Here is a 72,089-nt window from a genome sequence, read left to right as displayed (position 1 = left end):
CTCCTTTATTTCGAAATTGATGACCCACACCCCGTTGTCTCTTAGGTTTATAATATCCTTTACCCACATACCTTGTATAGTCTGGTGAAAGGAACATGCCCTCCCCTGTAATTATTTTATATTTTCCCAACTCGTGTTTTCTTACAATAACCATTATTTATTTATTGAAAAACTTCACGTAGGTGAATTCTGATGGATATAATTTCATCATTAAAGGATATCATACGATTATCTTGGTCGGTTATCCTAAAATTTACTCTGTATATGGTTTTTCCTGACACAGGTAAATAGACAAGATTTTTTGGTTCCATATTAAATTTATAACCAATCGGGGTTGAGTATGCACTGAATGAAAATATTGTATTTGTTCTTATTCCATCGTTATAAGCACCATCAATCAAATCACAATGAATTAATACTGAATTTATACCGGAGGATATTTGGATAACATTATCACTGTAAAACGTCCCGTTATTTTCAATCTTTTTTGAAGAGAAACCCAATAGCTCTCTGAACGAATTTTCAATCGTGAAATCAACTTTATAATTATTTTTCAGTTTAATAGTTGATTTTGAAGTGTGTGTTTGAATATCTATTACAATATTTTTTGGTTCATCACCTTTTTCTTTCATAAGGCGAGAGACTTCTGAAGATATTTGAGAAATCTCGTAAGCTCCAGGTGAAACAGTTATAGTTTTGTAGGCAGTGCCTGGATTATAACTAAACTTGTTGTTTTTCTCTGTGATATTAAAAAGGGTATTGTAAGTTTCCATTGACAACAAAGATGCCTCATATGAGGTAAGGGGGTCAAGTTGTAGTGGGTAAGGGAATGAAGCTGTGTAATCGCTCGTTGTGAAATTAAAACTAAGAATTGTGCTTCTCATCTTATTTAATATCTAATAAAATATCTTTGTATTGACATTTATTAATTATTTTCATGTTCATCAACTGATCTAAAATGGCTGAGGATTCATTAAAACAATTGTTGTTTCCAGCCTTCTTACTACCTAATAACAATAATAGCCTATTAACTAATTGTGATGGGTCATTTGGAAGAAAACTAACACCCGAACCAAGCTTACTTAAAGCATCAATAATATGTTTCTCCTTCTCATTCTTCTTACTTTTACCAGCAACAGAAACTCCATAATCAAGTGTATTTAACAACTCAATATATACCCTATCTTCCTCTCTTTCCATATCAAGTGGTTCCTCAAAATATTTTGAACCGCTGAATCCGGGGTTTGTTAGAAGAAACATTAATCTTGGAGTTAATTTAACATTTGGTTGAGTAGAACTCAAGAACATCAATTCATCATTAAATATCAATACCTTTTCTTCCACAAGATGAAACACTGCTGGTTCTTCTGTTGGAATGAGACCTGCTCTGGTTTTTGAACCCGCAGAATATTCATTGTTTTGAAGAGCTTCCACAACATAATTAGGGGGTTGATTTACCTGCTCAAGTTTCCGAAATAATCCCTCGTCATCATATTCTAATTCACCAAGTTCTTGTTTTGTTATCTGACTAAAATCTTTGAGCATTTGAAGTTTTTTCGGAGTAAATTCTACCGTGGGAACTGTAGGGTGTTGAGTTTTCAAAAGTGGTTTAAAGAATTTCTCTTGTTTTCTTTCAAAGGCTTCTTCACCAGTTAGTTTCTGTCTCCGTTTCTTCTTTATCTCTTCCTGTTGTTTAACAACTTTTGAAACTAATTGTTGATGTTCCTTAAACTTTCTTTCTCTTTCTTCAGTATTCATTTTCTGTATTTATTTATTGAAAAATATCATTTAGTATCTCATCTTGTTTCACAACAATATATTTATATTTTCCAATCGTGTGTTTCATATAATTTTCAAATTCTTTTTTACTACATAACGTAGAGCAATTATCTCTCCAAAAATTATTTACATCTATTGAATTTAACTTAAATAAAATAAAAGTATTGGCATTGTTTCTTATTGAGCGTCGAGGGAGTTGAAAATATGATTGACTAAGATATATACAATTACAAGAAGAATGTCTCCCTCTTGTATAGTAGCTATCCATTACTGTTTGGTTTCTCTCATTAACACAATCATCAAAGATGACAAGGTTCTTTTTTGATTTATCTAAATCTTGAGGTGAAGGTATATCATCCGTATTATCACTGAGAATACAAGTTATGGGTTTCGATTTTGATTTCTGTGTATCACAAAATAATTGTATTATATCATCAATATTATAATCATTTAGTTTGTTTTGAAGTTTAAATAAACCGATAATGTCTTCCTTTTTAAGACCCGCATTAAAACCCTGTGAGAGTAGTTGATACTCGGGTTGAAAACTTGACTTTGTAAAAATTATTAAATTATCATAATCTAAAAAATTAGAACCAAGGAGCATCTTTAAAAGTAAACAGGTTTTTCCACATCCGCTTGAACCAACTATTAGACATCTCAATGAATTTGGAATGTTTTTATGGTTATTAAATTTTATCTTATTTTCCCAAACGGGTAAAAAATCATTCATTTATATATTTGGAAAACAAGTTATCCAACTTTTTTTGAGCTATTTGAGAAACTCTATATTTTATCCTGAGTTCGGGTTTAATTTCAAAATAATCCATTATTTTATTTATATAGTATCTTGTATTAACATTTCCATTAAAATTATTTTGAATAATAAATATCATTAAACCCTTATACATTTCCTCAATACAATTAGTCTCTTCCCTTGAAAGAAATGGTGTATTATCATCACAATACTTAACATTCATCTCTCTTATTAATCTTGTAAAGTAATTCATTTTTGGTTCTAATTTAAAAGAGTTATATATATTTTTATATTTCTTATTATCATTAATTAAAATTAAATCACAGAAAATACATTGTTTATATGAATCCTCATCATTAAGCCCCACTCTATCACAAGCCGGACAATTCTCTAATTTATCATATGGAGAGTCTGGAAATTCTAAATATCCTTCAGAACTTATCATATTTATGTGGTAAATTTTTACTTAAACTAAACGCAAGTTTATTCATTAATAAATACAATGTTTCAAAGCACAAAAGACAAATTTCAATCAATCTCTACTTCGGTGGAAGATATAGAAAAATATGTCAAAGATGTTAAATTGAACAAAGATAAATATGGAAATTTTTGGGTAAAACCAGTTATGGAAAATAACATGAGCCCCTCTATTTCATTTAAAGGAAGAGCTCGAACTATACCTGGAAAGACATCCATTAAAGTAAATCTAACAAAAGTTTCTCCTCTACTCCTGGCAATTTATTCAAAGCTTGAAAAAGTGATTGACCACGATACTTTGAAAAAGAATGATAAGACCATTAATAATTCTAGAGGAGACATTTGTATTTTCTTTAATAATCCAAAGGGTGTAGATCTAAGTAAAATGAATGATGTTAATATTTCTAGTGAAATGTCATTTCGTTCTATGATAGTTAGAGATTATTTAAAGATAACTTTTGATATAAAAATTGTAGAGATTGAATCTGTTAATGAAAGAAAGTATATAGATATTGATGGGAATATTTTTCTTGCTAATTAAATATGAGTCAATACAGCAGTGAAGATTTTACTATTTCATTGAACTCAGACGATAGTGATGATAGTATTTCATTGAACTTGGACGATGGTGATGATAGTATTTCATTGAACACAGATGATAGTTATGATACTAATAGTTTGTGCTCAAATGATAGTTATGAGAGTAGCTTTATTGATGACTCTGAGTATGATTCTGAGTATTCATGTGATAGTTATGACTTAGATGATTCTGAGTGAAAAAGTGTTTTAGTTTAAGCACAGCGATATATATAAAACGGAGCTGTAAAGCTCAAAAGTGTTTTATTTTAAGCACAGTGATATATATAAAACACCACGTTTTCTCACGCTATAAATATGGTTTATTGTGATACTTGCGAGAAGGAAGTAAAATATTATAAACAACATATTCTCACCGCAAAACATACATACAACATTTTAAACAAACTTTCCCCTCTTCCACCTGAAACAAAACACTGTTCTACATGTAATAAAAATATCCTCAAGAAAGGCTTCAAAATACATCTTAAAACAAATCTACATTTATCAAATTTTATCACAACTAAAAACTCTGATGGAGCATTCAAAGGACATATTAAAATAAGAGTCTTTAACTTCAAACCTCCTGAACCAGAGTCTATAGTTGATGCTGTAGAAATAGTTAAACCTGCTGTTCAAACGTTGATTGAAAAAACACTAAAGGAAATGAAACCACTTAAATTTTATATGGGAGTAAAATTAGAAATGACAAAGGATGAAGGAGTTATAGATGCACCATACATGAGAACTGAGCCACACTTTATATCTTCATATCAAGATTTTAAAACATCAGGAGTCTATGATGAACTTATTAAACAAGAGCAAGATGTGGATAATTCAATCGTAGGAAGTGGATTCAATATAGGAAAAATTTTTTACATAGACATTCATATTCTTAAATCAGATCCTCTAAAAGCTTCTTCTTACATTGATTTACCCAGTGTTATCAAAAATAGAAAAGCAGTTATCAATATCAAAAATAAAGACAATAAATGTTTTCTCTGGTCTATTTTAGCACACTTACATCCTCCACATTTTCATGATGAAAGAGTATCTCATTATAAAAAATATGAGAATACATTAAATACGAAAGATCTAAAGTTTCCGATGACTTTAAATGATATTCCTAAATTATTAAAGATGAATAATTTATCAGTTAATGTTTATGGTCTAACAGAAACAAACAACATTCAGGTTTTAAAGCTTTCTGACAATTGTAAACAAACTCATATTAATCTTCTATATTTTAATTCAGACGAAAATTCACATTATACATACATCAAAGATATTGCTAAATTAATAAAACCACAAGTCTGTAAGAGAACAAATAAAATATATATTTGTTTGCGTTGTCTTAACTTCTTCAATTCACAAGAAAGATTAGATAAACATTCAAATTATTGTGGCGAACATAAATCAACGGTAATCAATATGCCTAAAGAAGGCTCAAAGATCACATTCAAAGATGAAAATAAAAAGATCAAACATCCATTTGTTATATATGCTGATTTTGAAAGTATTTTAGAAAAAATTGATACTGCTTCTCAAGATCCAAAAGAATCATACACAAATAAATATCAAAAACATACTCCTTGTGGTTTTTGTTATTATATCAAATCATCCGTTGGTGATAAATCTATCTATAATTCCAGTAATCTCTGTGTGTGTGTGTGTGTGTCTGTCTGTGTGTGTGTTTGTTTGTCTGTGACCGCTGTTTCTCGACAACCACGGGTCCGATATACTTGAAACTTGCCAGGTATATTGCTGGGGACCCGAGGATGTGCCTTTTCAAGGTTTCATATTAATCGGACAATTACTTACCGAGATATGTCCAAAAAACGCTTCAACCAATCAGAGAGCAGCGAACTAGCGCGTGTGCCGAACGTGGCGGACACACTCTGCCTCGGATGGCACATTTGAGAGCGTATTCATTTATTTCACGTTTGCAAACTATGTTGGCGCTATGTTGGCGTTAAACGATGTTTTAAAACTAATAAAAACGAATTTGCGATTCATTCGCTTTCCTGCGCGTTTGTGTACGCGATGGCGATTTCTTTACCAAACTCCGGAAGCCGTTCGCTTTGGACCGAACCATTTCATGTAAATAGAGGGGGGGGTTCTGTGGTCGTTGCGAATGGACCAAACCATTCATGTAAATAGAGGGGGGGGATTGTCACTGTACTCGCAAGCCGTTCGCCGTTCGCTTTGGCGTTGCGAATGGACCAAACCATTTCATGTAAATAGAGGGGGGGGATATAATTTTAGATAGATATATAGTACGGGCATATATATAGTACGGGCATGCCCTAGTATAACAAGTTAGAGATGTATAGAGGCTCAAATACCCCAGAGGAGTTTGTGAAACGACTAGAAAAAGACTGTGTTCGATTAACCAAGATAATGAGAGAAACCAATAAACCAATGTCCTTAACAAGTAAAGAAAAAAGGGAATTTATAAAAAACAATGTCTGTCATATTTGTGAGGAGAAAATTGGTAAAGGTCTAAAGGTTAGAGACCATTGTCATCTCACTGGTAAATATAGAGGTCCGGCTCATCAAAGTTGTAATATTAATTATCAACTCCCCTCTTTCATTCCTGTCTTTCTTCATAACAACGCTCATTATGATACACATCTATTTATCAAGGAACTCTCAAAGACTTCTGGAAGTATCTCAGCAATTCCAAACACGGATCAGAAATACATTTCATTCACAAAAACAATTCACACATCTCCTATTACTCATATCAGATTTCTTGATACATTTAAATTCATGGCAAGTCCATTGGTTAACTTGGTTCAAAATCTAAAAGAGTTTCCATGTCTTTCAGAGTATTTTTTAGATAAAGATTTTCTAACACAAAAGGGAATTTACCCCTATGACTATATGGACTCATTTGAGAGATTCAATGAAACACAACTTCCTTCAAAAGAAAATTTCTATAACAAATTAAATAATAGTCATATATCTGATAAAGATTATGTACACGCACAAAATGTTTGGGAAAAATATAACATCAAGAATCTTGGCGAGTATCACGATTTGTATCTCAAAACTGATGTGCTTTTATTGGCCGATGTATTTGAAGCCTTTAGATCTGTTTGTCGCACTGGATATGGATTGGATCCTGCTCACTACTACACAGCACCTGGATTGGCCTGGAGTGCGATGTTGAAAATGACAAAACAAGATTTGGATTTGATAACCGATGTTGATATGCTTTTGATGATTGAAAAGGCAAAAAGAGGTGGAATTTCACAAGTCTGCTCGAGTAGATACGCAAAAGCAAATAACAAATATCTTCCAAATTATGATCCAACGAAAGAGAGTTCTTACTTGATGTACTATGACGCGAACAACCTGTATGGCTGGGCAATGTCTCAGGCTCTTCCTTATGGAAAACTTAGATGGGTAAAGGAAAAAGACTACAAAAACGTTTTACAAGATGTATGTATCTCTACACAAAAAGAATTGGATGAAGAAAAAGTTGGTTATTATTTTGAAATTGATTTAAAATATCCAGAGGAACTCCATAACCTACACAAAGATCTCCCATTTGCTTGTGAGAAAGCAAGTCCAAAGAAAGAATGGTTGAGTGATTATCAACGATCGTTTGATATAGGTGAATCAACAGAAAAATTACTTACTACATTATATAACAAGAAAAATTATGTTCTACACCAAAGAAATTTGCGACAATATTTATCAAAAGGTCTAAGAGTAGAGAAGATCCATAGGGTTCTAAAGTTCAATCAAAGTCATTGGTTAAAGGGGTACATTGATTTTAATACACAAAGAAGAACAGAGTCAAAAACAGATTTTGAGAAAGACTTTTATAAATTGATGAATAATGCGGTCTTTGGTAAGACTATGGAGAATGTGAGGAAAAGACAAAATATCAGACTATCAACATCTTGGGAACAAGCATCAAAATTAATTAATAGACCGAGTTTTACTCGAGCTGAGGTCTTTACTGAGAACTTTTGTGCGATCCATTTGATTAAAGAGAGTATTGAAATGAACAAACCTATTTATATTGGAACAACAATTCTTGATTTATCAAAGTCATTAATGTATGATTACTTTTATAATAACTTGAGGAAGAAATATCAAAATGATGTTAATCTACTTTATATGGATACAGATAGTTTTATTTTGAAAATTAATACCAACGATGTTTATTCAGACATGAAAAGAGACATTAATATCTATGACACGAGTAATTACAGTCCAGAGAGTGAGTTGTTCTCTTCTAAAAATAAAAAGGTGATTGGAAAGTTCAAGGATGAATTAGGAGGAAATGTTATGAGTGAATTTGTGGGATTGAGGTCAAAGGCTTATGCTTATAAATACATTGTGAATAACGTTGAAAAGACTGATAAGAAGTTAAAAGGTGTAAAGAAAAATGTTATTAAAGAAACAATAAACTTTAAGGATTATTATAACTGTTTAACAACAAAGAAAGAAGAGTTTAGAAAGATTAATGGAATAAGAAGTTATAAACATCAATTATATTCAGAAGAGATAAATAAGAAAGCATTGGGGGCTTTTGATGATAAGAGGTTTATTTTAGAAAATGGAATTGATAGTCTCCCTTATGGTTATATAAGTATATAAGTGATAAGATATATATATAAGTGATAAGATATATATATAAGTGATAAGATATACATAAGTGATAAGATATATATAAGTGATAAGATATATATAAGTGATAAGTTAAAAAGGGGGGGGGGTTGGGGATTTTAACGGGCTACCGCCGCCTTTTTTACTATTATATAAATGATAGAACCAAGTATCAACCAGACTAAAGAGTGGAGGTGTAATCAACCTTGGTATATAAATGGAAAACATAATGAATGTGAAAAATATCAAATAGGTATAATTGAAAAGGCAACTGGTAAAAAAGTTCACAAAACAAATAAGAGAATTAATTTAAATACCGGTGAATTGGGTAAAAAAGATGGAAATATTTTTGAGTGGACGGAAAACTTTGATGGTTGTCAGGAAAATATATACTTTAATTTAAAAATGGTATGTGGCACTGGAGGCGCTCAAGCAAGAACATTGAGGGAGGTTTACCATTTTATCTTAGCTCAGTTAAAATATCTTAATAAAGAACCAAACTCAAACATATTTTTTGTTAATATATTAGATGGTGAAGAGAGTTGTAGGAGAATTAAATTATTTCCCACGCATAAACAAATATTTGTAGGGTCGTTGTTTGAGTGGGTTATATTCACCAGATGATATTAAGAGTAAAAGGTTAAAAGGTCCATGAGGTCAGAAGGATCACAGGTGTTTAAGTGGTCTAATGAATAAGGATAACATGTCAAAAGGTTAGAAGGTTCGTAAAGAACAGGGTGAGAGAAATATAGGTGTTTAGGGGCAATGAGGGAGGGAAAGAATTAATATGGAAGTGAATGGGTCAATGTTTGAGTGGGTCAAAGATTAATCTGCCAGATGATATGTAGAAGAAGGATGATAGGTCTATAAGAGAAAACAAATATTTGTAGTGTTTGAGTGGTCTAATGAACAACATTAAGGATAGGTACTACAGACAAAAGGTTCATAAAGATGAGGGTGGGAGAAATAGAGGTGTTTATGATTTTTGAAAAAGACAAGGGGGTAAATGACATTAGATAGGGATTTCACATGTTAAACGGAGGTGTCCCAGAAGCAACATTATTACACTACTCCTAGTACATCTACATACAGTAATCTATCGGCATCTAAACACTACACGCCAGCCTATATCAATCACAAATCTACATACAGTAATCTACCTACATCTATATAGAGTAACCTACCTACATCTACATGCAGTAATCTACATACAGTAACCTACCTACAGTAATCTATATACATCTCAACACTACACTCCAGCATATATCAATCACAAATCTACATGCAGTAATCTACATACAGTAATCTACATACAGCAATCTATATACATCTCAACACTACACTCCAGCATATATCAATCACAAACCTACATACAGTAATCTACATACATCTACATACAGTAATCTACATACAGCAATCTATATACATCTCAACACTACACTCCAGCATATATCAATCTGTCATGTATGCAGTGCAAATGTTCACCGTTGTATCCCTACACCGGGACCGGGTTGTATCCCTACGCCAGAGCTCGGATGGCGCTGCTGTGAATCGGGCCTGTATCGGCAGAGTGAATAAACGCGTACGACAAGTGATCGCAGTTTGTCGAGATACTTTACATGGCGACGAGGATGGGATCCGAACCCACGCGTGCAAAGCACGTCATTGCAACAAAGCACTTGTAGCGTTGCTTGTAACCTACCGTCACTGTGAGTCGATGGAGCCTGTAGCATCGTCACAGTCAGGACAACAGTTCGACCCGCCACTGCCGGAGATCGGCGTGGCCGCTCCAGCCGGCTCGGATGCCCCGAAAACCTCTGCAAACGCTACACCCTTCGTGGAGACCAAAGGAATCACCTCGGACTCTGTATCCACTGGTACACCGCGACGCTCAATGCGTGAGAGAAAAGCACCCGACCGGTTGAATCTTTGAAGATGTTTTTTTTTCACGTTGACACATGTTCTATTTTCACGTATTTTCATTATTCTCATAACCGTTTGCACACATATTTTCACATGTTTTGGAAATGTTGCTTTTGAAATGTCAATTCTGGAAATCTAGCACGTATTGCTCTTGGTAATTTTGGACTTAAAGGGGAGGATGTCATGTATGCAGTGCAAATGTTCACCGTTGTATCCCTACACCGGGACCGGGTTGTATCCCTACGCCAGAGCTCGGATGGCATGGCGCTGCTGTGAATCGGGCCTGTATCGGCAGAGTGAATAAACGCGTACGACAAGTGATCGCAGTTTGTCGAGATACTTTACACAATCACAAACCTACATACAGTAATCTACATACATCTACATACAGTAATCTACATACAGCAATCTATATACATCTCAACACTACACTCCAGCACATATCAATCACAAACCTACATACAGTAATCTACATACATCTACATACAGTAACCTATATACATCTACATACAGTAATCTATCGGCATCTAAACACTACACGCCAGCCTATATCAATCACAAATCTACATACAGTAATCTACCTACATCTATATAGAGTAACCTACCTACATCTACATGCAGTAATCTACATACAGTAACCTACCTACAGTAATCTATATACTGTACATCTCAACACTACACTCCAGCATATATCAATCACAAATCTACATGCAGTAATCTACATACAGTAATCTACATACAGCAATCTATATACATCTCAACACTACACTCCAGCATATATCAATCACAAACCTACATACAGTAATCTACATACATCTACATACAGTAATCTACATACAGCAATCTATATACATCTCAACACTACACTCCAGCATATATCAATCACAAACCTACATACAGTAATCTACATACATCTACATACAGTAATCTACATACAGCAATCTATATACATCTCAACACTACACTCCAGCACATATCAATCACAAACCTACATACAGTAATCTACATACATCTACATACAGTAATCTATATACATCTACATACAGTAATCTATCGGCATCTAAACACTACACGCCAGCCTATATCAATCACAAATCTACATACAGTAACCTACCTACATCTACATGCAGTAATCTACATACAGTAACCTACCTACAGTAATCTATATACATCTCAACACTACACTCCAGCATATATCAATCACAAATCTACATGCAGTAATCTACCTACATCTACATACAGTAATCTACATGCAGTAATCCATATACATCTAAACACTACACTCCAGCATATATCAATCACAAATCTACATACAGTAATATACATACATCTACATACAGTAATCTATATACATCTACATACAGTACAGAAATGATTATACGTATTTTGGTGAAGATCCGAATCCGAATCCGAGTGGTACACTTTTTCAAAAGTGATTCTTCACCATTGAGAGATGGGGCTAAAATGACATAACACGATATATCAAAACTTTATGGACGGATTATGACACAATTTGGTGGATGAGTTGGTCAGGGGGCAATAACACGCTGACTGATTAGATTTGCCTTCAGGTCCGAATGCAGACCCGGCCCATTAATGGGATACAAAAGGTTAACTGTTCAGCCTGGCAGAGGTATGTTCTCTCTACCGAGTACCGTACTAGTGTGTAATGGAACACACCCCACGGAGCATTCGTTGTATTTTCCCTCACTTTATCCACATGCCACGCTTCTACCTTAATCAGGTACAACGTATTGTTGCGTCGCCCGGCGATTAAAACCACTGGATGTTGGAAAGCTGAAACGGTCTTTAATTCCGAGGAGCGTAGCCAAAATTGGCGGTTGGTCCGTCACGCGCGGGTGAATGAACCAAAGCGCTTACCTGTACAGAAGCCACACAGGTTTATTCTCGGGCCCACAAACAAACAAACACACACGACTAATAAAATGCAACAATAATGAATTTAATGAAAGTAAATGTAAGGGATAAAAATGAAAGGTGAGGTAAATCGAATATTTCCTACTTGAGGATCCTCCACTCAGACAAAAAGACGAACAAGGGGAAAGATAAAATAAATATAAATGTTCCCTTTTTAACCGGCCGGCACTCAGCTCTGGTCCAAAACGGGCTTGGGAGCTTGATAGTCGCTGCAGCCCGTGTGGCCACCCGCACGGGAAGCGCTCCAACAATGGCGCTGGCGCCACGCGCGCGTCGAAAACGCCCAGGTGCAAGCAGCCAAGACAGCCACCTTTCGCTCTCCACTGACAAGTGCCACGTGGACCCCAGCTCCTTGATGAGCCCGCAGTCCAACAAAACGCCCTCCTCCAACGTTGCAAATGTTCCACAAAGCTCCGAAAAGTCTCCTCACAAACGCACGCCAGCCAGAAGCAGCCGAGCCAGAGACAAAAGCGACCGAAAGAGACTATGTGCTTTTCTTTTTCCTTCCCTCTCCTCCAAAGCACACAAACTCCACGACACAGCCGAACAAATAATGGCTAGCTTCCTGTTCAAGCACCCGAGCAAAATCGCACCAGCACGGACAAAGAATGGCACAGCTTTCTTGTTCGTGCCAAGAGACCGAGAGAGCGACTCTTATTCTTCTCTCCTGCTCGAACCTCATTGATGACGTCACTCTGGCCAATCCCGAGCCCCACCGAATCACCCCATGTTCTTGCTTGACCAATGCCGAAGCTCGGGGCGTGTCCTGCCGGTTACAATCCTTTGGAGGCGGGGTTTACTTGCCAAACCACCCTGCCTGCTTGCAGGGGGCGATTGTTGTTATTGTTCTAACGACGGTTTTTATGGCCGGCCTTGGTGTAGTTTGTAAAACCATGGGGGAAAAGCCACAGGGGGGCAATCACATACTGGGGGAAACTAATCTTAACCCCTATATACTGTACTTAACACAGCTTCGCCCCCCCCCCCCCACCCGTGTGAAGATGCATAAACAATCTTAAGCTCCAGTTTCACTGCTTAAATACATCTAGATGTCTCCTACGCATCCACGGTCCATGCTATCCCTATACAATCCTGCCTCCACTATTGTATTCCATCCTCTACCCCCACAGACGTAACAGTATTGTCGCATCACCCAGAGATTAAGACCACTGGGTGACGAATGACTCGTCAAGTTCAATGACTTCTGGCAAATACCTGCACATCAAGGTAGAGGTAAGGCCTTGATGTTTACTGTCCCAGGCTTCAGGACTTGCTTATGTAAATTGGGATATGTAATTTGGAGTAGGGGTGGGTGATAGTGATGGCATGGCCGGTGAAGGGATTGGAATGTGTGCCACACAGTGTCTTGTGGGTGGCGTTTGTTTATGTGTAGAGGTTTTTTTTTTTCATGTGGTCGTGAGGGTGGAAATTGAGAATGAGTGGTGATTAATGTGTTTGGAAATGGTTAAATGTGAATAGGGATTTCACATGATGATAAGCAGGCCATGGGAAAAACTTTTTGTGACATCTTCTCTTGAAATATGTGGTGGAGAATTGAATGGCAGTGGGGGAGGAAAGGTTTTTGTGGATGTTGTGGGTGGGAAGGTGTGCGTGTCTGCAGGTACGGATCAAGCTCTGGAGGAGCGATGACTGCGGCTCCCCTTTGCAGTGATTACCCCTGGTAGCCAGTTGTGTCTGGAAATTGGAGCCCGTCACTGGTGGCGTCTGTTTGGGTGCCCTTGGCGTAGGAGACTCCCGGCGACCCGTGAGGCTTTAAGGAAGCCCGAGGCAACGGAACCTGGTGTGTGTGGAGACCCCCACAGGCGGGATGACAGCGTAAGAAGCTGTTTGGCTGTCACGGGTCCAAGAGGTATAGGGGAGGGAGGGGGGAAGACGTTGTAAGTCGGGCGACTTGTTTTTGGGACTGCGGGCACCACAGCTTGAAGCGCCCCCACCATCTTACTTGTGCGGTACCTCCCCGCTGCCTAGGAAACACACACACATGTAAATGACATCTATGCCATGGTCCTACAGGGGGGTGAAATAAGTGCCTTGTTGATTTTTGGAATTTGTTTGGTTTTTGGAATGTGTATGTGTGGTTATGGGTTTGTGTTGAATGAATGTGAGCGAAATCCACCGAGCCATGTCACTCACCTGTAATACCCGGACAGAGCCCGCGGAAATTTGGGGTGCATTGGGATGGCCCCGCAGGTAACGTCGAGTCTTGTGGCATCCACCGGGAGACGCGGTCTGTAGGAAGGGGTTGTACAAAAAATGTTTATGGAGTTTTTTTTTTTTGAAGTTTTGCAAGTTTGGTTAAGTTCTGTGGTTAAGTTAGGTTTATGAGTGTTGTTTGTTTCCTTCCTCCGCAGGAACGACCAATGATAATTTTGTAAATATTTGAAATGCATGCTTGTTTAAGGGGGTAGCATGTTAAGGAGAATAGGTAGGTAGCTTCAGCTCACTTCACACAGCCCTCCTAATTTATTTCATAGGCTAATTAAGTGTGAGACAGTAAGTGTTAAGACTGGAATGGTAGTGCCTGCAGTGAACCTTGCATGGGCTGCGGTTCCAGGTGGGGGGCTGTGTTATGAATTTTGGGGTAGAGTGATATATAGATCAGGTAGATCTGTGTAGGTATCATGCTCCGACTGCCGTGAAGAAGAAGAACCATTTCGAAGTACATAAGTAGGGGACCTGTTCAGCCTGGATGTCGGATTAAGTTTGTATATTTGTGGTCATACGAGGATGGCCTTGTGATAATTATCGTAGGGAGTATGCTAATTCCCCTGTGTGTGAGACCTTATTATTTATCCATTGTCCCTCATGGCACTACACCAATAGACACTAGGTAGGCCCAACAGCAGCACACATCCTAATTAAATTTCCCCCACAATAAAACTCACCGAAAGTGCAGGCCGGAAGCGCCCACGCATTGCGCCAACATGACGATAAAACATTGCTCAAGCAGGCTGAGGCCATGCCCACCTCGCGATGGATTGGTCGAGGGGGTTTGATGGGGAGATGACACCAACGAAAGGCCAGAGTAAGGAAGGACTCATGATTGGTCAAGGCAGGGGCAAGAAGTTGGCCACTGATTGGTGGAAGGAAGGCCGAGGGGGAAGCAGTGCGCCGATTGGCCAGGTACTACTGATGACGTCAGGGGCAAGTAAGAAGCGGCACGCTGATTAGTGGAGAGGACAGCCGACGTCACAAGACGGCCAATAAAAGAACTGGCTGGCCGGCATTTTCTTCTTCTCGTTTTGGATCCCTTCGTGCCTGGACCTCTTCCCTCTTCTGCCTCTTGGATTCCTTTGCCCTCGACCGCTTGCTCCTCTCACCCACCTCTGCTCTCGATTCTTGCTTCTGGTGCCTGCATGCGAGTGTGTGCTGACGAGAGTACGAGTGCTGTGGCGTGAGACGGACCGTGCAGCGAGGCCTGTTTTTGCACTAACGGTGGCCGGTTTTCCCACCAAGCACGGAGCCGTGTCCGGACGGCGAGTTTGGGGCCGACGCCATTCCTGACAGGATACTGCAGTCAGTTGAGCTAAGTGCAATAAATCACACACCCATTCCTTTCCATTTATTTTCCCTTCGTCCGTGTGATACGTCTGGTGTGGGAGCGCTCCATATAGGAACCTTATTATTTACCGCGTTTCCTTTGTCCCGGCATTCCATTGTAAATAAATCCTTATATTATTTTCCCTGTATATTCTAAATCCGTTTTCGTTTGGAGACTGGCCGGCGGGATCCGTGAGGTAAGTGAGTTTCAGCGTCCTCATCCTCCTCCTCCTTACCCCTCCCTCCCCGCATGCATGAACTCTGCCATATTTGAACTGAACGCCTTTGGAGTTAAAGCTTGCTTGGCTAATCTGTTTCCTGGTAAAGATTTTAATCAACAGGAACGCGACAATATATATATATATATATATATATATATATATATATATATATATATATTGTTGTGGTTTTTAGAACCCTCCACTTTGTAAATATTGTAATATCCCTTATAAATAATCCCCTGTAAATATTCCCACTTTTGTGTAAAGATCAAAGGTCGCACCCTAGTTAGGTCATATTGCAACACGTAGGACACCATAGGCTTCTTCTTTAGTTATTTCATTAGTATGTGTTTCAGGTAAGGATCTGTTCCCAATAGTTTGACTCTGCGTTGCATTAATCAAATAACCTAGGCCCCTTTTTCCAATCCTATTCATATTGCGGCGTAGCCTTCCTCCAAATTGGGCTCCCTTGCTTGCCAGTAGCGTTCGCTGCCTGGCTCAGCCGCCATTACGCACGTGGTCAAGCTGGAGAGGAAGGGCGGAGCACCAAGAACGAAGGCGTGGCCCCTCAACGCCCCCATCATGGGGCGGACCGGTGAGCGCTCGCGACCACTCAGAGCCGAGGTCAGCTCACCGGTAGGCGGATCCAAAAGGCAAGCGGCTTGATACGCGAGTGGGCGATATAAGCGGCTGCGTGGGACTACTTCGTGAGATGCGGGAGAGAGGAGAGGAGTGAGAGAAGAGAGGTGCCCGGGGGAACTATTGGAACCGATGTGAAAGGAGTCCTTGCTTGCCGTTTATGAACTATTGGAGGCGCACAACTGGCGAAGGCTAAGGGACAATTTGTTGCATACGCCGCATCCCAGTCTTTCCCCCCCCACTGCGATATAATTGTCCGCTCACGTTAAACGCCACGCGAATCTGCCGGCCGCTTGCCGCGGTACAAGTGAACACCCGGAGCGTGGACTGGAGTGGAGCGTGAACCTGGGGCCGGACCTCGACGCCTACCGACCAGCTGCCTGGACCCTTCTCTTCCTTCCCACCAACACCACCACCACCACCTTTTCATGTAAGTGTGTTTGTACTGTCCTGGGAGTGATAATATGAGACTGTATAAGGCTGCCCTGTGTTACTGCTTCTTCCTCTTCACTGTACATTCCCTTTCGTTTCTTCCTTGGTTTTGGTTTTGTACATAATTAATAAACCTGTGTTCTTCCTTCTTATTCTTTGTGTTTCCTCTCATCCGGTCGCTTTAGTGATTTCTCCAATGATATACGTGGCACGACTTGGCCGACCATTGTAATCAGGTTTAGTCTTTTGTTAACGGCCTGAGTCGTGGCTCGCTTCGCTCAGCGTGTCCATTACAGCCTCGGCTCGGGCGGGGCTCATTTCCTCGCTTACCGGGAGGCGCTGGTAATTAGGTAATAGGAGCAATTGGCCTACCACCCTATTCAGCGCTGACCGGAAGTGACGTCATAGCTCCAGGACTCGGACGGCCAGCTTAATAGACGAGGGGATTGACCCCCCCTCGGTAAGGGGAGCGCCGTAACCCGAGATCTGCAACAATATATTGTTGCAGATCTCAACGTCGGCCTTTTTTCCCCTTAAGAAGGGGGGATTAATCCCCTTGTGTGCGACTGACCGACGCGAGTCCTGAAGTTGCCCAGCTCCCTCGAGGGAGGCAGGTGAGCAACCTCGTTCGAGACCGCGAACAAGATGTTAATTGCCGAACGGATTAGCAGCCGCGGCTCGAACCGTTAGCAGAACTAGACCCGATTCCTGTTGCGTTGGCCAAATCGTGCCACAGGTATTCAATGGGGAAAAGACAAGGACGAACGGATGTGAGGAAACCAGAAGGTAAGGAAGAACAAATATAATTTATTACTAATATTTACACAATCAAAGGAACCAAGGAGAAGGAAAGAAACGAAAAGAATTTACAGAAGGATGGAAGGATCAGAAGGACACAGAGCAATTCTAGCTTACCTATGCAGTCTTACTTAAACCCCAGGACAACACAAAAGACGGACGACAGTCAGACTTACACGGGGAATGATGATAGGAATGACAGGAACAAATGGCTGGAAGGGGAGGAAGGTTCAGCTCGAGTTTTGCTCCCGCCCGGAACGACGGGCTCGACCTCGACGGCCACCGATGCCACCAATCCCACAGCAATCTGGTTCCCGTATAGCAGCGGGTCGAAGCTGCGTGTCACAGGGGGGCCGGACTACGGTGGTCTCAAAGCTGCGGTTGGTTCAGCTGCGGTGGACTCAAAGCTGCGGTTTGTTCACTCAACTCTCTCAGTGCTCACTCCTCCACTGGACTCAACAACACAGCTCCTCCTCCACTGAACTCAACTCTGCTGCTTCTCCTGCACTGAACTCAACTCTGCTCTCCTCCTCCACTGAACTGAGGTGGGGGGCGCCGCGTGACGGGTTTTATAACGCCACACCCTGGAACGTTCGCGAAACTGCCCGATCGTTCTCTCTCCGCCCTCTCAAGCCAAACCCCTCGTGCTTGGTTGGTTGATCGGGGCTGGCTCACTCCTCCTTCCCATGATGAGGTGGAGACACGCCTTTCTTCTCTGAGCCTTGACCACGTGCGTAATGGAGTCGCGAATGCAGTTGGCAATCCGAATGGCGATGGTGATGCCAATAACCCCATCCAAAGTTACTGGCATTTTGAAGATGCCATGGGGGCATCGGAGGGATCCTATCTTATGTCATCTGATGCAATGCAGAGTGAACTAATGGGAAACACAGCCTTAAACTAATACACATAATAAGGAAATAACTATTTAGAAGGGTATATGGTGGCCTACGTGCATGTATATGGACTAACTAAGAGGACGACCTTTGACCTTTACACACAAAACGAAGATATTTACAAGGAATCATTACACTACTCAGGGTGATATTTACAACAAGATTCTCAAATCCGCAACACTGCACCTTCATCCTCCAGGCACGTGCTCGGGCCTATAAAACCTTAACTTAGTGTGACACGTAGGTATAGTTCCCTCTACATTTAACCCGACCCTGAGTGTGACAGTTTTAAAACACAAATAAGTATGTCCCTCTGCTGCATTGCACCTTACCTAACAGATTCACGCCCACAGGATAACCGAATTGCGGAATGATTCTCAAACTAAACATGTACGGTGGGGAGCATTATTTACAAGTGACGCTGATTGTATTTACAAAACGCAACCCAGGACCTGCGATTGTTCTTTTGGGGGGGGGAGGGGGGGAGGAGAGACAGCCTGCGCTGCATCGACGCACCAGCACCAATAAAGAGCACCATAAAGCACCAAAAAACGCACCAGTCAGTGCACAGTCACCACAGTTCATAATAAAAACAAAACAAACCCTGCTGGTGGTCTTGCTCTTTGGCTCCCTCTCATGGCCATTGTTCTTCTTGATGTTGTCATTCTCATCTTCTTGGTTGCGGCCTATTTGGTGGAAATAAAAGTGCACAACCGTGTCCATTTTTTATTTATGGCCCACCGGGGCCGACTATGGGTGGTTCACCTGTGGGCTTGGTGCCACCTCACCGGGTCCGCAAGCAAGATCTTGGGCCATCGTGGCCGGTTCCAGCAGAGGGGCCATGCCCCAACCCGTGGGGTCCATGAGTGGTGCTGAGCCACAGACATGTGGTCCATAAGTGGTGCATCGATGCAAGCAGCTGGTTGCGGGGGTTCGGGCACACAATGGCGGACTCCCGCACGCTCCCCTTAGTGCCCAGAGAGCACGATCCATGGGTCGGGGAAGGACGACAGAGAGGGCAGGTTAGCGAGGGGTAAGGGTGCAAGGGTACACATCAATAAAGGCAATGCAAGGTGAGGTGCGCCTGGAGACCGAGCAGAGAAAAGCTCGTCCCTATCGTACATCACCCCACCCGTCACCTATTCTACCCTTGCCCTTACCCATATTTACAAAAAACCTACACATTTACAAATTTGTCGCTACCGTCACGTCTTCCCCATATTTCCCCTACTCCAAATTCATCAATCCCATTAATCCAAAATTTGCCATCACCAATTCATCATCAATCCTCATAAGGAGGGAGAGATGGAACAACAACACAATGTCACACCCACGTCATGATGCGTCTCACAAACCAAAACATTTGCACACAAAAAAACAATAACATGGCATGGTGTGGAGTTCTGTCACCTCAGGTGAGTGGATGTAGATGGTGTGAGGAGATTCCAATCCTATCTACCTTCTAAATGACATTAACACACTTTACACTACCCGGGGTCTTTCCCTGCCAATCCATTGGCCAACTTACTCTATGCGGTTTTAAGAACCAAATTCCCATTGACCAAACTGTGGTGCTTCATCAATTTGGGGTCTCACTCCCCCAATTCAACTCCCTGTGCCTTTGCACAATTTCAGGACTGGGTCGTGTGGCTCTCCCAGCAGGTCTACCCACCTGCACACCTCCACCACTGCAGTTGCCTCCGAGCTTACCTGCTCCTTACCCGAACCTATCTACCTGGGGAAGGCCCTCTGGCGCTCTCCCCACTCGGTGCCCTCTGGCACTGGGCTACCCGGGTCCGTCCTCCGGATCCTCGGGCCCCATCCACAACTCTAACGGCTCCCAGAGCCCACCTGCGGCCTCACCTGGCCGACGTCCTCACAGTGGCGGAATGTCCATTCAACTACACACACTAACAGGCCACATGCCCAGCCATTTCCACGTCACCAATGCACCCATCCAAACTCCATTCTTCCACACGCACCACAGATGCCAATATCCAACCACAATTTACCTACTCCCTCTACCTAACTCTTAAACTACCCTCCCCGGGTATTCGTGATAGGGGTCCACCTTTCCCCCATTCACACCTTCACACCATCCCCTCCACTCCACAGTTTCCACCATACTCACTCCATACCATCCATACACTTGTATTTGCACACCTGTGCCATCACACCTGGTGCTTCCTGCACCCTCCTTCCTCCAGGACCATTCGGTCAACACAACACACAATCACCACTACTCAGTCATACACTGCTCCATACACCTGTTCACTTGCACACCTGTGCAATCACACCTGGTGCCTCCTGCACCTTCCTTCCTCCCGGCTTCTTCATTCAATACAATACAACGCACAATCACAATTATTCCTCATACACTGCTCCATACACTTCCACGCTCAATACAACTCACAATCACCTCACACTTTTCACAATACACTTCTGAATACACTTTCGATTCTCAAACACACGGCATCATCTGATCTACCTGGTTTCCCTCTAACTTGGTGCTCCCCGTCTTCCCTTTAAACTAAGCACATACCACGTCATTAACAACCATTCTAACCTCTCCATGTCCCCGACTACCTGTCCAAAGTCGCTACTTACCTCTACCGTTACCTATGGTCATCTCTAGGTCCCTATACATTATCGAAACCCTCCCTCGGCGAGCTTACACTGCCAAACCCCCTAAAACTATTGCTCACGTGCCCCGTATGTGAGGGATGGTGGATTTGCCATCCCACCACATCGGGCATCCTCCACTATCAATTTGGCCCATCCAATTCCAGCCAATCAAAAATTTGCCAATCACTGCAAATCCTTCTACCAATCCCATTCACTATTCCAAAATTTCGAATCCAAAACACTATCATCATTACAGTCCGCTATATCTGAGCCTCGGTGCATCGTTACATCATTAAAACTCAGCTTCGCAAAGCCGAGCAATGAATTCGGGTGGTTTGGTCGCCTGCAGGTGGAATCCGTCCGGCATTCGGTTCAGGGGAGGCGGTTTGGTCGGGCCGAGATTCCACGCACCATCTCCGCGCGGGTCCTTCTGGTCCCCGGCCCGATGACTCAATCTCACCCGGTTGGAACCACGTCCCCACGAGGGGGCACCGTCCCGCTTCCTCTTACCTGCTCCTGAACCGGACCGGTCGCCTTGCCCGACAAGGCCCGGACTCGACCGTGCGGGGCGGGGCCAGGCCCAAATCAGGCGCGACGCTTTGAAGAGAAGCGATGCAGCACCGACCCGTGCCGGGCCTCGCATCCAACAAAGCGCACCGCGCCCCGAGTGCTCGCCTCGGCTATCCGTCGCCCTAAACGCTGCTCCGGTCCATGTCGATGCCTTACTCGCATGCTCACACGCACACGCGACCCTATTCACACTCACCAAACCCGGCGTTCCAACGCCGCCCGTACATTCCACACACTCCATCCATTCCACCACCACACTCCCTGTTACACACCACTCCTCTTGCGCACTCGCCATTCGCACACTTCCTTAACACACCTCGCGCACCGTCTTGCGCACTCTCCCTCGGTACGTACTCCGTACCACTCATGGGGGTGCACTCTTGCATCCACCCACTCACGCGCTTCAATGGGCTCTCCCACACCCGCGCCACAACCAACTCAGGTGTGCTTTCTCGCACACTCTCGCCGTCCATTCCAGGTGTGCATTCTCGCACCCGCTCCTCCACAAACTCACTCTCCGGGTCACTCTCACCCTCGCACATACACTCCGACGTGCATTCCCGCTCGCACTCGGTTTTACTCCCACACTTTATAACACGCTCACTCTTTGACGCACACTTTTTCCTCACACGCGTGCCACTCGCTTTAACACAGCACACAAAGGACCTTCCACGAACGCCCGGGTGCTTTCGCGATCCCAAGCGCGCGACAATTCTCTTCGCGCCAAACACTCTGCCGAAAAACCTCTTAGCACCATATACAGCCCGTCTCACCTTCGGGGTTCTTCTTCCTCCCTGCACCAACACCTGCAAATCTTTATAAGGATTAAGCACGGCATCAAGGTGTGAGCACGGACTTTGTACAGTTTCCATTCCTTTCTCCAACTGCTGGGCTACCTCCGTCGTCTTTTCAATTTCAATTATACCCACTACCGCTTTTTCTTTATTCACCTCGACGACCGCTGGCTTTATTAAAATTCCCTCTTCCACCTCAGCGGTCGCCGGCTTCCCCACATCCCGGGTCGCGATCTCGACACCCGTCATTTTACCCGCGCTTTTCTCCGCCTCGCTCAACCAGCGCTTCTCGACCTGCTTTACCTCGTCGTGCACCCCTGGGACCTACTCGCTCAACATGCGATCCATGGTCTCCCCACATTTTTGTGTGCTCTCCCCACATTTTTGTATGCGGTCACCCATTCTGTCCCCAACTTTACCGATTCGCTCCAATTTGCTTCCTAGCCTCCCCATTCGATTTCCCATATTACTTAACCCGTCTCTCAATTGCTCACTGGTACCCCTCGCTTCGTCCCTCATTCTGCTTTCCATCCCTTCGATTTGGTTTCCCATGTCATTCCTCAATTCATTTCTCAATCCCATATTCCCCATTTGGATGTTGCCTGTAGCTGCGCCATGAGGCCCTGCATGTCAAAGCCCGCTGGTAGAGCGGGCTCGGCTACCGCACCCATGTGCGAGGCGCCATTTTGCGCTGCTGCAACCTCGTGCGCGGCGCAATTTGGTGCCGCTGCAACATCGTGCGCGAGGGCGCCATCTCGTGCGCCTGAAACCTCTGCAACCACATCCTCATTGCTCTCCTCTTCTTTCTCCCCCATATATATTTCCCTGGGGTCCTGGGTCGCTTCTAACCCCCCTTCTAACTCACCCACCAGCATCCGATCGCCTTGAGCATCCATGGCACGATTTTAAATTTGGATGTTAAAATGAAATAAAATCTTGGGCCACTCGTAATTTCGAGTGCGTGAAGCGCACTTCAGGTCCGAATCTCGCTCCTGACACCAATTCTTGCAGATATCAACATCGGCCTTTTTTCCCCTTAAGAAGGGGGGATTAATCCCCTTGTGTGCGACTGACCGACGTGAGTCCTGAAGTTTCCCAGCTCCCTCCAGGGAGGCAGGTGAGCAACCTCGTTCAAGACCGCGAACAAGATGTTAATTGCCGAGCGGATTAGCAGCCGCGGCTTGAACCGTTAGCAGAACTAGACCCGATTCCTATTGCGTTGGCCAAATCGTGCCACAGGTATTCAATGGGGAAAAGACAAGGACGAACGGATGTGAGGAAACCAGAAGGTAACGAAGAACAAATATAATTTATTGCTAATATTTACACAATCAAAGGAACCAAGGAGCAGGAAAGAAACGAAAATAATTTACAGAAGGATGGAAGGATGAGAAGGACACAGAGCAATTCTAGCTAACCTATGCAGTCTTACTTAAACCCCAGGACAACACAAAAGATGGACGACAGTCAGACTTACACGGGGAATGATGATAGGAATGACAGGAACGAATGGCTGGAAGGGGAGGAAGGTTCAGCTGGAGTTTTGCTCCCGCCCGGGACGTCGGGCTCGACCTCGACGGCCACCGATGCCACTGATCCCACAGCAATTGGTTCCCGCTTAGCAGCGGGTCGAAGCTGCGTGTCACAGGGGGGCCGGACTACGGTGGTCTCAAAGCTGCGGTTGGTTCAGCTGCGGTGGACTCAAAGCTGCGGTTTGTTCACTCAACTCTCTCAATGCTCACTCCTCCACTGGACTCAACAACACAGCTCCTTCTCCACTGAACTCAACTCTGCTGCTCCTCCTCCACTGAACTCAACACTGCTGCTCCTCCTCCACTGAACTCAACTCTGCTGCTCCTCCTCCACTGAACTGAGGTGGGGGGCGCCACGTGACGGGTTTTATAGCGCCACACCCTGGAACGTTCGCGAAACTGCCCGATCGTTCTTTTTCCGCCCTCTCAAGCCAAACCCCTCGTGCTTGGTTGGTTGATCGGGGCTGGCTCACTCCTCCTTCCCATGACGAGGTGGAGACACGCCTTTCTTCTCCGAGCCTTGACCACGTGCGTAATGGAGTCGCGAATGCAGTTGGCAATCCGAATGGCGATGGTGATGCCAATAACCCCATCCAAAGTTACTGGCATTTTGAAGATGCCATGGGGGCGTCGGAGGGATCCTATCTTATGTCATCTGATGCAATGCAGAGTCAACTAATGGGAAACACAGCCTTAAACTAATACACATAATAAGGAAATACCTATTTAGAAGGGTATATGGTGGCCTATGTGCATGTATATGGACTAACTAAGAGGACGACCTTTGACCTTTACACACAAAACGGAGATATTTACAAGGAATCATTACACTACTCAGGGTGATATTTACAACAAGATTCTCAAATCCGCAACAATATTGTAACGGATTTGAGAAGTGTAATGGATTTGAGAAGTGTAACAATTTTGAGAAAGTGTAACGAATGTGAAAAGTATGGTTTTGTTGTGTGTAACACCCTCGTAATGTAAAGAATGGTCGCAGCTCGTCCTCTTAGTTAATTCCATAAACCTACACACAGGACACGATATATCCTTTTAAATAGTTAGTCCCTTATTCTCTGTGTAGGCTAAGGATGTGTTTCCCACTAGTTTGACTCTTCATTGCACCGAATTAAATAAGAGTAGGCCCTCCGAAGCCCCATGGCAGCTTCCAAGTGCCAGGTTTGCACTTTGCTGCATTTTCATCTGCCGTCCACTTTGCAGCAGTTGACTCCATTACGCACGAGGTAACGCCGAAGAAGAAAGGCGGGTCTCCACCTCGTCATAGAGGGGAGGAGTAAGTCGGCCCCGCTCATCCAACCCAGAACGAGGGGTTTGGCTTGAGGGGGCGGAGAGAGAACGTTTGGGGAAGGTTCGAAAAGGGTGAAGGGCGGGGCCTATATAACCCGCTGCGGGATGCTCCCAAGAGAGGAGATAAGGAGAGGAGGGATGAGTTCTGGGTCCAGGAGATGCGCTGGAGACGAGCAGGTGTGACCGAGCCGCCGTGAGACGTGCCGCGCTGCAGGAGAAACGGACCGGGGCAACGCAAGGAGCGCACGAGGCAGAACGGAGAAAGGAACTTCGCCCGCGCAGTTTGGGACCAAAGCTCGGCTTCTTGACGGCGGTGCCTTCTGGCCCGATGGTTCAGCACCCGCTGAACCTTCCTTGCCTCTAAAAGCCACCCATCTCCAAGCCATTCCTTCCTGCCTGCATTTCCCCGTGTAAGTGTGATCGTCCGTCTGTCTTTAATGTTGTCCTGGGGTTTATTAATTAAGCTTGAATAGGTAAGCTAATGATTTCACTGTGTGTCTGCTCCTTCCATTTTCTGTATATAACCGACTGCTCTCGTTGCTTTGGCTTGTGAAAATACTTAATAAATCCTGTTATTCCTCCGTACTTCTTCTTCTTCTTCATTCTCGTTCGGTCGCTTTAGAGGTTTCCATATTGGGCAGCTGCGGCGCGATACGGCCAAAGTTTGGGGTAAATCGGGTTTTAGTCAGGGAAGCACTGTTCGGTCGCGGAGCCTCCGCTCGGCAAACATACCATCTTTAACCGTGTACCGTAACAATACATATATATATCTGTGTTGTGTTGTCACTGAACTACTCCCTCAAACTTTTGTGAAATCGTACCAAACTTCTGGTATGCACCTATCTCTCCCGTCGGTATGTTCTAAGGGTATTTTTGTTGAAAAAATTTCCAATTTTTTTTTTTGGGGGGGGGGGAAATTTTTGGGGAATTTTTTTTTCTTTTCAAATTATGTTTTCAACTTCAATTGTTTATAAAATGTAATATCACGAATATTACAAATACATTTGTGCATTATGATTGTTTGAATTATGATTGGTGTAAACCATGACAAAACAGCAACTCAGGTACAGTCATTTATCTATACTAGGGCATTGCCCGTACGTGGGTGCCCGTTCCTTGCCAAAAAAAAACAAAAACGCTACCCGTACGCTCTACCCCGCCCGTACGCCCGTAAACAAAAAAAACAACGCTCTTCGCTTCCGCCCTTCGCTCTGACTGAATTGGGAGAAATAATGCGCATAAGAAATCGAATTACGTACCGTAATGGCGGTCAGCTCGTAACGCGCTCAGCTCCGCCCGTCTCACATCGGCCACGCCTACGCAACAAAGCGTTCTGTGATTGGCTGCCGGAAAGCGTGCTGCCGGACAGTCTTCACTGTCCGGAAGTTCGCAAATCGCAGTTACGATGAATCGTTTTAATTTAATCGCAGTTTGAATTCGTTTTAAAACATAGTTTAACGGCAACATAGTTTTCCAACGTGAAATAAATGAATACGCTGTCAAATGTGCCGTCCGAGGCAGAGTCTGATCGCCACGTTCGGCACACGTGATAGCTCGCTGCTCTCTGATTGGTTGAATCGTTTTTTGGACATAGCTCGGTAAGTAATTGTCCGATTAATATGAAACCTTGAAAAGGCACATCCTCGGGTCCCCAGCAATATACCTGGCAAGTTAAAAGTATATCGGACCCGTGGTTGTCGAGAAACAGCGGTCACAGACACACAGACACACAGACACACAGACACACAGAGATTACTGGAATTATAGATAGATATCCACATATCTGGGCAGTGTCTGTTGTCACTGATCTACTCCCTGAAACTTTTGTTTCCGTGGTTGTGAAGTGTTTTTAATAACATGGTGGTGGTTTTGAATCACGTGGTGGTGAGGTATTTTGAATTATGGGGTGGTGAGGTGTTTTTAATTACATGGTGGTGAGGTGTTTTGAATTACGTGGTGGTGAGGTGTTTTGAATTAGTTGGTGATGAGGTGTTTTGAATTACTTGGTGGTGAGGTGTTTTGAATTACGTGGTGGTGCGGTGTAATCGTCCCAAACTTCCAGTCTGCACCTACCCCTCCCGTATGTATGTTCTGAGGGGTTCTTTTTAGAATTATATATATTTTTTTCAACCTAAATCTTCTACCTAAATTGCTTATAAAAATGTAATATAAACGCTACAAATAAATTTGTGCAAAATAATTGTTTGTATGATGATTGGTGTAAATCATGACAACACAGCAACTCAGGTACAGTCATTATCCTCAGCTAAAACAAGCCCGTTCCTCAGTAACGACGCGTGGTTGAGGTGAGCACAGCGAGCCGAGCTAGTATCTATATATATATATATATATATATATATATATATATACTTGGATATATATATATCTATCTATAATTCCAGTAATCTCTGTATGTCTGTGACCGCTGTTTCTCGACAACCACGGGTCCGATATACTTTAAACTTGCCAGGTATATTGCTGGGGACCCGAGGATGTGCCTTTTCAAGGTTTCATATTAATCGGAGAAGTAGTTACCGAGCTATGTCCAAAAACGATTCAACCAATCAGAGAGCAGCGAGCTATCACGTGTGCCGAACGTGGCGAACAGACTCTGCCTCGGACGGCACATTTGAGAGCGTATTCATTTATTTCACGTTGGCAAACTATGTTGCCGTTAAACTATGTTTTAAAACTAATTAAAACTAATTTGCGATTCTTTCGCTTTCCTGCGCGTTTGTGCACGCTATGGCGATTTCTTTACCAAACTCCGCAAGCCGTTCGCTTTGGACCAAACCATTTCATGTAAATAGAGGGGGGGGATTGTCACCGTACTCGCAAGCCGTTCGCTTTGGACCAAACCATTTCATGTAAATAGAGGGGGGGGGGGATTGTCACCGTACTCGCAAGCCGTTCGCTTTGGACCAAACCATTTCATGTAAATAGAGGGGGGGGGGGGGATATAATTTTAGATATATATATAGTACGGGCATGCCCTAGTATTACAAATTAGAAATAATAGATAGAAAAAATAGAAATATATAGAAAAACGATTACAAATCGTTAAACCAACAGGATGGGCATGCGATGGAGGATCCTCACAACAAATCGTTAAACCCAGATAATGGACCTGTGATGGAGGATCCTGACAAATCGTTAAACCCAGATAATAGACCTGTGATGAAGCATCCTGACAACAAATTGTTAAACCAACAGGATGGGCATGCGATGGAGGATCCTCACAACAAATCGTTAAACCCAGATAATGGACCTGTGATGGAGGATCCTGACAAATCGTTAAACCCAGATAATGGACCTGTGATGAAGGATCCTGACAACAAATTGTTAAACCAACAGGATGGGCATGCGATGGAGGATCCTCACAACAAATTGTTAAACCCAGATAATGGACCTGTGGTGGAGGATCCTCACAACAAATTGTTAAACCCAGATAATGGACCTGTGGTGGAGGATCCTGACAAATCGTTAAACCCAGATAATGGACCTGTGATGGAGGATCCCCACAACAAATCGTTAAACCCAGATAATGGACCTGTGGTGGAGGATCCTGACAAATCGTTAAACCCAGATAATGGACCTGTGATGGAGGATCCTGACAACAAATCGTTAAACCCAGATAATGGACCTGTGATGGAGAATCCTGACAACAAATCATTAAACCCAGATAATGGACCTGTGATGGAGGATCCCCACAACAAATCGTTAAACCCAGATAATGGACCTGTGATGGAGAATCCTGACAACAAATCATTAAACCCAGATAATGGACCTGTGATGGAGGATCCCCACAACAAATCGTTAAACCCAGATAATGGACCTGTGATGGAGGATCCTGACAACAAATCGTTAAACCCAGATAATGGACCTGTGATGGAGAATCCTGACAACAAATCATTAAACCCAGATAACAGACCTGTGATGGAGAATCCTGACAACAAATCGTTAAACCCAGATAACAGACCTGTGATGGAGAATCCTGACAACAAATCATTAAACCCAGATAATGGACCTGTGATGGAGGATCCAAACAACAAATCGTTAAACACAGATAATGGGCCTGTGATGGAGGATCCTGACAACAAATCGTTAAACCCAGATAATGGGCCTGTGATGGAGAATCCTGACAACAAATCGTTAAACCCAGATAACAGACCTGTGATGGAGGATCCAAACAACAAATCATTAAACCCAGATAATGGACCTGTGATGGAGGATCCAAACAACAAATCGTTAAACACAGATAATGGGCCTGTGATGGAGGATCTTGACAACAAATCGTTAAACCCAGATAATGGACCTGTGATGGAGGATCCAAACAACAAATCGTTAAACACAGATAATGGGCCTGTGATGGAGGATCCTGACAAATCGTTAAACCCAGATAATGGACCTGTGATGGAGGATCGTGACAACAAATCGTTAAACCCAGATAATGGACCTGTGATGGAGAATCCTGACAACAAATCATTAAACCCAGATAACAGACCTGTGATGGAGAATCCGGACAACAAATCGTTAAACCCAGATAACAGACCTGTGATGGAGAATCCTGACAACAAATCATTAAACCCAGATAATGGACCTGTGATGGAGGATCCAAACAAATCGTTAAACCCAGATAATGGGCCTGTGATGGAGGATCCTGACAACAAATCGTTAAACACAGATAATGGGCCTGTGATGGAGGATCCTGACAACAAATCGTTAAACCCAGATAATGGGCCTGTGATGAAGAATCCTGACAACAAATCGTTAAACCCAGATAACAGACCTGTGATGGAGAATCCTGACAATAAATCGTTAAACCCAGATAAAGAGCCTGTGATGGAGGATCCTGACAACAAATCGTTAAACACAGATAATGGGCCTGTGATGGAGAATCCTGACAACAAATCGTTAAACCCAGATAACAGACCTGTGATGGAGAATCCTGACAATAAATCGTTAAACCCAGATAATGGACCTGTGATGGAGGATCCAAACAACAAATCGTTAAACACAGATAATGGGCCTGTGATGGAGGATCCTGACAACAAATCGTTAAACCCAGATAATGGGCCTGTGATGGAGAATCCTGACAACAAATCGTTAAACCCAGATAACAGACCTGTGATGGAGAATCCTGACAATAAATCGTTAAACCCAGATAATGGACCTGTGATGGAGGATCCAAACAAATCGTTAAACCCAGATAAAGAGCCTGTGATGGAGAATCCTGACAACAAATCGTTAAACCCAGATAACAGACCTGTGATGGAGAATCCTGACAACAAATCGTTAAACCCAGATAATGGACCTGTGATGGAGGATCCAAACAAATCGTTAAACCCAGATAATGGACCTGTGATGGAGGATCCAAACAAATCGTTAAACCCAGATAAAGGACCTGTGATGGAGGATCCAAACAAATCGTTAAACCCAGATAATGGACCTGTGGTGAAGGATCCTGACAAATCGTTAAACCCAGATAATGGGGCTGTGATGAAGGATCTTGACAACCAAACGTTAAACCAAGAGGATGGGCCTGTGCATGGTGAGTAGAGTTCAAAGGTTTTCATATCAACTTCAGCACATTGCACAATAACAATGGTTGAAGAAGCACATTTTGTACAATCATATTATTTTCTTCTTCCCTTATTCATTTTGTTCCTGTTTGTCTATCATCCCACATCAAACCTTTAGAATTGCAGGATTTTGACGACAAAGTGCTGGAGATTGATGAGGATTTTTGGAGCATTCTGGATTTACTGGAGGTAGTATTCATTATAGTGGGTGGCTTGGCACAATTTTGCCAACTTGTTTGTATTTTTTAACGTTTGCTGATCAACAACATTCGTGCAGTACCCAAATGACCAACAGGTGGCGCCACAAAGCAAAGTGAAATGGGATGATCAGCCTGCACGGCTTTAGACCCACAATTGTAATGTGTTCATCAAAGTTGATTTCAATAAAACTTGACTGCATGCATCATGTTGGGACTTTTTTTTCCTTCGTTCAACAACCCCGTTAGTATTGGTATAGATATGGCTCAATAGTAATTGAGTTTAGTTTATACTAGTTATTTTCATAGTACATGCTCAGCATAAACATTCATACATGTGTATGACAGACAATGTCGAGTTTGTTCCTTTCGTCTTCCCTCCCAGCCCGTTCATGTCTCCATACCCAATTCGCAACCTTTGTGTTTTGTGCGGTTTCCCATTGAAATGTGTTTTTCTACTTTGATCACTGTGTCAAATGGTCATAAAGCACCAGGAACGTAGCCAAGCTGGGAGATTCCAGCACCCATCCCCAGTAGGACTTATGCATGATAAGAAAAGTACCGGCAACCCTAGCCAATGATGTTATCGGCCATGTTTTATCTCCCTTCTTTTCCCGCTGATATTTATTGTGAATGAACCTGTTAATGAGAACCTGTTTTGTGAACATTGTTGAACATGGGGACTCCACAGCTCATAGTTTCATTCAAATGAATCCGGTAGACGGGTAAATTGGTTCACGCATTAAGGCACGCTAGTTCAAGCGAGGAACCGACATAGTTGGCAGGTTCTCGAGAGGCGTGGTTCTTTAACCACAGACTTGCACATAAATTACGGGTGCACGTGGTGACCTCTCATCCCCTACCCACCTCGCGGTGCAATGTTTTTTGGGGCGTTTTTTGCACACAAGATTGAGGCTCGTGTAAGAGCGGGAGATAAAAACGCATCAATCGCATCAATCACAAAAAAAACAAACAAAAAAAAAAAACGGACACACAACACATACAATAAAGGGAGCGGGAGACCAGATGGGGAGAGAGAGGGAAGCACACAAGTACAACAGCAGAGAACAGGGACATTTGGAGATCTGTCGGAGGGAGAGGGCTTGGGGGAAGGAGGCATGGGAAGGGGGGGGGGGGGGGACACGTATAAAACACATGGACACTGCAAGGACTTCCAGGAAAGAAGTTGGTATTTCAAAAAAGTGGATCTTGGGTGAATTAACAGGGGTAGAAAAGATCAAGGTTTTGGATGGGGGAAGATAAGAGATGGTGGTGAAGAGCTGTTTTAAAGACCTGGAGGGAGGATTGGGATTGAAGAGAGTGTGGGAGTTTGTTCCAGGGGTGGGAGAAAAGAGGAATGAAAGAGTGAAGGTGAGCAGAGATCACCTGATGGTTGGAATCCTGCGATGCTAACAGTATTTTACCTTTCGATAGAAAAAAAACAAGGAGGCTTTGAAAGAGGATCTAGAAGCCTGTGCTATTTAATGATACGAGTGCAATATTTATGTCATTATCTGTTTTCGGTCATTTCATCTCGATTCTCAAAGAGATGAACTCATAAAATGGGGCTTGATGTCCGGATGTCTGTCCGTCCGTTATCCATCCGTTTTTGCTATTTTCACTACACCTCCCTTATCCCCGAGCTGATTGCTCTGAAACTTGACAAACAAATACCAGACAGGAGCCCCCACAATTGCTCGGGCTTCAATGTTTCGATTTTGGACCATGGGGGCTCCCAAGGGGTTGGGGAGGTTTACCCCCCAATGTTCGGATCCCTACTTGTCCCTTATTTATGGTCCGCAGGATCGCTCAGTCTTAGATTTTTTCGATTTCGGATCAGGGGGCCGCCCAGGAAATCAGGGGGCTCCCCCAAATCAGCAGAGGTCTAAAGTACAACCTCAAGATATGACTGTCATTTTAAAGATGATTGTAAAAGATTTTTAACAATCAATTACCTGTGATCTTCTTCTTCTTCTTCGTTCGTCTGCAGGCTGCAGCACAAGGCAGCAACATTGGTCTCGGCTAGGGCATGGCTGTGCCACTGATGCAATGATACCTCTGCGGGTTAGGGCAGGAATTTGTTATTTGTTCATGGTACCGGCGGCGATAGCTCACATACTCTTCGTGAACGACTCTTGACATCTACCAACTAATGCCGGCAGACGGGACGTCCGTTTAACGTCCATCCGAGGGACGACACACATGTTGATGAGTCACCTTGCCTGTGAGACAACACGATGACAGTTTATAGGTGGGTCAGGATTCGAACCCAGGTTACATAGCTTAAGAGGCGAGTTGAAACACAACAAAATGTGAAAAAAGTCAAGGGGTGTGAATACTTTCTGAAGGCACTGTATATGCAGTATATCTCCCCGCACCCTATGCCATCTCCCCTCCATTTTCCCCCTCCACTTCACTTTTCCTCCACTCCACTTTTCCCCCACTCCCCTTCTCCCCTCCTTCCCCACCCCCTCAGCTCTTACTGTAACAGATATCGCTTAAGGGTAATTGGGTTTAGTTTATACGAGTAAATGAATAATTTGCTTTTTGTTTGTTTGCTTCGTTGTGGGTCATGAAGGGTGGTAAGGGGAGGGTCAGGAGGGTACTGGAACAGGTCAAGGGTGGTGCATCAGTCTTTAAAAAGACGTTGAGACATTTAAAGTACTGTGCAGTACAGTTCAGTATATAGTTTTAAAATTGTGATGAATTGAAATGTATCAAAGATTATAAAATTTTGAGAGCGTTCAACATCTCCATCAGCTTACTATAGTCTCAATGTTACACTGAAGACGTTTGTTTCCGTCTTCAGTGCAAATTCCTAATTTCCGCCCTAACCAACAGAGGACGCTGCATCAGCAGCAGAGCCACACCCTCAGCCAATGATACCATAGCACGCAGCCTTGTGGTGCACACAATCAAAGAAGAAGACTTTGCAAACGACAGAGGTCATAGAACATGTTACCCAGCGCAGTCTTGAGCAAAGGGATATGGGAGCATCTATCTATAATTCCAGTAATCTCTGTGTGTGTGTGTGTGTGTGTGTCTGTCTGTGTGTTTGTTTGTCTGTGACCGCTGTTTCTCGACAACCACGGGTCCGATATACTTGAAACTTGCCAGGTATATTGCTGGGGACCCGAGGATGTGCCTTTTCAAGGTTTCATATTAATCGGACAATTACTTACCGAGATATGTCCAAAAAACGCTTCAACCAATCAGAGAGCAGCGAGCTATCACGTGTGCCGAACGTGGCGGACACACTCTGCCTCGGATGGCACATTTGAGAGCGTATTCATTTATTTCACGTTTGCAAACTATGTTGGCGCTATGTTGGCGTTAAACGATGTTTTAAAACTAATAAAAACGAATTTGCGATTCATTCGCTTTCCTGCGCGTTTGTGTACGCGATGGCGATTTCTTTACCAAACTCCGGAAGCCGTTCGCTTTGGACCGAACCATTTCATGTAAATAGAGGGGGGGGTTCTGTGGTCGTTGCGAATGGACCAAACCATTCATGTAAATAGAGGGGGGGGATTGTCACTGTACTCGCAAGCCGTTCGCCGTTCGCTTTGGCGTTGCGAATGGACCAAACCATTTCATGTAAATAGAGGGGGGGGATATAATTTTAGATAGATATATAGTACGGGCATATATATAGTACGGGCATGCCCTAGTTCTTTTAAATTCTTGCTTTGCGTTTCCAAGCACGATCGATGTTCGTTTTGTTTGTGAACCTTGCTTAACAGGTATGATGGTAACCATACGAAGCCAATGGCTCAAATGGAACAGGCCTGAGACGACAATTAATATTTTGTCCAAGTACTGCTAAACGGAAGGGTTTTGAAAGTGCCAATGAGGCGATTTGTGGTCCACAGCGTCAAATATATAATTCATCGAAAACAAAATAAACATTTTTAAGGTTGTAAAAAAAAAAAAAAAAAAAAATTTTTTTTTTGGAAGTTTACCACCGTTGATTCAGTCTTTTACACCATCTTATTTAACATGTTACATTAGTTCTTCGTGCCTGTTGTTTGTGTCTTTTATTACATCCTTAACTAGAACGGCACTCTTTGACGTCACGACGTCGACCGATATGCCTCTGCCCACATTACATCATTCTAATACTTGGATCAAGTTTGATTTAAATCCATTCAGCTGTGCCCAGGTTAGCACATTTTTACCTGACATGACCTCTGACCTTTGACCTATTGACCCCAAAATTTAATCAGTTCATGTTTACATCATTATACATACCTGTACCACGTTTTAATGTAAATCCCTTCAGCTGTTCACAAGTTCTCACATTTTTACCTGTTATGACCTCTGACCTTTGGCTTTTGACCTTGGGACCCCCAAAATATAATCAGTTAATCTTTACATCATTATACATATCTGTACCAAATTTGAATTAGATAACTTCAGCCGTTCTCAAGTTATAGACCTTTTACAGACTTTGACCTCTTGAACCCAAAATATAATCAGTTAATCTTTACATCATTATACATATCTGTACCAAATTTGAATTAGATAACTTCAGCCGTTCTCAAGTTATAGACCTATTACAGATTTGACCTTTGACCTCAAAATCTTATCACTTAATCTGTATAATATTCTGCTAAGGTGATCACGTCTACCACAGACGGGAAATTGCCGAAATATATTAAAAATCCGTGGCACTGCATATCATACACCGCCCAAATAAAACAGACGGGAAATTGCTGGGAGATATTTTTCGTTCATATTTTATCAGCAAAGTGCACGGACACTTTAAAGACGTTTATTTGAAATCCTTAATGTTAAAAATGTCATGTTATGTGCTGCAACGAAAAGAGTAATTTTGGTTTTCGCCGGACAGAAGGGTGTAACGTAATATCCTTATACACCGCCCATAAGAGTTTTTCCCAGGGACTTTTCCATTTGAGCTGTGTTCTTTATGTAGTCGTCACAATAAAAATTGCAATTCTTAAATACTCTGCGAGTGGGGAGAAGGGCGAAGGTACGTTTACGCGTAGCCACTTAATCGTGGTAACAATTACGCGTCACGCCTGTTGTTTGTGTCTTTTACTACATCCTTAAAAGCATTACGTTTCCTGTTTAGATTGATTTCCAATTTTGTTTGCCTACCAGACCGGCAAGACAGACTAAAAAAAGTATATAACTGCTCTCTGTGCATGTGTGGTCGGGACAAATTCAGAGCCAAAGTACTGTGAAACTGCAGGTTCATTTTCCGATTCAAGTTCAAAATATACCATTCAAGTGAAATGACGTTGTTCCTCGATCATAAACTAACATTTGTTGACAGACAGTGAACTGAACCAACTGCTTAACCCCCCCATTTCACTTTGCACGCACGGGGTAGCAATAACAAACAAGAAAGAGCAATCGGCGATGGCAGACCCTCACCCGGACGTGTTTTTAATGATTTTTAAAGCTTTTGTGTTAAAATAAATATGGCGGCCGAACCACGTGATCGATTATGTCATCATTAAATTTTTTCACCACCAATTTATGCCTACATGACGCTCAAGAAATTTCATCTTGATCGGATGTTTTGTACTTGTCGAATTATGACGTCATAATGGAGGCACCTAAGCCATCATCATTAACATATTTTATTCCCCCTGGAGAGTTCTTTACAATGAGCCATGTCTCAATTTTTTGCTATGCAGCGCTTTCCACTTACGAGGGCATACCTCCACCAGACCGAACAGTTTACGTTTTGTATCCCATTGATAGGGCGGATCTGGATCCGGACCTGAACAAAAATCGGATCGGCTTGTTCTTGTCGCCGAACCAACTCGTCCACCAAGTTTTGTCACAATCCGTCCACAACCTTTTGAGATATCCCGCTCACAGATAAAGAAACAGACAAACAGGGGTGAAAACAACCTCCATCCGCCTTCCACGGTGGAGGAATATATATATATATAATTTCGAATTCACTTTGTACATAAATGAATACAACACCGATTTAGCGTTAATCATTCCACATCCCCACAGATCATCCCCGTTTTAGCGTTATTCATTCCACATCCCCACAGATCATCCCTATTTTAGCGTTATTCATTCTACATCCCCACAAATCATTGCTGTTTTAGCGTTATTCATTCTACATCCCCACAGATCATCCCTGTTTTAGCGTTATTCATTCTACATCCCCACAAATCATTGCTGTTTTAGCGTTATTCATTCTACATCCCCACAGATCATCCCTATTTTAGCGTTATTCATTCTACATCCCCACAAATCATTGCTGTTTTAGCGTTATTCATTCTACATCCCCACAGATCATCCCTGTTTTAGCGTTATTCATTCCACATCCCCACAGATCATCCCTGATTTAGCGTTAATCATTCCACATCCCCACAGATCATCCCTGTTTTAGCGTTATTCATTCCACACCCACACAGATCATCCCTGTTTTAGCGTTAATCATTCCACATCCACACAGATCATCCCTGTTTTAGCGTTATTCATTCTACATCCCCACAGATCATCCCCGTTTTAGCGTTATTCATTCTACATCCCAACAGATCATCCCTGTTTTAGCGTTATTCATTCTACATCCCCACAGATCATCCCTGTTTTAGCGTTAATCATTCCACATCCCCACAGATCATCCCTGTTTTAGCGTTATTCATTCTACATCCCCACAGATCATCCCTGTTTTAGCGTTATTCATTCCACATCCCCACAGATCATCCCTGTTTTAGCGTTATTCATTCCACATCCACACAGATCATCCCCGTTTTAGCGTTAATCATTCCACATCCACACAGATCATCCCTGTTTTAGCGTTATTCATTCTACATCCCCACAGATCATCCCCGTTTTAGCGTTATTCATTCTACATCCCAACAGATCATCCCTGTTTTAGCGTTAATCATTCCACATCCCCACAGATCATCCCTGTTTTAGCGTTATTCATTCTACATCCCCACAGATCATCCCTGATTTAGCGTTATTCATTCTACATCCCAACAGATCATCCCTGTTTTAGCGTTATTCATTCTACATCCCCACAGATCATCCCTGATTTAGCGTTATTCATTCTACATCCCCACAGATCATCCCTGATTTAGCGTTATTCATTCTACATCCCAACAGATCATCCCTGTTTTAGCGTTAATCATTCCACATCCCCACAGATCATCCCTGATTTAGCGTTATTCATTCTACATCCCCACAGATCATCCCCGTTTTAGCGTTATTCATTCCACATCCCCACAGATCATCCCTATTTTAGCGTTATTCATTCCACATCCACACAGATAATCCCTGTTTTAGCGTTATTCATTCCACATCCCCACAGATCATCCCTGTTTTAGCGTTATTCATTCCACATCCCAACAGATCATCCCTGTTTTAGCGTTATTCATTCCACATCCACACAGATCATCCCTGTTTTAGCGTTATTCATTCTACATCCCCACAAATCATTGCTGTTTTAGCGTTATTCATTCTACATCCCCACAGATCATTGCTGTTTTAGCGTTATTCATTCTACATCCCCACAGATCATCCCTGTTTTAGCGTTAATCATTCCACATCCACACAGATCATCCCTGTTTTAGCGTTATTCATTCTACATCCCCACAAATCATTGCTGTTTTAGCGTTATTCATTCTACATCCCCACAGATCATCCCTGTTTTAGCGTTAATCATTCCACATCCACACAGATCATCCCTGTTTTAGCGTTATTCATTCCACATCCCCACAGATCATCCCTGTTTTAGCGTTATTCATTCCACATCCCCACAGATCATCCCTGTTTTAGCGTTATTCATTCCACATCCCAACAGATCATCCCTGTTTTAGCGTTATTCATTCTACATCCCCACAAATCATTGCTGTTTTAGCGTTATTCATTCCACATCCCCACAAATCATCCCTGTTTTAGCGTTATTCATTCTACATCCCCACAAATCATTGCTGTTTTAGCGTTATTCATTCTACATCCCCACAGATCATCCCTGTTTTAGCGTTATTCATTCTACATCCCCACAGATCATACCTGTTTTAGCGTTATTCATTCTACATCCCCACAGATCATCCCTGTTTTAGCGTTATTCATTCTACATCCCCACAGATAATCCCTGTTTTAGCGTTATTCATTCTACATCCCCACAGATCATCCCTGTTTTAGCGTTATTGATTCTACATCCCCACAAATCATTGCTGTTTTAGCGTTATTCATTCTACATCCCCACAGATCATCCCTGTTTTAGCGTTATTCATTCCACATCCCCACAGATCATCCCTGTTTTAGCGTTATTCATTCCACATCCACACAGATCATCCCTGTTTTAGCGTTATTCATTCCACATCCCCACAAATCATCCCTGTTTTAGCGTTATTCATTCTACATCCCCACAAATCATTGCTGTTTTAGCGTTATTCATTCTACATCCCCACAGATCATCCCTGTTTTAGCGTTATTCATTCTACATCCCCACAAATCATCCCTGTTTTAGCGTTATTCATTCTACATCCCCACAAATCATTGCTGTTTTAGCGTTATTCATTCTACATCCCCACAGATCATCCCTGTTTTAGCGTTATTCATTCCACATCCACACAGATCATCCCTGTTTTAGCGTTATTCATTCTACATCCCCACAAATCATTGCTGTTTTAGCGTTATTCATTCTACATCCCCACAGATCATCCCTGCTTTAGCGTTATTCATTCCACATCCACACAGATCATCCCTGTTTTAGCGTTATTCATTCTACATCCCCACAAATCATCCCTGTTTTAGCGTTATTCATTCTACATCCCCACAGATCATCCCTGTTTTAGCGTTATTCATTCTACATCCCCACAGATCATCCCTGTTTTAGCGTTATTCATTCCACATCCCCACAGATCATCCCTGTTTTAGCGTTATTCATTCCACATCCACACAGATCATCCCTGTTTTAGCGTTAATCATTCCACATCCCCACAGATCATCCCTGTTTTAGCGTTATTCATTCTACATCCCCACAAATCATCCCTGTTTTAGCGTTATTCATTCTACATCCCCACAAATCATTGCTGTTTTAGCGTTATTCATTCTACATCCCCACAGATCATCCCTGCTTTAGCGTTATTCATTCTACATCCCCACAGATCATCCCTGTTTTAGCGTTATTCATTCTACATCCCCACAAATCATCCCTGTTTTAGCGTTATTCATTCTACATCCCCACAAATCATTGCTGTTTTAGCGTTATTCATTCTACATCCCCACAGATCATCCCTGCTTTAGCGTTATTCATTCTACATCCCCACAGATCATCCCTGTTTTAGCGTTATTCATTCTACATCCCCACAAATCATCCCCGTTTTAGCGTTATTCATTCTACATCCCCACAGATCATCCCTGTTTTAGCGTTATTCATTCTACATCCCCACAGATCATCCCTGTTTTAGCGTTATTCATTCCACATCCACACAGATCATCCCCGTTTTAGCGTTATTCATTCTACATCCCCACAAATCATCCCCGTTTTAGCGTTATTCATTCTACATCCCCACAGATCATCCCTGTTTTAGCGTTATTCATTCTACATCCCCACAGATCATCCCTGTTTTAGCGTTATTCATTCCACATCCACACAGATCATCCCCGTTTTAGCGTTATTCATTCTACATCCCCACAGATCATCCCTGTTTTAGCGTTATTCATTCTACATCCCCACAGATCATCCCTGTTTTAGCGTTATTCATTCTACATCCCCACAAATCATCCCCGTTTTAGCGTTATTCATTCTACATCCCCACAGATCATCCCTGTTTTAGCGTTATTCATTCTACATCCCCACAGATCATCCCTGTTTTAGCGTTATTCATTCCACATCCACACAGATCATCCCTGTTTTAGCGTTATTCATTCCACACCCACACAGATCATCCCTGTTTTAGCGTTAATCATTCCACATCCACACAGATCATCCCTGTTTTAGCGTTATTCATTCCACACCCACACAGATCATCCCTGTTTTAGCGTTATTCATTCTACATCCCCACAGATCATCCCTGCTTTAGCGTTATTCATTCTACATCCCCACAGATCATCCCTGTTTTAGCGTTATTCATTCTACATCCCCACAAATCATCCCCGTTTTAGCGTTATTCATTCTACATCCCCACAGATCATCCCTGTTTTAGCGTTATTCATTCTACATCCCCACAGATCATCCCTGTTTTAGCGTTATTCATTCCACATCCACACAGATCATCCCTGTTTTAGCGTTATTCATTCCACACCCACACAGATCATCCCTGTTTTAGCGTTATTCATTCCACATCCACACAGATAATCCCTGTTTTAGCGTTATTCATTCCACATCCCAACAGATCATCCCTGTTTTAGCGTTATTCATTCTACATCCCCACAAATCATTGCTGTTTTAGCGTTATTCATTCCACACCCACACAGATCATCCCTGTTTTAGCGTTATTCATTCTACATCCCCACAGATCATCCCTGCTTTAGCGTTATTCATTCCACACCCACACAGATCATCCCTGTTTTAGCGTTATTCATTCCACATCCCCACAGATCATCCCTGTTTTAGCGTTATTCATTCCACATCCCAACAGATCATCCCTGTTTTAGCGTTATTCATTCTACATCCCCACAAATCATTGCTGTTTTAGCGTTATTCATTCCACATCCCCACAAATCATCCCTGTTTTAGCGTTATTCATTCTACATCCCCACAAATCATTGCTGTTTTAGCGTTATTCATTCTACATCCCCACAGATCATCCCTGTTTTAGCGTTATTCATTCTACATCCCCACAGATCATCCCTGTTTTAGCGTTATTCATTCTACATCCCCACAGATCATCCCTGTTTTAGCGTTATTCATTCTACATCCCCACAGATAATCCCTGTTTTAGCGTTATTCATTCTACATCCCCACAGATCATCCCTGTTTTAGCGTTATTCATTCTACATCCCCACAAATCATTGCTGTTTTAGCGTTATTCATTCTACATCCCCACAGATCATCCCTGTTTTAGCGTTATTCATTCCACATCCCCACAGATCATCCCTGTTTTAGCGTTATTCATTCCACATCCACACAGATCATCCCTGTTTTAGCGTTATTCATTCCACATCCCCACAAATCATCCCTGTTTTAGCGTTATTCATTCTACATCCCCACAAATCATTGTTGTTTTAGCGTTATTCATTCTACATCCCCACAGATCATCCCTGTTTTAGCGTTATTCATTCTACATCCCCACAAATCATCCCTGTTTTAGCGTTATTCATTCTACATCCCCACAAATCATTGCTGTTTTAGCGTTATTCATTCTACATCCCCACAGATCATCCCTGTTTTAGCGTTATTCATTCCACATCCACACAGATCATCCCTGTTTTAGCGTTATTCATTCTACATCCCCACAAATCATTGCTGTTTTAGCGTTATTCATTCTACATCCCCACAGATCCCTGCTTTAGCGTTATTCATTCCACATCCACACAGATCATCCCTGTTTTAGCGTTATTCATTCTACATCCCCACAAATCATCCCTGTTTTAGCGTTATTCATTCTACATCCCCACAGATCATCCCTGTTTTAGCGTTATTCATTCTACATCCCCACAGATCATCCCTGTTTTAGCGTTATTCATTCCACATCCCCACAGATCATCCCTGTTTTAGCGTTATTCATTCCACATCCACACAGATCATCCCTGTTTTAGCGTTATTCATTCCACATCCACACAGATCATCCCTGTTTTAGCGTTAATCATTCCACATCCCCACAGATCATCCCTGTTTTAGCGTTATTCATTCTACATCCCCACAAATCATCCCTGTTTTAGCGTTATTCATTCTACATCCCCACAAATCATTGCTGTTTTAGCGTTATTCATTCTACATCCCCACAGATCATCCCTGTTTTAGCGTTATTCATTCCACATCCACACAGATCATCCCTGTTTTAGCGTTATTCATTCTACATCCCCACAAATCATTGCTGTTTTAGCGTTATTCATTCTACATCCCCACAGATCATCCCTGCTTTAGCGTTATTCATTCTACATCCCCACAGATCATCCCTGTTTTAGCGTTATTCATTCTACATCCCCACAAATCATCCCCGTTTTAGCGTTATTCATTCTACATCCCCACAGATCATCCCTGTTTTAGCGTTATTCATTCTACATCCCCACAGATCATCCCTGTTTTAGCGTTATTCATTCCACATCCACACAGATCATCCCTGTTTTAGCGTTATTCATTCCACACCCACACAGATCATCCCTGTTTTAGCGTTAATCATTCCACATCCACACAGATCATCCCTGTTTTAGCGTTATTCATTCCACATCCACACAGATCATCCCTGTTTTAGCGTTAATCATTCCACATCCACACAGATCATCCCTGTTTTAGCGTTATTCATTCTACATCCCCACAGATCATCCCTGCTTTAGCGTTATTCATTCCACATCCACACAGATCATCCCTGTTTTAGCGTTAATCATTCCACATCCACACAGATCATCCCTGTTTTAGCGTTATTCATTCTACATCCCCACAGATCATCCCTGTTTTAGCGTTATTCATTCTACATCCCCACAAATCATCCCCGTTTTAGCGTTATTCATTCTACATCCCCACAGATCATCCCTGTTTTAGCGTTATTCATTCTACATCCCCACAGATCATCCCTGTTTTAGCGTTATTCATTCCACACCCACACAGATCATCCCTGTTTTAGCGTTAATCATTCCACATCCACACAGATCATCCCTGTTTTAGCGTTATTCATTCTACATCCCCACAGATCATCCCTGTTTTAGCGTTATTCATTCCACATCCACACAGATCATCCCTGTTTTAGCGTTAATCATTCCACATCCACACAGATCATCCCTGTTTTAGCGTTATTCATTCTACATCCCCACAAATCATTGCTGTTTTAGCGTTATTCATTCTACATCCACACAGATCATCCCTGATTTAGCGTTAATCATTCCACATCCACACAGATCATCACTGTTTTAGCGTTAATCATTCCACATCCACACAGATCATCACTGTTTTAGCGTTATTCATTCTACATCCCCACAGATCATCACTGTTTTAGCGTTATTCATTCCACATCCCCACAAATCATTGCTGTTTTAGCATTATTCATTCCACATCCCCACAGATCATCCCCGTTTTAGCATTATTCATTCCACATCCCCACAGATCATCCCTGTTTTAGCGTTATTCATTCCACATCCCCACAAATCATTGCTGTTTTAGCATTATTCATTCCACATCCCCACAGATCATCCCTATTTTAGCGTTATTCATTCCACATACCCACAAATCATCCCCGTTTTAGCATTATTCATTCCACATCCCCACAGATCATCCCCGTTTTAGCATTATTCATTCCACATCCCCACAGATCATCCCTATTTTAGCGTTATTCATTCCACATACCCACAAATCATCCCCGTTTTAGCATTATTCATTCCACATCCCCACAGATCATCCCCGTTTTAGCATTATTCATTCCACATCCCCACAGATCATCCCTGTTTTAGCGTTATTCATTCCACATCCCCACAAATCATTGCTGTTTTAGCGTTATTCATTCCACATCCCAACAGATCATCCCTATTTTAGCGTTATTCATTCCACATCCCCACAGATCATCCCTGTTTTAGCGTTATTCATTCCACATCCCCACAGATCATCCCTATTTTAGCGTTATTCATTCCACATCCCCACAGATCATCCCTGTTTTAGCGTTATTCATTCCACATCCCCACAGATCATCCCTGTTTTAGCGTTATTCATTCCACATCCCCACAGATCATCCCTGTTTTAGCGTTATTCATTCCACATCCCCACAAATCATTGCTGTTTTAGCGTTATTCATTCCACATCCCAACAGATCATCCCTATTTTAGCGTTATTCATTCCACATCCCCACAGATCATCCCCGTTTTAGCGTTATTCATTCCACATCCCAACAGATCATCCCTATTTTAGCGTTATTCATTCCACATCCCAACAGATCATCCCCATTTTAGCGTTATTCATTCCACATCCCCACAATTCATCCCTATTTTAGCATTATTCATTCCACATCCCCACAAGTCATCCCTATATTATTCATTCCACATTCCCACAGGTTATCCCTATTTTAGCGTTATTCATTCCACATCCCCACAATTCATCCCTATTTTAGCATTATTCATTCCACATCCCCACAAGTCATCCCTATATTATTCATTCCACATTCCCACAGGTTATCCCTATTTTAGCGTTATTCATTCCACATCCCAACAGATCATCCCTATTTTAGCGTTATTCATTGCACATCCCCACAGATCATCCCCATTTTAGCGTTATTCATTCCACATCCCCACAATTCATCCCTATTTTAGCATTATTCATTCCACATCCCCACAAGTCATCCCTATATTATTCATTCCACATTCCCACAGGTTATCCCTATTTTAGCGTTATTCATTCCACATCCCAACAGATCATCCCTATTTTAGCGTTATTCATTGCACATCCCCACAGATCATCCCTATTTTAGCGTTATTCATTCCACATCCCAACAGATCATCCCTATTTTAGCGTTATTCATTGCACATCCCCACAGATCATCCCCATTTTAGCGTTATTCATTCCACATCCCCACAATTCATCCCTATTTTAGCGTTATTCATTCCACATCCCAACAGATCATCCCTATTTTAGCGTTATTCATTGCACATCCCCACAGATCATCCCCATTTTAGCGTTATTCATTCCACATCCCCACAAGTCATCCCTATATTATTCATTCCACATTCCCACAGGTTATCCCTATTTTAGCGTTATTCATTCCACATCCCCACAATTCATCCCTATTTTAGCATTATTCATTCCACATCCCCACAAGTCATCCCTATATTATTCATTCCACATTCCCACAGGTTATCCCTATTTTAGCGTTATTCATTCCACATCCCAACAGATCATCCCTATTTTAGCGTTATTCATTGCACATCCCCACAGATCATCCCCATTTTAGCGTTATTCATTCCACATCCCCACAATTCATCCCTATTTTAGCATTATTCATTCCACATCCCCACAAGTCATCCCTATATTATTCATTCCACATTCCCACAGGTTATCCCTATTTTAGCGTTATTCATTCCACATCCCAACAGATCATCCCTATTTTAGCGTTATTCATTGCACATCCCCACAGATCATCCCTATTTTAGCGTTATTCATTCCACATCCCAACAGATCATCCCTATTTTAGCGTTATTCATTCCACATCCCAACAGATCATCCCTATTTTAGCGTTATTCATTCCACATCCCAACAGATCATCCCTATTTTAGCGTTATTCATTCCACATCCCAACAGATCATCCCTATTTTAGCATTATTAATTCCACATCCCCACAGATCATCCCTATTTTAGCATTATTCATTCCACATCCCCACAAGTCATCCCTCTCTTATTCATTCCACATTCCCACAGGTTATCCCTGATTTAGCATTATTCATTCCACATCCCCACAAGTCATCCCTATATTATTCATTCCACATTCCCACAGGTTATCCCTGATTTAGCATTATTACTTCCATGTCCATACATGTTATCCCTAATTCAGCATTATTCATTCCACATCCTCACACGTCATCCCTTTCCTCTGATCCTCTTCCACAATGGAGGTATTCAGTTATCGTCGATTTGAGGATCTGTTTCAGCAGCAGCAGCAGTGAATGTACCATTAATGATGAGAGGTAGAACGAGAGTGTCGAGGGGATGGAGGGGTAGAGTCATTGTTCGAGTCACTACTGTCAGATAAGGGAAGCAAGGGACTGGATTCACGCTCTTGCCGACATCTTCTTTTCTTTCGTACAGACAAGAAGCGCTGAACACGTCGGGCGATCAGATCTGGGGAGAGACACGGGCACAGGTTATTGGAGATGAAGAAGTAACATCACTTCATGAATGCAATTCTCAGTGGGGCAAAATAAACCTCTTTAGCTCGTTCATCTGCACCCAACGACCCCAACCTCCCCATGCCATGCCTACGTAATATAAAGACAGCCCTAAAAAAGACGAGACCAAATAGAGGTAAGGAAGGAGTGGTCTTCGTCTTCTTTCATATGCAGTATTTCACTGTGGGTAGCATCATTTGCTGGGGGTGCAGCAGTGCCGCTGTTGCAGTGCCCCCCTATAGGTGAGAGCAGAGATTCAGAATTTGTTCAAGGTGCCGGTGATGGCTCGCCTACTATTCGCGAAGCACACCATGAGACCTTTAACGTCCAACAACTAATTCTGAGAGAAGGGAGACCAAGGTTAATGTCCATCCAAGGGACGGCACACACATTGATGCCTTGTCTAAATCATCCATATTTCACTATTATTCATTCAAAATCATCCCTCATTCACCATTATTCATTCCAGATCATCCCTTATTCACCATTATTCATTACAGATCATCTCTCATTCACTATTATTCATTCCAAGTCCCTGATTCACCGTAATTCAATCCAGATGATGCCTCATTCACCATTTTCATCATCCCCCCCTCCCCTTCCCACGCCTCCTGCCCCCAAGCCCTCTCCCTCCCACACTTCTCCCTGCTCTCAAATGTTGTGGTTGTGTGCTTCCCCTTCTCTCCCCATCGTTTCTTCCGCTCCCTCTTTTTGTATATTTTGTTTGTCTGGTTGATTTGTTTGTGAAATAAATGTTAGCTCTTTCACGAGCCTCGATTCAGTATACAAAAAAAAAAAAAAAAAAAAAAAAAAAATTCATTCCAAACATCCCCGATTCACCATTATTCATTCCAAATCATCCCTGATTCACCATTGTTCATTCCAAATCATCCCTGATTCACCATTGTTCATTCCAAACATCCCCGATTCACCATTATTCATTCCAAATCATCCCTGATTCACCATTGTTCATTCCAAATCATCTCATTATTAATTCCAGGTCCCCACAGGTTATCCCTGATTTAGCATTATTCATTCCATGTCCCCACAGGTTAACCCTGATTTAGCATTATTCATTCCATGTCCCCACAGGTTATCCCTGATTTAGCATTATTTATTCCATGTCCCCACAGGTTATCCCTGATTTAGCATTATTCATTCCATGTCCCCACAGGTTATCCCTGATTTAGCATTATTCATTCCATGTCCCCATGACACGACAACACGAGGAGTTAAGGTACATGAGGATGACAGTTAATCGCTGGGTCGGGATTCAAACCCAAGCTGGACAGGGAGGATTGGTAAATAAAAAGGAAAAAATGCATCTTTTGTCTGTACAATATGTAGATGGTTCGTAAGAGATATGGTGGTGGGGGTCATTATTTGTTCGAATCAAAAAGACATTCCAATAACCTCCCTCCCATGATGGGCCTCATACTTGCTGCTTGATCGGTGGTGAGGGGCTATATACTTATTACATACGTACAGGAAGTGGTGCAAATAAAATAGATTAAAAGTGAGAAAAAGAATAGAAGGAAGGATTATAGGATTGGGAAAAGAGGGAATGGTAGGATGGGAGGAGTGGAGACAGAAAGGAAAGAAAAGCAAGAATCGCTTTGCAATACATGTCCCCTACCAAGTTTTGGTCGAATATGTAAAAGGGTATGGAAAAAAGTCTAGAAAATCACAGGTGGAAAGGACAGACAGACGGACAGACAGACGGAGAGCAAACCTATAGTCCCATCCAGGTGGGGACTAACAAGTATCTTAGGCGAAAGGAGTAAGGTGAAAGGGATAACTGGAATATATTTGTGGAGGTCAGTAAGATTCCGCATAACTACATATTTAATAAACAGATCGACCGAAATTCCCTACGGATGTGTTTCTCTTCTCCAAACGTCAACCTTCTCTCAACCTCTTTTTTTTGGATAGAAAGTCAAGGCATATGGAAGAGCGAGAACACTGAACGGATAAGGAAGTAACAGCACAAAAGGAACAGTAGAGAGAGGGGGAAAAACACTACAGCAGTGCTGAAGGATATAATGGAGGGCGACTTGGACAGATAAGGGAAGTGGGGAATGAAAGAGGCATGGAGGACACACATAGGACACACATGGTACATTAATGAATGAATTCTAAATTATTTTGAATGAATTATTTAATGAATGAATTGTGAATGAATTACTTATGAATGGATGAATTGTGACTGAATGAAAAGGGAATGAATTATTATGAATGGATGAATTGTGAATGAATTATTATGAATGGATGAATTGTGAATGAATTACTTATGAATTAATGCATTGTGAATGAATTACTTATGAATTGTGAATGAATTATTTATGAATGAATGAATTGTGAATAAATTTGAGATTGAATTATTTATGAATGGATGAATTAGGAATGTTTTACCAATGGGGATGTTTTTGGCAAATCAAGGAACGTCAACGAGTTATTGCACACAGAGTCACCCACCCTTCACCTCGTTCAACCTCAACCACCAAAGGAATGAATCAAGAAGGAAACATGGGTTATACAGTAGAGATGACAAGACCTCATATTACATGCCAATTATCAGCTATCAATAACGAGCAAATTAAATGGACCCTGCAAGTTCATTCAGCGCACACTGGGAATCCTGAACTGTGCTGAAGATTGAATAATTCATTCATTCATTCATAAATAGGCCATGTCGTTTAAAGATTGAATAATTCATTCATTCATTCATAAATAGGCCACGTCGTTTAAAGATTGAATAATTCACTCATAAATAGGCCACGTCGTTTAAAGATTGAATAATTCATTCATAAATAGGCCATGTCGTTTAAAGATTGAATAATTCATTCATTCATAAATAGGCCACGTCGTTTAAAGATTGAATAATTCATTCATTCATTCATAAATAGGCCACGTCGTTTAAAGATTGAATAATTCATTCATAAATAGGCCACGTCGTTTAAAGATTGAATAATTCATTCATAAATAGGCCATGTCGTTTTATGAATGCATCGAACTCTGAACATCCAGGGCTCCGAAAGTAGGCCATCCTGCTCACCTTTAACCAATGCCCTCTCCCCCCAAACACTGGGAGACCAGTACAGACTGGTCGACGGGCGGCACCGGTGCAGAAGCCTCGTTCCTAGCACCGCTGCAGACAGAGCAACGAACAGAATAACGAGGGACACCGTCGCCCAGAGACCCTCTCTTTCCCTGCTGTCCCTCCACCATCGCACCACGCTGCCGCCCCGGTCTTGCCCTCCTCGGGGGTCTCCTCCATACTCCTCACGCGGCAAATGGTCTTCACCGACGGCGCTTATTCTATCAGAACTTTTACCTTCGTCGGTCCCGTCGCCTCGTCGCACGTCTTTCCTCAGAGGTTCACCGTCTCGACGAAGCCCGTGATCTATTCCGCTCCTGTTCTCTTCCAGTTTCACTCCCATCCCCGTTTGGCTCGCGGTTCCATTCATCGTTTCCCTGCCGTCCTCAACCTCGATGTTCATCCGTGTCTCTCGCACCTCCTCCACGTCCTCGCCGGCAGCGCAGACCATCAGCACCAGGACCAGAGCGTTGCGAGCGACGGCGAGCCGCATTGCGGCCTACACCGACCTCGACTAGCGACGCTCCGCGACCGACCCGCGACGCGAGTCGGCCGAGACAGGTTTATCCAGGTCGCCGTGTTTCGGAGGACGTGGCGGCGGCTCCTCATGCGGAGAGTTCGTCTTGAGGTACGAGGATCGTTTGAAAACGTCCACCGTGTCAAACCTATCGGTCATTAACAAAACATGAACGAGCTTGGAGCTGGAGGCTGTGACGTAAGCGGGACGTCGTGACGTAAACCAAACGCGATGCCATTGGTTGTTTTTTCTCTTACGTCATACAAAAGTTTCTTATTAACTTTAAAATGACAGTGCGATGGCACCTGTTGCAGGTAATTTAAAGTTTTTCAATTAGTTCAGATTTCTTATTTACAATATCTTCAAATCATGACGTCATTCGTCACATATGGGACGAAGTGGGAAACCCGAGCACAAAGCCAAACCTGATCTATCTTCGGACATTAATTTCGCGAAAATCCCCAATGAACGTCATGAGTTACTTGTGAAATGTCTCGTCGCATTATTTTCTCAAATGATTGGTACACTTTATATATATATATATATGTCTGTGTCGTCTTGTCTTGTCTCTGAACTACTTTCTCAAACTTTTGTGAAATCGTACCAAACTTCTGGTATGCACATATCTCTCCCGTCGGTATGTCCTAAGGGTATTTTATTTGAAAAATTTTCCAATTTCTTTTTATTATTTTTTGAAATTTTTTCCAGGGATTTTTTTTTTTCAACTTAAGTTTTAAACTTCAATTGTTTATAAAATGCGATATCACGTATATTGCAAATACATTTGTGCAAAATAATTGTTTGAATTATGATTGGTGTAAACCATGACAAAACGGCAACTCGGGTAGTCATTTATCTATATATCTACACATCTGGGCAGTGTCTGTGTTGTCACTTAACGACTCCCTCAAACTTTTGTTTCCGTGGTTGTGAAGTGTTTTTAATAACGTTGTGGTGGTTTTGAATCACGTGGTGGTGAGGTATTTTGAATTATGTGGTGGTGAGGTGTTTTTAAATCACATGGTGGTGAGGAGTTTTGAATTACATGGTGGTGAGGTGTTTTGAATTATGTGGTGGTGAGGTGTTTTGAATTATGTGGTGGTGAGGTGTTTTTAAATGACGTGGTGGTGAGGTGTTTTGAATTATGTGGTGGTGAGGTGTTTTTAAATGACGTGGTGGTGAGGTGTTTTGAATTATGTGGTGGTGAGGTGTTTTTTAATCACATGGTGGTGAGGTGTTTTGAATTACGTGGTGGTGAGGTGTTTTGAATTACGTGGTGGTGAGGTGTTTTGAATTATGTGGTGGTGAGGTGTTTTTAATTATGTGGTGGTGAGGTGTTTTTAAATGATGTGGTGGTGAGGTGTTTTGAATTATGTGGTGGTGAGGTGTTTTTAAATGACGTGGTGGTGAGGTGTTTTGAATTATGTGGTGGTGAGGTGTTTTTTAATCACGTGGTGGTGAGGTGTTTTGAATTACGTGGTGGTGAGGTGTTTTGAATTACGTGGTGGTGAGGTGTTTTGAATTACGTGGTGGTGAGGTGTTTTTAAATGATGTGGTGAGGTGTTTTGAATTATGTGGTGGTGAGGTGTTTTTAAATGATGTGGTGGTGAGGTGTTTTGAATTATGTGGTGGTGAGGTGTTTTTTAATCACATGGTGGTGAGGTGTTTTGAATTACGTGGTGGTGGGGTGTTTTAAATTACGTGGTGGTGAGGTGTTTTGAATTACATGGTGGTGAGGTGTTTTAAATTATGTGGTGGTGGGGTGTTTTAAATTACGTGGTGGTGAGGTGTTTAAATTATGTGGTGGTGAGGTGTTTTAAATTATGTGGTGGTGAGGTGTTTTAAATTATGTGGTGGTGAGGTGTTTTAAATTACGTGGTGGTGAGGTGTTTTAAATTACGTGGTGGTGAGGTGTTTTAAATTATGTGGTGGTGAGGTGTTTTAAATTATGTGGTGGTGAGGTGTTTTAAATTACGTGGTGGTGAGGTGTTTTAAATTATGTGGTGGTGAGGTGTTTTAAATTACGTGGTGGTGAGGTGTTTTAAATTACGTGGTGGTGAGGTGTTTAAATTACGTGGTGGTGAGGTGTTTTAAATTATGTGGTGGTGAGGTGTTTTAAATTACGTGGTGGTGAGGTGTTTTAAATTATGTGGTGGTGAGGTGTTTAAATTATGTGGTGGTGAGGTGTTTAAATTATGTGGTGGTGAGGTGTTTTAAATTATGTGGTGGTGAGGTGTTTTAAATTATGTGGTGGTGAGGTGTTTTAAATTACGTGGTGGTGAGGTGTTTTAAATTACGTGGTGGTGAGGTGTTTAAATTACGTGGTGGTGAGGTGTTTAAATTATGTGGTGGTGAGGTGTTTTAAATTACGTGGTGGTGGGGTGTTTTAAATTACTTGGTGGTGAGGTGTTTTGAATTACGTGGTGGTGAGGTGTTTTAAATTATGTGGTGGTGGGGTGTTTTAAATTACGTGGTGGTGAGGTGTTTAAATTATGTGGTGGTGAGGTGTTTTAAATTATGTGGTGGTGAGGTGTTTTAAATTATGTGGTGGTGAGGTGTTTTAAATTACGTGGTGGTGAGGTGTTTTAAATTACGTGGTGGTGAGGTGTTTAAATTACGTGGTGGTGAGGTGTTTAAATTATGTGGTGGTGAGGTGTTTTAAATTACGTGGTGGTGGGGTGTTTTAAATTATGTGGTGGTGAGGTGTTTTAAATTATGTGGTGGTGAGGTGTTTTAAATTACGTGGTGGTGAGGTGTTTAAATTACGTGGTGGTGAGGTGTAATCGGCCCAAACTTCCAGTCTGCAACTACCCCTCCCCTATGTATGTGCTGAGGGGCTCTTTTTTAAATTGTTTTTTTTTAAACCAAAATGTTCAACCAAAATTGCTTAATAAAATGTAATATCACAAACACTACTAATACATTTGTGCAAAATAATTGTATTATGATTGGTGTAAATCATGACAACACAGCAACTCAGATACAGTCATCATCCTCAGCTAAAATAAGCCCGTTCCTCTGTAACGACGTGTGGTGAGGCGAGCGTAGCATGCCGAGCCAAGCTAGTTATATATATATATATACGAGCAAGGGTACCCGGCGTTGCCCGGGTTCCAAATATGTAGAAAGTAAATGACTTGACTTTTAGCAAGTTGTTATGTAGTTCATGTTGTATGTAATTATATGTACATAACATAAGAACTTGCTGTAAGTTAAGTCATTTAAGTTTAAAAAGAGTGAGTGAGTTGGTGATTTAGGTCCAAGTTCAATCCATTTTGTGACTATATCTCAGGACGGGCCACATTTGGTGGCTTTTTTTTTTTTTTTTTTTTTTGTATACAAGATCGAGGCTCGTGAAAGAGCGAACATTAATCACACAGAAAGACAAACTGACACATAAAACAAATAACATCGGGAGCGGTAGACAAGATGGGGAGAGAGGGGGAAGGACACAAACACAACATTTGAGAGCAGGGACTGAGAGACATGGAGACATCGAGAGATCTGAGAGGGCGAGGGCTTTGGGGGGGGGGGGGGGGGGCAAGGCAAGGGGGCGGTGGGAGAGGTATAAAACATATGGACACTGCCAGGACTTCCAGGAAAGAAGTTGGAATTTCAAACAAGGTGGATCTGGAGTGAATTAGCGGGGGTAGAAAAGATCAAGGTTTTGGATGGGGGAAGATAAGAGATGGTGGTGAACAGCTGTTTTAAAGACCTGGAGGGAGGAGTGGGATTGAAGGGAGTGAGGGAGTTTGTTCCAGAGGCGGGAGAAAAGAGGAATGAAAGAGTGAAGGTGAGCAGAGAGCCGAGATTTCGGCAGTTTAACCATCAGAGGGTTGCTGGCAGATCTTGTGCGACCTGTAGGAATATTTGGGGGACAGAGCACAGAGAGAGCTGGGGGTGCAAGGCCGGAGAGGAGTCGGTAGAAGACAGAAAGACCACCTACCTGCCTGCGGTGAGTGAGTGAAAGGCCCTCAGAGATAGCTTCATCGCGGGAGATTCCAATAATTCGGAAAGCTTTGGTTTTCAACAGCGTGAAGCCGAGCAAGGTGTGAGGCAGGAGCACCGGCCCATAGGGGAGAACAGTATTCCATTGAGCTGCGGATGAAAGCCTTGTATGTGGTGAGGAGCTCAGGTGTGCCGAGGAAGGACTTCGCACGACGGAGGATGCCCAGTCTGAGACTGGCTTTGGAGGCCAGCTTGGAAATGTGGTTTTCCCAAGAAAGATCATGGCAGATAGTGAGACCCAAAAGCTTGAGCGACAGAACTTCTTGGAGAGGATTGTTGAGAAAGTAGATGGGAGGGTTGTCCAGTCGATCTTTTCGGAGAGACACATAGTAAGAGTGTGAGATTTGTCAGGATTGAAAGACATGTTCCACTTGTTTGACCAGTCTGTGATTTTGTCCAAGTCTTCAGAGAGTGAGGAGGCTGCAGACTGCCGATCTGAGGGAAGAGGAATGGAGCGGCAGAGAGTGGAGTCATCAGCAAAGAGATAGAGAGGATTTTCAAGAGAGTCAGAGAGATCATTGATGAAGACCAGAAAAAGCACGGGGCCCAGAACACTGCCTTGGGGAACTCCAGCCTGAACAGGAAGAGGAGATGAGAGAAACCCATTCAGGGCCACATGTTGACGACGACTAGAGAGGAAGTCCGCCAGCCATGCGTGGAGATTTCCATGGATACCAAAGGAGGAGAGTTTGGTGAGCAGAGCGGGGGTGCCAGACCGTGTCGAAGGCACGTGATATGTCGAGGGAGACAGCTCTAATTTCCTGTTTGGCATTGAGGACCTCCATCCATTGTTGAGACAGCAGAACAGCATGTCCAGAGTAGAGTGACCAGGTCTGAAACCAAATTGATGATCAGAGATCAAGCCATTGGAGAAGAGGAAAGATTTTATATCCGAAGCAATGATGGATTCCATGACTTTGCTGATAATTGGGAGAAGGCTGATTGGTCTGTAGTTGCTAGGATCTGTTTTTGCACCTTTTTTGTGCATAGCGGTGATGTTGGCTGATTTCCAAGCAGATGGCAGTTGACCTTGAGCAAAAGAGAGGGTGAAGAGAACAGAGAGAGGGTGAGATAGAGCGGCAGAGCAGGATTTTAGGACCCGTGGGCTGATGCCGTCGGGTCCAGTTGCAGAATCAGAGTCGAGGGTTGACAGAAACTTTTCCACCTTGTCAGAGGAAAGGACACGGAGTCCAGGAGCAGCAGGGTACGACTGGGTATGGTGGGTACAGAGAGGGATGGGTTTGGGACACAAGATTTAGAGGCAAACACAGAGTTGAGGCATTCAGCTTTTTACGTGCGGAGTCAGCTGTGTAGCCGTTTGAGGTAAGGGAGGGGGATGGAGGGGGAACAAACACCAGAAACGGATTTGACCAGACGCCACCAGGATTTGGAAGAGGGAGACAGATAAGAGAGTTCGGTCTTGAGAATGGAGAGATATTGTTTCCTAGCTCTCCTGAGGGTGGACACACACTTGTTTCGGGCTTTGTGAAAGGAAATGAGATTTCCTTCCGTTGGATTTGCTTTCCAGGAGACGAAGGCAAGTTGTTTCTGGGCAACAGCCTCACCACAAGATTCCGTGTACCATGGACGGGAGGAAAGGTATGACAACTGAAGACGAGATGGGATAAATCTGTGCATGAGAGAGAGCAATTTACTTTGGAAGAATTCCCAGGATGAGTTGATGTCAGAGGTGGTAGAGATGGGAGACCAGTCCAGATGATTGATGGCTGCTTGAAGACCGTGCCAGTTGGCCTGAGTGAAATGCCAGACTCGTCGACGCTGAGCAGGCTCCCTGAGGATGGTCAGAGAGATGTCCACTTTAACAAGGACATGATCAGATGATCCGATTGGAGCAGAAGAAGAGCTGCAGACATTTTCAGGGAAGTTAGTCATAACCAAGTCCAGAAGAGAAGATGTTCCGTTGACTGAGATCCGGGTCGGGAAATTGACAGATTGTGTCAGTCCCAGTGAGTCGCAGAAGTCCTTTGCTGAGGAGCCATGGCTGGTGAGAGAGGTACCCAAACCCAGCCAACTGGCATGATGACAGTTGAAACCACCACATATGAGGAAGAGAGAGTTGGGATGAGTAGATAGAAGTTGGTCCATATTATCAGACAGCGAGATGTAGATGGAGTCATCACTGTTTGGTGGACGGTACAACACACATATGAACAAGAGGTGGGAGCGAAGGGGAAGCCGTAGCCAGAGGTATTCCTGGGGGTGAGGTGGAGAGAGTGCAGTGCAGGGCGAGTGAGGAAGAGAGTTTTTGATAAAGATAGCAACCCCACCTCCAGGACGAGGCTCAGGTCTATCATACCGGAGGAGGGAGTAGCCCGGGGGAGATACTAAGGAATCAGAGACATCATAAAGGAGGAAAGTTTCTGTTAAGCAGATCACGTCTGGTTTGACAGAAGCAACCTGTATGGAGAGATCAGTTAAGTTTGAACGAAGGCCCCGGATGTTTGAGGTCCATACCGTTAATGAAGAGGAAGGGGGAGCATCAGATACAGAACAGGGGGGAGGAGGGGTAGGGTAAGATGTCGAAGAGGTGGAAGAGGTAGGGAGAGCTGTTGAAGGTGTGTCAGAGATTTCAGAATAGCTCGGAGAAAGGGTAGGATGGGGCGGACAAAAGGTTTGATGGTGATTGGGTGAGGCACAATGAGGTGTTATTTGAGGAGGGGGAAGAGCGAGGCAGAAGGTTGGGGGAGATGGAGGTGAGAGTTGGAAGGGGGAAGAAGCGGGGAGGACGCTTTGAGGAGGGGGAGTGAGAGGGGGGAAATTGAGAAGCAATGAGGGTGGGGAGATTTGAAGGGGAGGGGTGAGGGGGGAGTTTGGGAGGGAAGGGACAAGGGGAGGGATTTGAAAGGGATGGGATATGGGGGAGATTTGGAGGGGAGGGGTGAGGGAGGAGTCTAGGAGGGGAGTGGCGAGGGGGCGTCTTGGCGGGGAGGGGTGAGGGGGTAGTTTAGGAGGGAGGGGGCAAGGGGGGAGATTTGAAAGGGATGGGTGATGGGGAAGATTTGGAGGGGAGGGGTGTTGGGGAAGATTTGGAGGGGAGGGGTTATGGGGAAGATTTGGAGGGGAGGGGTGAGATTGGATTTTAGAAAGTGTACGATTTATGGGAAACGAACATTTATTGCAAAATGAGTTTCTTGTGACCTTCGAGTTAAAAATACGTTTAAGGACGCTGGATGGAGGATGGAGTGCAGGAGAGTTTAGGGAATGTAGAAAAAAGGCACTATAGGAGATGGATATTTTTTTTGGGATGAATTGATTTGGTAAGCAAGTCGAAAGCAGCCTTTTAAAGAAGAAGAAGAAAAAGGTGTTATAAAATATGACGGAATACATAACTTGAGGGGAAAGTGTAAACATTGAAGGTTAATAACAGTGAAAACTATCTGGGGAAATGGGGGAGAAACACGTGGTCGAAGAACGAACGAACGAATAAGAATGAATAAACGAATGAGAACAGAGAAGGAAATGTTTTTTTTTTGTTGTTTTTTTTTTGAGTTGAGATTTACACGAGGAAGTAGGCTATGGGTGAAAAGACTGGGAATACAGAGAACGAAAGTTATTGGATCACAAACGACGGACCGCTGAGAGAAAAACAAAGCCTCAAGGTTGTACAGTGTACACTGTACAAGGCCTCAAGACACGACACGAATTGACACGATTTTCAATACAGGTATGAGTACCAGTTCACTGGTAATTCCCTGCTTGTCGTTAAAGGCGGAAAAAAGGGTTGGCGTCAGGAAGGGCATCCGGCCGTAAAACATTGCTTCAAAAAGGGGACCGAAAAACAACAACAACCACAGTTCCCGAAAAAGGCCAACCCCCGCTTGCGGGGAAAAATGGCCTCTAAAGGTGGTTTTTATTTTTTTTTAATGAAAGATTTGCACCGAAAAATCTTCGTCGGGACACAATATACGTACAACACCATAAATAAATACAGTTTTAACGAAAATACAAATGGGAACAATCACTTAACTTCGATTTCAAATCGTTCGCGCGATGCGGCAAAGGCCTGGCTCGTGACACGGCAAACAGACGATCAATTTATGAAAGATAAACACCGAGAAACAACCAAAGTTGCATACAATAACTTCACACACCGAAAGATAAATACAGTTTCGACAAAATACAATTGTGAACAGACTTAACTTCGAAAAACGTGGAGACCGTGTGGAGCTTCGAAAATCCCTCCCACCATCTCCGAGATCTCGCGAGGCTTCACAAATTTTTGCCGCTGCTGGGATTGGAACGCGGATCGCCTGCATGGCAAGCAAGCACATGATCCACTGGGCCACCAGCGCTGCCTCGGTAAAATATTAACAGACGTGTGTTTTAGTCGGCAAGCGCTCTGGGGTAGACAACATTTCTTGTTCTGCCGTTTGGTGCTCTGATGAAAAGATGTGTGCTTGCCCCAACACGTGAGCATGCAACGTAGAGTTGACCATGAGAGAAACATGGACTTGTCAGTTCAACTCCAGCAACCTTGAGAGACTGTCCCTGAGACTTGTTGATGGTCATAGCAAATGATAGTCTCACTGGAAACTGAAGGCGCTTGAACTGAAATGGCATATCTGTTGGGATGATGGGAATCCATGAAATAAAAACATCCTCTCCCTTGGCACAACCAGTCATAATGGTGGCTTCGATCACATGGGGCATAAGAGTTTTGACAGCGAGTCTTGTACCGTTACAGAGTTTTGGTGCATCCAAATTTCGTAGCAACATAATGGGGGCTCCCACTTTCAGGTGCAGATTGTGAGGTGGAACGCCAGTGAGCTGAAGAGAGTTTAGAAACTCTGTTGGACAGTTGACAGCATCGTCAAGATCAACTACAGTATCAACGGACTTGTACCATGTGGATTGGTCTGGTAGCTGTTGAATGATGGTGGCATTAATATCCTGCACAATGTCATTTTTGGGAGCAAGGAGCAAAGATTGTGAGCACGTTCACAAAGCCACTCATGGTTTTTATAATTCTGTGAGAGGCTAGGATAAACCTGTAATATCATTTCTTCAGATGTGTTGATGATTGTTCCACAATTTGGGGGTATTGTGACATCTCCAGTCTCAGTGTCTACTGGTAGCTGACCATTGCCCAGTTGAAGCAAAACCTTTGGAAACTGGCCTGCTTAGACATCTCTATTAAGTGCAACTCTCATGTTGGTAGAAAGATGGAGTTTTTCCACTTGTCTCCAAATATAGGATTCTTTGAGGCATGCTCTCACCTCATCAGCAGGTGTACCCTTTGGAATGACTGGTAGAGTTTGCCTGAAATCTCCAGAGAGCAAGAGTGTGACTCCACCCATGATTTTAGTGTTACCTCTGAGATCCTGTAAGGTGCGATCGAGAGCCACAAATGCAGGTCTGTGAGACATTGTGCACTCATCCCATACTATCAGCTTGGCCTGCTTTAGAACCTGTGCCTGTCCAGATCCTTTGCCAATATTGCACACAGGACTCTCATTGTGAGCCAGGTTGAGTGGCAGCTTAAAGGCAGAATGAGCAGTCCTGCCACCTGTGAGCAAAGTTGCAGCAATTCCAGATGAGGCCACTGCCATAGCAATCTGCTGTAGTGAACAAACTTGTGCCAAAATTAAGTTGATCAAAAACGTTTTGCCTGTTCCACCAGGGGCATCAAGGAAAACAATTCCACCCGAGTCAGATGTCAACAATTGTTTGATCCTTGTATAAGCTTCTTTTTTTCTGGAACCAAGAGTGGTTCATTTTGGTGGACATATTGTTGCAGCTGTTGAATGTCATGGGTGGTTGCCTGAAGCATCTCTCGACTGAGAGTTGCAGGTTCAGTTCGTACAGGAGCAGGCAGTCCACACTGTTGAAGATCCTTGCCAGCCATGGACTGTACAGTATTTTCAATGAGTACCAATGCTTGGTTGTGCATGGCAGAGGTAAACTCCAGGTTTGGGTTTTTTGACGCTTGTTGTGCTTGATACAGTATGTCTTCTGTCATGCTGTCCTGGTGATTATGCCAAAGTTGCTCAGGATTGTATGGTGAACAGGCACAGATAATGATAGCAAAGAGGCTCCTCATCTTGCTTGGAGAATGCGAGACTGCAGCCTCTTCCAAGGTACTGTTCCAGTGTGCATCATCTTCCAAGAGACCTCTTCTCAGGCAAGCTTCACGGTATGTTGCACAGACATATCCAGCAACTGTCTTGAGATCCTGGAATGAGGTTGGACCATGAATGTTGTGCAGGAGGAGTCTGAGAAAAAAGCACTCAGAGTTGCAGCGATGAACAGTGTAGACACGACCTAACACTTGACTGGATCTGATGTGAGGGTGTCCAGGGATTGTTGCACCTTGCTTTCTTGGCTGAAATGCCTTTTTCCCTTCTTGTCAGGGATAATATCTGGGCACTTCACAGTAGAGAAGACTTCTAGCAAAGGAATCCTGTTTGCACAAATCAAAGAATGCAGTTAGTTTGGTCCGAGGTGGATGCTGGGCTTGCTGCAGCGCGGTTTCTTCTGTGAAGTAAACTCTTTCCCCATTTTCCAAATGGATCTCAAGATGCATAACACTGGGGTTATGTCTGGCTAAATCGGCCGCTTTTCTAGAAGTTGTCTGGGCCGGAGTTTCTGCAGCCCTGAGTGCTGTCTGGCTGGCAATTCGCGCTTGTGTTTGAGTGGGCGTTTGAGTTGATCTGAGTTGTGCCTGTCTGGCTCGCTGGTCTGCAAGTCGAGCTTCTCTCTCTGTTGAGGACTCTCTTTGTCTCTTTTGTTGTACTTGTATTGCATGTGCATCTGCACTTGCAGAACGTTGCCTCTTAGGTCCCATTTAAGAAGTTACTGAGAAGTGATTGTCTGTAAGAAAGGAGAAAAACACAAATGTATTGAAACGTTAGTGTTGAGTAGTATATGACACCACTGCGTGAAGAACAATATCCGTATGGACTGAAAAACATACGTTAGTGTTTTGTAGTATATGACACCACTGAGTGAAAAACAATATGCGTATTGACTGAAAAACATACACCAAAATCAATATAACTATATCTTACCTTTTGTACTGACAATACCAGTATTTGTAAACATTATTGCAAATGGCTGTGAACAATCGCCTACTGAAACATCCCATGAGAGAGTATCCTAGGATGAAATAGCTTTGATTTGGAGGCAGTGCAGAAATGTCAAATTTGGTCCCCGAGGGGTGTGGGTGGGGGTGGGGGTGGTCGGGTTTTTTGGTTCATCAGTGATGCTGTGGTGCATAGGGACCCCCGTGCCAAATTTGGTGAAGATCCGTTGAGAAATGGCGACGCTGTTTCAGAACAAACAGACAAACAAACAGACAAACTATATATTGTTGCGGATATGAGGATTGTGTTTTTTTATTGTGTGCTTTATTATTATTATTGTTTATTCTGCGCCTCCTGCCTCCGGAGTTGTGTAAAGGTAAAAAGGGCGTCTCGGTAATTAGTCCATAAAGCATCCACGTCAGCCAATCATAGAATACCCCTGTTCGATAGCTTATATCTTATTATGTGTCTTAGGGTAAGGCTGTGTCTCCCATTAACTTAAATACTCCATTGTACCAAGTGAAATAAGAATAGGTCCCCTTTCATTTCATTTCGATGGCCAACTGCATTTTGGGCGGTTTTCTCTTCAACCACCATTGGCCACGAGGCAGGGTTGGGGAAGAAAGGCGGGTCCCCACCTCGTCAGAGAGGGGAGGAGTGAGCCAGCCCCACTCGACCAACCATGAACAAGGGGTTTGGCTTGAGAGGGCGGAGAGAGAACATTTGGGGGAGGTTTGCAAAGGTTGAGGGGCGGGGCCTATATAACCCGCGGCGGGGCGTTCCCCGAGAGATGAGCTTTGACAGAGTTGAGACGAGGAGGGAGGAGACAAGAGCTGGGGCGTCAGAGCTGAGCTGCGTGCTTGAGCCACCGAAACTGCATCTACAGCAGCTTGAGCCACCGAAACTGCCTCTACAGCAGCTCGAGCCACCGAAACTGCAGCCACAGCAGCGTGGGGCCTGGACGGCAGTTTGGAGCAGGGCCGCGAAGGAACGGCGGCTGCCCAACGAGCCGATCGTGCTGCAGGACCAGTTGGACCTCCCTATCCCGCCAGCCATCCACCTGCCATCCCTATCATCATTCCCCGTGTAAGTGTGTTCGTAGTCTGTCTTTTGTCTTGTCCCTGGGTAGTAAGTAAGCCTGTTAGATAAGCTAAAGATTTCACTGTGTCACCTGCGTCTCATGTCCCTGTAAATAAACGTGACTGCTTTCTTCTTGCTTATATGTGTGAATAATAATAAACCCAGTTACTCTTCTGTACATCTTCTTCCTCTTTGCATTCGGTCACTTTAGAGTTTTCCAGATTGAGCAGCTGCGGCGCGATACGGCCAAAGTTTGGGGTAAATCGGGTTTTAGTCAGGGAAGCACTGTTCGGTTACACCACCGCTCGGTCAAAATAACATCTAATCCGCGGTCCGTAACAATTGGTAGTCAGGAGTTGGGATTCGAACCTGGGACTAAATTTATTTCGCCCAAATTTTGGACACCAATTGTGTTATTACCATAACAATTGGTGTCGGGGAGTGGGATACGAGGCCCGAAGCGCGCTTAACGCGCTCAAAATTACGAGCTGCTGAAAATTTGTGTTTTAAAGCAAAACCCGAATTTTGAAATCGCGCCATGGCTGGTCAAGGCGACGGGATGTCGGTGGGAGAGATAGACGGGGTGGAATCGACCCAGGACCTAGGGGAAATGTATGTGGATGAAAGAGAGGAGGAGAACATTGGCAATGTGGTTGAGGGGGTATCAGGCGCGCAAAATGGCGTCCTCGCGCACGAGGCTTCAGGCGCGCAAAATGGCACCTCGCACATGGCTACGGCGGCCGCACCTGCTGCACAAGTGGGAGGGATGGCCCAAATGCAGGCCCTCATGGAGCAATTTATGGCGCAAATGCAGGCGTCCCTCAAACTGCAGGGTGAGCAAATGGGGGCAATGAGGGACGAAGCAAGGGCTGATAGTGAGCGATTGGGGAGCGAAATGGGGAACCGGATGGATGCTCAGAGTGAGCAAATGGGGGGCAAAATGGGAGAAATGGGGGAACGGCTAGAAGCTAAATTTGAGGGGTTAGACAACGGGATAAAAGAGGTAAAGAATGGGTTAATGGGGGTGGAAAATAGAATGGCTGCCCAGGAGAATCAGTTAGAAGGGGTGAAAAATGGGTTAATGGGGTTAGAAAATAGGATGGAAGACAAATTGCGGGAAATAGGGGAGCAATCCGCCCGGGAAATCGAACAAATGGGGAACCAGATAGAGGAGGTGAAAATCGGGTTAGAAAGTAAATTGGATGCTCAGAGGGATGAATTGGGACAGATGAGGGTGGCATCTACAAAAGAGATGGAGGAGATGAAAGAGGAGATACGACGAGGTGTAAGTGAGGAGGTCTCGGGGGTAGGCGAGGAGGTAAAGCGAGGTGAAAAGCGTATGGAGAAAGAGGTGAGGAATAATACGGCTAAGTTACAAGGGGGAATAGAAGATCTGACGGAGGAGGTGGAACAGCTGACAGAGGGACAGACGGAGTTAGTGGAGCAGGTTCAAAGGAACACTGCGGTACTAGGAGGGTTAAAGGCGACACAAAATGACATTAAAAATGACTTAATAGCGACACAGAGGCAATGTCAGATAGTACGTGAGGGACTGACAACGAGGTTGGAAGAGGTGACAGAGGTAATGGAGACGAAGGACCGGCAGGTGAGGACGCACATAGAGACGGTCAAGGTAGCCTTAGAGGACGAACTTGAGGAGACGCACCGGGAAATAAAAGAGGTGAAGCAAAAATTAGAGGAAGTGGAAGACGAGGTGAGTGAAATTAAGAAGAGACGGACAGAAACTAAGAGAGAAATACAGGAGGAGGTGATGGAATATGTACAAGGTCGGTGCTCAACTCATGATGTTCTGCTCACTAACCAAATGAAGAGTTTGCAGGTGGCGAAGGAGGTGCGGAGACGAGGTGCCAAGGTGAGTGGCGATATACGAGAAAATGTACATGATGTGAGGGGAGCTTCAGTCGGCTTGGGGATTGTTGTGGACCCGGGTGTTCGTGAGAGGCCGTTGGTGAAGTGTGCGACAGGTCTGGTGTGCGAAAGAGGAGGTGTGCGAGAATGTCAGACTCTGGGGTGTGTGAGGAAAAAGTGCGTGCCGAGGAGTGAGTGTGCTGTCGAGAGTGAGTCGGTCGTAGCGCGTGTGCGAGGGAGCACATGGAAGCGCGTAGTGAGGAGTGTTACAGAGGATGTAACGAAAGAGTGTACGCCTGTGGTGAGTGTTACAGAGGAAGTAACGGGAGAGTGTGCGCAAGAGGATGCGCGAGAAAGGTGTGTAACGGACGTGTGCATGAGGAAAGAGTGCGCTGTCAAGAGTGAGGGAGAATGCACGCCTGTGGGGAGTGTTACAGAGGGTGTAACGGGAGAGTGTGCGCAAGAGTGTGCGCGAGAAAGGTGTGTAACGGACAGGTGCATGAGGAAAGAGTGCGCTGTCGAGAGTAAGGGTGAGTGCGCTGTCAAGAGTGGTGGTGAAAGTAGTAATAGTGACACGGAGCGTGAGTTGGTTGTGACAGGTGAGAGAGGATGTACACCTGGAATGGAAGGATGCACACCTGGAATGGTAGAGCGTGTGTGGGAATGCACACTTGAGTTGGTGGTGAAGCACGTAGTTGTGTGTGCGAGTGAGAGCACACCTGTGGTTGTCACAGAGGAGGTGACCGAGGAGGGAGCGCGAAGAGGTGTGTTGGTGAGGTGTGCGACCGACGAGTGTGTGCAAAGGTGTTCGGTGGTCAGGTGTGTGACCAAGTCTGTGAGTGGAATGAGTGTACCTGGGTGTGTAAGAGAAGGTGCAATGACCAAGAGCAGGGAGACAGCTGGATGTATGAGCAAGGAACGGGCTGCGGGGTGTACGGGCGGCGTTGGAGCATCGAGCTCAGTGAGGGTGAAAGGGGTAGCGTATGCGTGTAAGCATGCAGGTGAGGCATCGACGGTAACCGGGTTAGCGGTTAGAACGACATTCAGCCGAATCGGGCGCTCGGTGCGCGTCAGGCAGCTTCGCGTGCCGCGAGGACCAGCGGGGATCCGAACCACGGCGGGTTCGAAAGGACCGCCGTACGCGATCCACGCTGGGCATCGCTTTGAACGGCCGCGTCCGTGCCCCACTAGGCGGAGCGGGCAGCCCGATAGGAAGGGTCGTCATGGCGACCCCTTTTTGTTGAAGCGTTCCGGCAGGTCGAGATCGGGCCATGGGATGGCTCCGTGCGTGCCGAGGTGGTGCGTGGGATCCCGGCCCGGGTAAGCCTCTTTCCCTGCACCGAATGTGGGACGTATCCAGCCGCCGGCACCAAACAACCCGCATTCATTTTTTTTTTTTTTTTTTTTTTTTTTTGTATACAAGATCGAGGCTCGTGAAAGAGCTAACATTAATCACACAAAAAGACAAACCGACACACAAAACACAAAAAACAAGGGGAGCGGCAGACAAGATGGGGAGAGAGGGGGAAGGACACAAAAGAGAGGGGGAAGAGGGGGAAGGACACAAACACAACATTTGAGAGCAGGGACATCGGGAGGACTTGGGGGGAGGTGGGAGAGGATTAAAACATATGAACACTGCAAGGACTCTGGGGTGAATTACCGGGGGTAGAAAAGATCAAGGTTTTCGATGGGGGAAGATAAGAGATGGTGGTGAACAGCTGTTTTAAAGACCTGGAGGGAGGAGTGGGATTGAAGGGAGTGGGGGAGTTTGTTCCAGAGGCGGGAGAAAAGGGGAATGAAAGAGTGAAGGTGAGCAGAGAGCCTAGACTTTGGCAGTTTAACCATAAGAGGGTTGCAAGCAGATCTTGTGCGACCTGAAGGAATATTGGGGGGACAGAGCACAGAGAGAGCTGGGGGAGCAAGGCCGGAGAGGAGTCGGTATAAGACAGAAAGACCACCAACCTGCCTGCGGTGAGAGAGTGAAAGGCCCTCGGCATTGACTACATCGCAGGAGATTCCAATGATTCTGAAAGCTTTGGCCTCAACAGCGTGAAGCCGAGCAAGGTGTGAGGCAGGAGCACCAGCCCAGAGGGGGGAACAGTATTCCATTGAGCTGCGGATGAAAGCCTTGTATGTGGTGAGGAGCTCAGGTGTGCCAAGGAAGGACTTCGCACGACGGAGGATGCCCAGTCGGCGACTGGCTTTGGAGGCCAGCTTGGAAATGTGGTTTTCCCAAGAAAGATCATGGCAGATAGTGAGACCCAAAAGCTTGAGCGACAGAACTTCTTGGAGAGGATTGTTGAGAAAGTAGATGGGAGGGTTGTCCAGTCGGTCCTTTCGGAGAGACATTGTAAGAGTGTGAGATTTGTCAGGATTGAAAGACATGTTCCACTTGTTTGACCAGTCTGTGATTTTGTCCAGGTCTGCAGAGAGTGAGGAGGCTGCAGACTGCCGATCTGAGGAATGAGGAATGGAGCGACAGAGAGTAGAGTCGTCAGCAAAGAGATAGAGAGGATTTTCAAGAGCGTCAGAGAGATCATTGATGAAGACCAGAAAAAGCACAGGGCCCAGAACACTACCTTGGGGAACTCCAGCCTGAACAGGAAGAGGAGATGAGAGAAACCCATTCAGGGCCACACGTTGACTACGACCAGAGAGGAAGTCCGCCAGCCATGCGTGGAGATTTCCATGGATACCAAAGGAGGAGAGTTTGGAGAGCAGAGCAGCGTGCCAGACCGTATCGAAGGCACGTGAAATGTCAAGGGAGACAGCTCCAATTTCCTGTTTGGCGTTGAGGACCTCCATCCATTGTTGAGAAAGCAGAAGCAGCATGTCCAGAGTAGAGTGACCAGGTCTGAAACCAAATTGATGATCAGAGATCAAGCCATTGGAGAGGAGGAAAGATTTAATATCTGAAGCAATGATGGATTCCATGACTTTGCTGATAATTGGGAGAAGGCTGATTGGTCTGTAGTTGCTGGGATCTGTTTTTGCACCTTTTTTGTGCAAAGCGGTGATGTTGGCTGATTTCCAAGCAGATGGCAGATGACCTTGAGCAAAAGAGAGGGTGAAGAGAACAGAAAGAGGGAGTGAAAGAGCAGAAGAACATGATTTTAGGACCCGTGGGCTGATGCCGTCAGGACCAATTGCAGAATCAGAGTCGAGGGTTGACAGAAACTTTTCCACCTTGTCAGGAGGAAAGGACACAGAGTCCAGGAGCAGCTGGGTACGACTGGGTATGGTGGGTACAGAGAGGGATGGGTTTGGGACACAAGATTTAGAGGCAAACACAGAGTTGAGGCATTCAGCTTTTTCACGTGCGGAGTCAGCCGTTAAGCCGTTTGAGGTGAGGGAGGGGATGGAGGGGGAACAAACACCAGAAACAGATTTGACCAGACGCCACCAGGATTTGGAAGAGGGAGACAGATAAGAGAGTTCGGTCTTGAGAATGGTGAGATATTGTTTCCTGACTCTCCTGAGGGTGGACACACACTTGTTTCGGGCTTTGTGAAAGGAAATGAGATTTCCTTCCGTTGGATTTGCTTTCCAGGAGACGAAAGCAAGTTGTTTCAGGGCAACAGCCTCACCACAAGATTCCGTGTACCATGGACGGGAGGAAGGGTATGACAACTGAAGACGAGATGGTATAAATCTGTGCATGAGAGAGAGCAATTTACTTTGAAAGAATTCCCAGGATGAGTTGATGTCAGAGGCGGTAGAGATGGGAGACCAGTCCAGATGATTGATGGCTGCTTGAAGACCGTGCCAGTTGGCCTGAGTGAAATGCCAGACTCGTCGACGCTGAGGAGGCTCTCTGAGAATGGTCAGAGAGATGTCCACTTTGACAAGCACATGATCAGAAGAGCCGATTGGAGCAGAAGAAGAGCAGCAGACATTTTCAGGGAAGTTTGTCATAACCAAATCCAGAAGAGAAGATGCTCCGTTGACTGAGATCCGGGTCGGGAAATTGACAGATTGTGTCAGTCCCAGTGAGTCGCAGAAGTCCTTTGCTGAAGAGCCATGGCTGGTGAGAGAGGTACCCACACCCAGCCAACTGGCATGGTGACAATTGAAATCACCACATATGAGGAAGAGAGAGTTGGGATGGGTAGATAGAAGTTGGTCCATATTATCAGACAGTGAGATGTAGATGGAGTCATCGCTGATTGGTGGACGGTACAACACACATATGAACAAAAGGTGGGAGCGAAGGGGAAGCTGTAGCCAAAGGTATTCCTGGGGGTGAGGTGGAGAGAGGGCAGTGGAGGGCGAGTGAGGAAGAGAGTATTTTATAAAGATAGCAACCCCACCTCCAGGACGAGGCTCAGGTCTATCATACCGGAGGAGGGAGTAACCTGGGAGAGATACCAAGGCATCAGAGACATCATGAAGGAGGAAAGTTTCTGTTAAGCAGATCACATCTGGTTTGTCAGAAGCAACCTGTATGGAGAGGTCAGTCAAGTTTGAGCGAAGGCCCCGGATGTTTGAGGTCCATACCGTTAATGAAGAGGAGCAGAAGAAGAGCAGCAGACATTTTGTGCATGAGAGATCCCTCACAGTGGGGGGCAAAGGAGCACTAGTTTATGGGGTTGATGGCAGTGAAAACTAGCCCGGGAGGGTTAGGATATATCGTGTGTAGGGATCTAGCGAAGATGACATTAGGTAACCGTTAATACCGTTAATGAAGGTCCATACCGTTAATGAAGAGGAAGGGGAAGCATCGGGTCCAGAACAGGGGAGGGGAGGGGTAGGGTAAGATGTGGAAGAGGAGGAAGAGGTAGGGAGAGCTGTTGAAGGTGTGTCAGAGATTTCAGAATAGCTTGGAGAAAGGGAAGAATGGGGCGGACAAAAGGTTTGATGGAGATTCGGTGAGGCACAGTGAGGTGTTATTTGAGGAGGGGGAAGAGCAAGGCAGAAGGTTTGGGGAGATGAAGGTGAAAGTTGGAAGGAGGAAGAAGCAGGGAGGATGCTTTGAGGAGGAGGGGTGAGAGGGGAGTCTAGGAGGGGAGGAGCGAGGGAGAGTCTCGGAGGGGAGGGATGTGGGGGGAGTTTAGGAGGGAGGGGAGGGAAGGGGCAAGGGGGGAGATTTGAAAGGGATGGGTGATGGGGAGGATTTGGAGGGGAGGGGTGAGATTGGATTTTGAAAAGTGTACGATTCATGGGAAACGAACATTTTTTGCAAAATGAGTTTGAGACCTTCGAGTCAAAAATACGTTTGATTCTATTCACTTAGCTTAGCTCGGCTTTACGAAGCCGGGCTGTGGAAGTGAATTGGCGCACCGAGAGGCATTAGTAAATGGACTGTGATGATGGTGATAGTGATAGTGTTTTGATCCAAAATTTAGAAAAGTGAATAGAATTGGCAGTAATTGGAAAATTTTTGATTTGTGGAAATTGGACGAGCAAAATTTATAGTAGGAGATGCCCCATGTGAAGGGATGGCCAATCCACCATCCCTCACAGCGGGGGGCAAAGGAGCACTAGTTTATGGGGTTGATGGCAGTGAAAACTAGCCCGGGAGGGTTAGGATATATCGTGTGTAGGGATCTAGCGAAGATGACATTAGGTAACGTTAAGATTAGGTAGTGACAATGACACCTGTAGTGGGGACGCAGGTAGATTAGTGTGGATTATAATGACGTGGTATGTGCTTAGTTTAAAGGGAAGACGGGGAGCACTAAGTTAGAGGGGAGCAGTTAGATGAGATGATGCCGTGTGAGTGTTGGAGGTGTATTCAAGTGTATTGAGCAGTGTGTGAGGATTGAACAGGTGTGCTTGAACAGGTGTGATTGCACAGGTGTGCAACTGAACAGGTGTATGGAGCAGTGTTTGAGTGATGGTGATGGTAGTGGTGATGTGTATTGTGATGACCAAATGGTCCAGGAAGAGAAGGAGGGTGCAGGTGGCACCAGGTGTGAGTGCACAGGTGTGCACCAACAGGTGTATGGAATAAATGGTTGTGTGGAAGACATGGAGTGTGGAATAAATGGAGTATTGGAATGGATGGTTGTGGAGTGAGTATGGTGGAAGTTGTGGAGTGGAGTGGATGGTGCGAAGGTGTGAATGGGGGAAGAGTGGACCCCCATCACGAATACCCGGGGCGGGTAGTGTAAGTGTTAGGTAGAGGGTATAGGTAAATTGTGGTTGGATATTGGCATCTGTGGTGCGGGTGGAAGAATGGTGATTGGATGGGTGCATTAGTGTTGTGGAAATGGCTGGGCATGTAGCCTGTTAGTGTGTGTAGTTGGTTTGGGCACTCCACCACTGTGAGGATGTCGGCCAGGTGAGGCCGCAGGTGGGCTCTGGGAGCCGGTAGTTGTTGTGGATGGGGCCTGAGGATCCGGAGGACGGACCCGGGTAGCCCAGTGCCAGAGGGCACCGAGTGGGGTGACAGAGCCAGGAGGGGCCTTCCCCAGTTAGTTAGGTTAGGGTGAGGAGCTAGGTAAGCTCGGGTGGCAACTGCAGTGGTGGAGGTGTGCAGGTGGGTAGACCTGCTGGGAGAGCTACACGTCACAGCCCAGAAATTGTGCAAGGGCACCGGGAGATGAATCGGGGGAGTGAGACCCCAAATTGAGAAGCACCACAGTTTGGTCAATGGGAATTGGTTTTTTAGAACCCATAGTGTAAGTTGGCCAATGGATTGGCAGGGAAAGACCCCGGGTAGTGTAACGTGTGTTAAAGTCATTTAGAGGATAGATAGGATGAAGGATCTCCTTGCACCATCTGCATCCACTCACCTGAGGTGACAGGTACTCCGCACCATGCCATGTTTAATTATTTTTGATGCAAATGTTTTGGATTGTGAGACGCATCATGACGTGGGTGTGACATTGTGCTTTGTTGTTCCATCTCTTCTTCCTTATGAGGATTGATGACGAATTGGGTGATGGCAAATTTTGGCTAGAGGGATTGTGGTGACGAATTTGGTATAAGGGAAATAAGGGGAAGACGTGACAGTAGTGACGAATTTGTAAATGTGTAGATTTTGTAAATATGGGGTAAGGGCAAGGGTAGTGTAGGTGACGGGGGGGGGGGGGGGGGGGGGTGACGTACGATAGGGACGAGCTTTCTCATTTCGCTCTCCGTACGCCTTTCGCCTTGCATTGCCTTATTGATGCGTACCCTTGTGACCTTACCCCTCGCTCATTTGTCTTTCCCCTTTTGTCTCCCACATGACCTGTGCGCCATTGGGTGCCGAGGGGAGCGTGCGTGAGTCGGCCATTGTGCGCCCGAAATTCCCAGAACCAGCTGTCTGCATCGATGCACCACATT

General features: G+C 44.0%; 2 protein-coding genes across 2 annotated transcripts; both read right to left on the bottom strand.

Moving 5' to 3' along the window:
* Positions 1-45,109: 45,109 nt before the first annotated feature.
* Positions 45,110-51,010, bottom strand: LOC144891274 (uncharacterized). The gene is made up of 2 exons (XM_078773733.1): positions 50,256-51,010; positions 45,110-47,153 (listed from the first exon to the last, which is right to left on the bottom strand). The coding sequence occupies exons 1-2, from the start codon at positions 50,788-50,790 to the stop codon at positions 46,987-46,989; spliced, it is 702 nt and encodes a 233-aa protein (XP_078629859.1). The 5' UTR covers positions 50,791-51,010; the 3' UTR covers positions 45,110-46,986.
* An 8,156-nt stretch (positions 51,011-59,166) lies between these two features.
* Positions 59,167-60,392, bottom strand: LOC144891189 (ATP-dependent DNA helicase PIF1-like). The gene is made up of 3 exons (XM_078773550.1): positions 60,060-60,392; positions 59,832-59,918; positions 59,167-59,733 (listed from the first exon to the last, which is right to left on the bottom strand). The coding sequence occupies exons 1-3, from the start codon at positions 60,390-60,392 to the stop codon at positions 59,167-59,169; spliced, it is 987 nt and encodes a 328-aa protein (XP_078629676.1).
* Positions 60,393-72,089: the final 11,697 nt, after the last annotated feature.

The sequence above is a fragment of the Myxine glutinosa genome, chromosome 3 (assembly GCF_964187855.1).
Source record: "Myxine glutinosa chromosome 3, kmMyxGlut1.1, whole genome shotgun sequence".
NCBI classification, from domain to species: Eukaryota; Metazoa; Chordata; class Myxini; order Myxiniformes; family Myxinidae; genus Myxine; species Myxine glutinosa.
The sequence above is the reverse complement of the archived record's forward strand: the minus strand, read 5'-3'. Positions and strand labels throughout refer to the sequence as shown.

Coding starts and splice junctions, on each gene's coding strand:
- LOC144891274 (XM_078773733.1), bottom strand. CDS start 50,790: ATGCGGCTCGCCGTCGCTCGCAACGCTCTGGTCCTGGTGCTGATGGTC. Junction 47,154..50,255: donor GGAGAGGGCATTGGTTAAAG/GTGAGCAGGATG, acceptor GTCTCTCCCCAG/ATCTGATCGCCCGACGTGTT.
- LOC144891189 (XM_078773550.1), bottom strand. CDS start 60,392: ATGGCAGTGGCCTCATCTGGAATTGCTGCAACTTTGCTCACAGGTGGC. Junction 59,919..60,059: donor AGGGTACACCTGCTGATGAG/GTGAGAGCATGC, acceptor GGCAATGGTCAG/CTACCAGTAGACACTGAGAC. Junction 59,734..59,831: donor CTGAAGAAATGATATTACAG/GTTTATCCTAGC, acceptor GACATTGTGCAG/GATATTAATGCCACCATCAT.